The sequence below is a fragment of the Solanum lycopersicum genome, chromosome 4, assembly GCF_036512215.1.
Source record: "Solanum lycopersicum chromosome 4, SLM_r2.1".
Classification (NCBI taxonomy): domain Eukaryota; kingdom Viridiplantae; phylum Streptophyta; class Magnoliopsida; order Solanales; family Solanaceae; genus Solanum; species Solanum lycopersicum.
Window position 1 is genome coordinate 24219542 of NC_090803.1, and position 72089 is coordinate 24291630.

Here is a 72089-nt window from a genome sequence, read left to right on the forward strand (position 1 = left end):
TGGTCAGATGTTACCCGACGCTCCGGGTGAACATCAACAGAGGGGAAAATCCCATTCCACGGCCCCAAGCATACTACAAAGGGCATGATAACATCGCAGACTCGGATGGGCCACTTGTCTTGCCCCCTCTACCCACAGGCCACACTTTTATGGTGACTAGTAGCCTGATGCAAATGCTCACTGCCAGAGGATTGTTTTCAGGGCTACCTTCTCATGATCCACATGCTCATATAGCTAAGGTAAGGGCAGTGTGTAAAAGTTGTGTGGGGAGGCCTGATTTGGATCTAGATGTAATAGGTCTCAAAGTGTTTCCTCTCTCACTGACGGGAGAGGCTGCTATGTGGTTTACTGAGCTCCCATACAACTCCATCTTCACTTGGAACCAACTACGGGATGTCTTCTTAGCACGCTACTATCCGGTCTCCAAGAAATTAAACCACAAAGACAGGGTGAATAACTTTGTGGCACTACCAGGAGAGTCAGTTAGTAGTTCTTGGGATAGATTCACCTCATTCTTGAGAAGTGTTCCAAATCACCGTATTGATGATGAGTCACTGAAGGAATACTTCTATCGGTGACAGGATGATAAGAATAAAGCAGTGTTGGATACTATAGCAGGTGGATCTTATGGAGAATGCCCTTATGCTGAGATTGCTGAGAAATTAGAGAAAATCTCCACTAACAACAAAGCTTGGAGTACTAGGAAGTCCGATACAAGGAGAAACACCTTCGCAGTGCAGTCCACTCACAACCTTGCCACAGATGATATTTGTGAAGAAATGGCTCAGATGAGAACTAAGCTTTGGTTGGTACTAAAACATGTCAGTGGGGGTGCAGAAAAGATAAATGCAGTCAATTACTTGGCTAAACCACCACCTCCAATTGATGAGTGTTATTATGCGGAGGACACCTATGTAGTAAATGAGCAGATGGGGGGTTTCCGACCAAGCGCCAAAGGCGCAAATCAGGATAATTGGCGCCAAGGTCAAGGGAACCAAGGTCGGAACTATGGTAATTACAACCGTGAGGGTCATTATGTCCGAGATGGTAACCGCGACAACAACTTCAATAGGGGTAACTACGGTAATAAAAATGATAGGAATGGGCCCTATGTCCCTCCCCAAAATCGTGAAGTTACTCCTAGGGATGGTGGAGATAGTATGGCACGAGTAGAGGATATGTTGCACAAAATGATGAGGAGATTCGATGCTAGTGATGAGCACATCAAAGAGTTAAGGGGTGACTTAGCTAGTATTGGGCAAAAAGTTGATACACATGCAATTTCAATTAAGCAGATCGAGTTGCAAATGGTCCAATTATCTGCAACAGTGAACACACGGCAGCCGGGCACTCTTCCTAGCAACACTGTCCAAAATCCAAAGAATGATGCACACTGTATGTCAATCAATACTCGGGGTGGGAAGCAAACCATTGACCCACCTATGCCATTTGCTGAGGAAAATGTGAGAAAGAATAATGATAATGGGGAGAAGGGTAGTGGTGAAGTAGAGGAAAGTAATGGAAAAGAGGATGAATTACCTAAGAAGGTAATCCCCATGCCTAGGCCACCACCACCTTTCCCTCGGAGATTAGTGAAAAAGACCGAGGATGGTAAATACCGGCGCTTCATAACAATGTTAAAGCAGCTTTCTATTAATGTCCCTTTCGTAGAAGCTCTAGAACAAATGCCCGGTTATGCCAAATTTATGAAAGACCTGGTCACCAAGAAAAGATCGGTTACTTTTGAGGATGATGACAGATTACAGCATTTTAGTGCTATTGCTACAAGATCCCTAGTACAAAATAAAGAAGATCCGGGTGCATTCACTATACCTTGTACAGTTGGGTCATTACATTTTGCGAAAGCATTATGTGATCTGGGGGCAAGCATAAATCTCATGCCCCTCTCAATTTACAAGAAGTTGGGTTTGGGGGATCCAAAACCCACTGCGATGCGGCTACTGATGGCTGATCGGAAAGTGAAACGACCCATAGGGATACTCCATGATGTGCTAGTAAAAGAAGAGTCATTCATCTTTCCGGCTGATTTTGTTATTCTTGATTGCGAGGTCGATTTTGTAGTGTCAATTATTCTTGGGAGGCCATTCCTTGCTACACATAGAGCCTTAGTTGATATGGAGAAGGGATAGATGACATTTCAGTTGAATAATGAAGAAGCAACCTTCAAAATTTGTAGGACCATGAGGCAGAGTGGTGAGCTCCAATCGGTATCTGCCATATCCCACAAAGAAAAGATGAAGAAGGAGACTGAACAAGAAAATGCAAAACAAGAGTTTATGGTTGGGGATTTGGTGCTTGTAGACAGTTCTAGGGTGCCTTGTCTTCCGGGCAAGCTCAAGTCCAAATGGACTGGCCCTTACTTGATTACCCAAGTATTCCCTCATGGGGCAGTTGAGTTAAAAGCCAAGGAGGGAGTGCGGTTTAAGAGGAATAGAGATAGAATAAAACTCTATTTTGGGCATAAAGCATCAGGGAATAAAGTGATAGAGGCATACCATCTTGATAAAGTCTGAATAATCGAGTGTCGCCAGTCGTGCCGCGACATTAAATCAGGCGCTTGTTGGGAGGCAACCCAATACTTATCGTCTTTTTAATAATGGTAGCATTTTTCTATTATTTGGTTTTATATTTGTAGGCACATCACCAAGAAATTCTGCAGAAAACTACTCCGCAGAAGCCACTGACGGATACATCGACGGACCGTTGCGCATGAGACGGACCGTCGTATGCATCCATCACACCAGGTACGTTTTTCTGTCATTTTGAAATTAGGGCACACACGACGGAACTTACGATTTGTCGTCACAAGTGCGATGGACCGTCGTCAGGGAACCGTCGCGTAATTAATAAATTCTACCTGACCCGACCCGGCTGGACGCTTTTCAAAATCTGACCGCTTATACTCCTCACCCCTCCATATTTCACCCCATTACTTCCTTATTCCTCTCATCTCCCCTCTCTTTTCAACTTCCACATTTCCCCCACTGATCATTGCCCCCACAATCCTCCTAAGCCTTATAATTATCATCTACTTGTCGGTGCTGCTGTTGTCGGTGTCTACCTTGCCAACTGAATCATTCTCCGTTTGTTTTCTTCTCCATTTCCAAGGTATGTGTCTCGACATTTATACTCATTTATATTGCATTTTGGTTTAGTAGTTAGTACTATCTTAGTTCTTAGTCATATACTATTTCCTTTATATGCTTATGTCTAAACCTAGGCTCAAAATGTTCGAATGTGCTATGTTGATAACCCTAGGCATAGGTGATTTTGCATTGATAGTTTCCTAGGTAGTTGGGATAGACACATATAGGTCCACAACACTACAAGACCATGTGGGTTCATCAGGGATGCATAGGGTACCCCTAGTTCTAACACTACTACTCAGAACGAGACCCCGATGACGGATCGTCGCACACACGACGGACCGTCATAGGGTCCGTGTCAAAAGCCCTACCACCCTGTGACGGACCGTTGTCTTCATGACGGTCCGTCCTGCACAACCATTCTGGTTGTCAGAGACCATGTTTCTAAGGGTCTCTCAAAATTTTCCAAGTGTCCTACGACTGACACTTACGACGGACCGTCGAATCGTCGACGGTCCGTCCTGCACGACCGTCATGATGGTCAGAGACCCCTCAGATAAGGGTCTCCCAACATTTTCTAAGTGTCCTACGACGGACCGTCATACCAACGATGGTCCATCCTGCTTGACAGTCATGATGGTCAGAGACCCCTCTGATAAGGGTCTCCCAACATTTTCTAAGTGTCCTACGAAGGACTCTTACGACGGACCGTCGTACCAATGACGGTCCATCCTGCTTGACCGTCATGATGGTCAGAGACCCCTCTGATAAGGGTCTCCCAACATTTTCTAAGTGTCCTACGACGGACTCTTACGACGGACTGTCGTACCAACGACAGTCCTTCCTTCTTGACCGTCATGATGGTCAGATACCCCTCCTTCAGGGTTCTTTATATATACATAGACTAAGTACAACACGATGGACCTCATGATGGTCCATCGTAACCACGACGAGCCGTCATCTAGCCCGTCGTGTGATACAGTTTCAATATCACTAACACACTATTTTCAATGTTTTATGTCGTATAGGCTTGCCTGTCTTGTTTGCCACTACTCATACTAATATTGATCCTTTATAGGTATTATCTACTATGGCACCCAAGCAAGACCGCACCTACGCACGCGGGCGATCTAAGTCTGTCACTCCGTCTGCACGCTTGATCATCGGCTCTGATGATGAGCGGGACCCTGAATATGTGCCCCCAGGCACTTCCGCACCTTCTCGTGCTGCACGTGCTCCAGTGCCACATCCAAGACGGTGGCGTCCGGCGTAGTCACTGCCTCCCAATCTAATGAGGAGCGCACACTGACCGGTACACCCTCTAGGTCAGCCACAAATGAGGAAGGAGCGTCTGGCTCCTTAGGAGTATCATGGTCCGAGGAAGCTTCAGGCTCTGCTGAGGTTCCCGCACCCGCCACTGCTGCAGCGTCGGCCTCTTCTGATGAGGCTGACAGTTCAGACTCTACATCCGGCGCACCAGCCCAGGTCCCCACCCCAGCCTCTAACCAGCCAAACCGGTGGTGCATCGAAGGCCAGTTTAAAGTTTACTCCGACGCCAAATTCCTGAATGATAAAGAAGTAATGACTCGGACACTCACCTTGGAGCGGCGGGTACTTACAGGGAGTCTCCCATCGATGCCGGAGATCCACAAGCTATTCACCAGGCATCGCTTAGAGTGGACAGCCCGTCCGTTGGGACGATACAGCAAGGAAGTGGTCCAAGAGTTCTAAGCATCCTACGTAGAGACTCTCCGATCACAGATCGATAGGCGGGCTTCTCCCGCTAAACAGGCCCCACTGGAGCAGATTCGAGTCCGGGGCGTGCAGGTCGACATTTCCCTGCCAGCTATCCGCCGGTTCCTATACAGCGAGAGTGCAGATGCTACGGACCCCCATCACTATCGAGTTTGACTACCGCTGGCAGATAGTAAAGGATGGAAAGTTCTTGGGCGAGCAGGCACTGAGAGAGACCACCAAGAGGTGGATGGCCCTGCACCTATCATTCGATGGAGAGGGTGCCGATTGGGTCACTGAGCCGAAGGGGGCCATCAAGAAGGCCAACCTCACGTTCGTCGCAAAGTTCTTGTGGTTGCTCGTCCGCCACTGCCTTTCCCCCACAGCTGCTGATAACATCGTCACCTGGGATCGAGTAGTGTTGATGGCGGCGATGATAGCCGACTTCGAGATGGACTTCACATGGCTTCTCCAGGCAGTCATGCATGAGAGGGAATTCAAGGTCACTACTACCTACCCCTTCCCGTGTATGATCTTAGCCCTTTGCAGGTCTGCAGGTGTGCCCATATGGTACATAGATCAGTTGAAGACCCTGCAGGGCACCGTTGACGTCGACCTCATCAGAGACGAGGCCAATGAGTTGGCGCCATGCAGAGGGCCCCGTCAAGAGCTGCCCCCTCTTGTTGATGATCTTGTGGATATGGTTTCCCAGGCCCGCACATCTACATAGGAATCCACTAACACTACCCCGGTCGAGTCTATCCCGGGTAGTAGCACAACCCCGAGCTCCTCTCACACAACCCCTCTACCGTTACTGGCCCCGCTTGCTAGGGTCCAAAAACTGAAGGAACAAATGGCTACTCTTCTGCATCATATCCAGTCGTGGATGCAGAAGTCTATCACTGAGTCTGAAGCGCGTATGGAGAGTAAGATGCAGCGCAAGATTGCTGAGGTTAACCAACGCTTAGATGCCTTTGAGTTGACAGTGTTAGCTCGACAAGCCCCTCCGGTAGATATGTCGACTCTTGAGGCTGCAGTCGACAGTCTTCGTGCAGACATCACCACGATACTAGTGGCGAGGGTGCCGGATTCTAAGGCCCCTTCTGTCGAGCCTGCTGAGGACACATTATTGGCGGCTCGGTTTACTACTTCTGAAATTCCACCACCTCCCCCTCCAGAGAGTGCCAAGAGGCATAGGGGTCGAGCAAAGGATGAGGCGCGAGCAAGGAAGAAGGAGCGCCGAGATATAGAGGCTGCGAGGAGAGCCTCACTTGTCGAGGCGAAGGCACACCAAATCAGAGCATCGCAGATAGCGGTTGGGGCGTCTAGCTCCCGCACTATAGAGACAGCAGGAGGCACTACTGATGGTGCGGTTGTTGCTAAGGACACCACTGAGGGTGTCTAGATTACAGAGGATGTGGGTTTCGGGAAACCGGACCCACCAGCTTGCTGATCGACGGCGCTATGCGCCACAGGTTTGCTTTACCTACCACTCTAATATTTAGATTTTTTATGCATTGGGGACAATTGCATGCTTTTTTGTTGGGGGTGGGGTAAATGGAAAGTGAGTGTTAGGGTGAAGTCTGAGTAGCCCAACTCACTATCCTCTTTTGGGGTTTTCTTGCCTGTGTTCTTTTTCCCCAAAAGACTGATTACTTTTTCTGTTGAACCGGCATGTTACATCTTTTGTACATAGTTTAACTCTGAAGCATGATGGCTAAAATTATATCCTGATAAAACTAGAAAATGTTACATGACTAGGCGTAGTAACTGATAATTATGTGGCTCTAAACATGAAATAGAGTTACACCATTGCATCACCCTAAATGTTCAAGTCGAACTAGGTGTCTGATAATCTGGTATAGTGATGAGATGTCAAGTGAGTGTGAGGAAATTTGAATAGTCCACCATTGGTACTGAGCTAGAACTTGCCTGGTTAGTCCTGCTAAAAGTAAGCTTAACAGACAATTAGGAAAGGATCATAGGCCCTTATTCAAAATAGCTCATTTCTAGCCTAAATAAAAGAAACCAAATGAAAGTTATCCTTCTTTGATCTAAATAATTTGAGCTTAAAATTATACCTTTCTTTTTCACCCCAACTGATCTTTTTTGGGAACAATATGTTGGCCCTGGTCCCGCCTTGGACATGTGCACCTTAGCTTATGCTAAAAACATAAATTGAGGGTGGCTAATGCATAGACAACCTTCGTTATGGCCCTGACCCAACATTGGGTATTGTGTACCTTGACTGATGGCAAAGCCATGAGTTTAGGGTGGGTGTTTTGAGGAATGCTCTGGAAAGTGGGGTTGAAAGAACAAAGAGAGAGAAAGAACAAAAGTAAAGTGACTCAAGAACTCGTTGAAAGAGGAATATACAAGAATTACAAAAAAAAGGGGAAAAGAGTCACTTACACAAATGAAGAAAGAAGGGAAAATAGCAAGATGAAAGAATGGGAGAAACTGGGCAAGATAAAGTGATAGAAAGTGGAAGGTTTAGCCGATATGTCAAGGAGGGCAAAAAGTCACTAAAGTATACCTAAATATACCCTACTTGACTCTGAGCCTATGTTACAAGCTAAGAAAGTCCTTTCGTGATCCTAAGGGTTGTATAGCGAACTTAAGGCAGTAAAAATAAGGGCAAGCTTATGGCAATAGGTATGAATGAGTGTTACTTTGTTCTGAGAGCGAGTGTTGAAAAGTAATCCTTATACTCAAACTGAAATCATTGTGTCAAAAATGAGGATTTTGTTTTGAAGTGAGGACACTAGTTGCAATATCGGAATTGTTAGCACCTCGGTGAGAAATTGAAGAGGATAGGTGTTAGTGTATGGTGAGTCTGTGTCATGTTCGAATCCCACAAAATTACAGCCTAATAGTGATAGCATGCATAGATTTGATGAGATTAATCGGGATTGATAGCCAAATGATTGCAAAGGATAAAACATGAATACTATTGTACAAAGATTGTGTAGTGAGTCATAGTGCGTCGCTTGAGGACCAACAACGAATTTAAGTTGAGGGTGTTGATATACCGTGGTTTCACGGTATAATTAATACTTTTTCCTTATGTTTAGTGTGTCCGAAAGCCTTTTTGTGCTAATTTTGATATAAGTTTCTCTTTGTTTTGCAGGAAATCTGTCCAAAGCTGAATGCGGAGATTTTGAGCGAAAAAATGCAGAAGAGACCACCTACGAAGCTTATGATGGTCCGTCATGCCTGTGACGGTCCGTAGGTGGTAGCGTAGTGCAACTGCTGAAGGAAGATGGGGAAGTCTGACCAAGTGTGGGATTACGAAGCTCATGACGTTCCGGCATGGCCATGACGATCCGTCCTGCAGGTTCGTCGTGAAGATCAGAGAAGTGATCCCAGTACCCAGATTCCAAGAGTTGAAGTATGTTGAAACGAAGACCCTCGACGGACCATTGTGCCTATGACGGTCCGTCACACATTCCATCGAGGGGAATGAAGAAAGCAGCAGAAGAAATAGCACAAAGTATGGGACGACGGAGTCCACGATGGTCCGTAGTGACCACGACGGTCCGTCGCGTGGTCCGTCGGCCCAGCCGCATTTTGGCAGATTTCCAGTAATTAGAATCCTTGTTAAATTAGGTTTTTATTTTTTATAAATAGTTCGAAAAACCTCATTTTTGAGGTTAGACTCTGCTAGATTAGAAATCATATTATTAGACTTTGTGTATTGGTGTTTGATGTCTAGAGATTCTTACAAGTGATTTTTGGTGATTAATCAAGCAAATTTTTGGACTTTATTCTTTCTCATTGAAGTAAGCACATGAATTCTTGTTAAACATATTTGAATATTGTGTTTATGGATATGAGGAACTAAACTCCATAACTAGGATTGTGGGAACCATAGGCAAATAATGAAATAAACCCTAGCTAAAATAACAATTCTAGAATAGTGTCTTGCATGTATTAATAATTCTTTCGCTTAGAAGTCTTTTTAACGGATGATCAATGTTTGATCTCGCCTTAATGCTACTTGCCGGACCAAGGAGGTAGACAATAGGAAAAGAATTATTAACATAGATTTAGTGTATACTATGTAATAGGCTAGTATTGATTGGTACGAGGTAATAACTTAGTCAAATATCGAATACGATGCTTAATCTGAGGTAAAGATAAGGGTTAGGAAAGCAACACACGTAGCCAGACCAAGGTGCGGAGTGAGATTTTCTAGATGCCGGCCAAGGATTTAGAAATACATAACTTATCACTTTGCATGCAAGATACTAGGAAAGAATTGTTATAGTTAGAATTATCAAGTTATGAACCTGTGGGGAACACGTAAACCCTAGTTACTTTGATTAATTGATTAAAACCCAAAATTAAAAGTTGTTAAGTGTCTTTGTCAAGTTCGTTAGTTATTTTTACTCATTAGGAAATACAAACCCCCCTTTCTATGCTTTTACTTTCTAAGGAAGTCATCAACCGAACAATAGTAATAACAAGTTGAAGTTAAGTCTAGACTATTTTCCTCGTGGGGACGATCCCAACCTCACTAGTTGGGTTATTTACTTGACGCGACCACTTTACTTCTCATTTGAGAAGTAAGTTTGAGCGTATCAACAGTTCGGAAGAAAATACACCGTGCCCAGAGAAGCGTATTATGGAGCTTATGTATATGACATTGGGGACGACAAAGTGGACGACGCTTCAGAAATGCTCAGAGAATGGAAGAATGCCAAACGCATGGGTAAAAACACTATCGCCCCTGACCGATTCAACGCTGGATATGACAAAGGTTACAAAGCATGGTTGAAGAGGGATATACAAAATATCTCCTTTCAGATTCCGCGTAGCTTTCGCAGTGTGACAGACAAGGAGGCCAAAGCAGTGGCTGAATTGCGAGAAATAAAGGAAGAGGCCAATGAGGTCTACGCCAAGTTCGTAGAAAATCAAGACGCTCTTGAGAAGGCAACTCGAGAGATCGAAAGACTGAGGCAAGGGTATGATGAGTTTGACAACTAGATCCAGCAGAAAATCGAGAGGATGCGATACGAGAGCCTGGAAGACAAAGGACGTCTGGGTGAGGGTTTTCTGTTGATGCTGAGGTATATATTCCAACAGCACAAAATCCAGAAAGACGACGAAGGAGCAGGACCATCCAGAGCAGCATTGTGGACATCGCCCCTGCACGGGTTTTTCCTTGTTTGTATTTACACTACTTTAGCCCCTGCGTGGGCCTGATTTTGTCACATTTTCTAATAGCCCATGCGTGGGTTTATCTATTTTCCTTTTCGAACATTTTACTCATTATTAAATATTATTTTGGGGGGAATCATTTATTTGGTTTAAATTCACACGTACATCATTCGAATGCACTAGGCCTACCCTTTGCATAAAAGGGTCCCCATGCATGATTAGGACACGATATATATGTGTATTTAAATGCTTATGTGTTACGTTGCTTTGAATGAGGATATCGTAAATCCACTCCTAGCCAAAATTTCGAAGAGTATACAGAAGCCACTATTACAAATGTCCGACCAAAATTCCCAAGCCTCAAGTTTCTCACTCAAAAGTTCGTATGCCATACCACAAATCCTAAATACCGCTCTATCGTCTCAGGAAAGGTGAATCACCGCTATGGACAAAGGCAAGAATGTCCAGACAGAGCTCACCGATGAGGAATTGCGAAGAAAGATTGAGCGAGTCACTCAAGAAATTTAGAAGATTAAGGAAGAAGGACTTAAAGTGGACATGACCACGGCAATCTACAAAGCTGTGGTAATGACCTTGGATAAAGATCTAGTGTCACAGATAAAAAGAAAGAAGGAGGTTGAGATGGAATCCGAAAGCCTAAGAAAAAGGTTAAACATGCTTTGTTTGGAAGTACACGAAGGAAAGGCGAGAGAAGCGAAGATAGATATTGAGACTGCCGTATTGTTGGCCAGAAGTGTGGCACTCAATGAGGAGTTGACGACCCACAGCAACTCAAAGGGCGGAAAATACCTCGCTCGTGACCAGGGAGTAGATCATAGTGGCCCCGACCACGAAGTAATTGAGGAGGACGATGAGGAGGAAATTGTCTACAAGCCTCCATTTCTGACTGATTGAGAGGAAAGGAATGACGCAGCCACAGGACGAGAAACTGCCAAAATGTTGTCTTCTAGGAATTTTAATGTTGTTTTTCAATTCCCTTGTAATCGTAATGAAAGAATGAATGAAAAGATTTCATCCTATGTCTCGAACTACGTTGGGCCTGAATTCTCCTTGTGAGATACGTAGGCAGCGTGTCCCGGCCCGGCCCTTATCACTGAAATTTTCATTCTCCTCCGTGTTACAAAGATATGAAGATCAGATTAACGAGCGTCGAAAAGCAGCTGCAAGAAGACCATAGCTCAACATGATTCAGCCTTCTCGAGATAGCATTAAACAAACAAATTCCTGTTTGTTCAAAAATATTTCTATCCTCATTCGTTGGTTAAAATATCCTCAAACAAATCAACTTGTGTGATTTTCTGCTTTTTGTGCGATATTATGTATTTTATACTCTGAATATGCACTAACAAATTTGTCTTTGAGTTGTTTCACCTCTCAGGTACCTTTAACTGATTTGTATCGACAAAAGCTGGCAGATTACCCCTACTTCACCAGATAAAAAGGTCCTGCAGATTCCTTCGCCGGACCGAATTCAGATAGAAGAAAACAGCCATGGGAGACAACAATGATGATGTTAGCCTCACAGATGTTGTGGTGGCTCAGCCCACCGTGGCAGAGCAAAATGAGCTAATTGCACAGCTGATGTAGCAGATAGAGGATATGAGGGTCGAGATGCAACAAAGGCAGGATACGCCTCCACCAGGATTCGGCCCCAGTTTTATCGATGCAAGACCTCCTATGTACTTCCCCTCGTCCAACGTGGATCCAACTCAGAAACACCCGTCGACACCCATACACAACCCGTCTGGGGTAGATATGACAAAACCCAAAACCCCCAATACGTGTCAGTCTGCTATAAAACTCCCTCACCACTTCCAAACAATCCTCCACAAATGCCACCACACCCCCAAAACACTCAAACAGCCCCACCGCCTCAAAATCAGAACAAAAATCCTACCGCTTTAGACCCCCAAACACCACATCCCCACTTAACCCAAAATACCGATCCCCATAACTATCCACAAAACTATCAAACTGCACAGAATGTCCCAAGCCCTTCCATAGCCCCACCCCTCCCAAAAAGAACCACATTCCAAGTTCCCATCCCGGCCGAGCATGAGGTGCACGGTTCCGAGTTGGACCATTACGAGGAGGAGGAGAGAGAGTGGAGGGCGAAGGGAAGAAGCTAAGATAGACATAAACGAGGAGATAAAAAGGGCAATGAAAGAATTGCAATGCACTCCAGACGTCACCCGATTGAGTTATGCGGAAGTGTGCATCCACCCAGACTTGAACCTCCCTGAAGGGTTCAAAATCCCAAAGTTTGATACTTTCGGAGGGGTGGGCAACCCCATGGCGCACTTAAGAGCATATTGCGACCAACTCGTAGTTGGCAAAGATAAAGCGTTGTTGATGAGGTTGTTCAGCCGGAGCCTGTGAGATGAGGCCCTGGAACGGTTCACGTCACACGAGACTCGACAATGGCCCAATTGGAGCGCACTGGCTAAAGATTTCATTGATAGATTTGCGTACAATGTTGAGATAATCCTTGATCGGTACTCCTTGGAGAAAATGAAGCAGAAATCCACAAACAGCTATCGGGAATTCACATACAGATTGAGGAAAGAGGCAGCGAGGCTGAGGCCTCCGATGACAGAAAAGGAGATTGTAGAGGTGTTCGTATGGGTGCAGGAGCCCGAATATTACGACAGAATCCTATTGTTAATCGGCGCCAAGTTCGCCGAGATAGTAAAAGTGGGTAAGACTATCGAAGATGGCCTGAAGTCGGGGAAGATAGCCCGAGTGTCTGCATCACCTGGATCTTCCGGACTTGTGAGGAAGAAGAGAGAGGAGGTTGCCGCTATCTCATACGGGGGAAGATAGGTCCCCAGACACTTACCACGTCCTCAAGACCGCTCCAAGCCTCCATCAAAGTCTCATCAAGCCTATCGTCCACAATCAAATCATTCCGGCCACTAAAATGTTGCCCCCACTTATCCAGATGCCCAAATTTTGACATATCAAATCCTCCCCCAAATCTCAAAAATTTCCCCTCCGTATACCCAAATTACCCCCAGTCATATCAAATTCCTCCCCCTTACCAGAATATCGCTCCCAGTTGCGCTAATGTACAGCCAAGTTATCGAGCACCTTCCCCCGCATATCAAATCCAAACCCCAGCATATCAAAGCCCCCTCCCCAATTACCAAGCTCCAGTGCCTAACTACCACACAAATCCCTACCCATCACCCAAGCTCCACGCCCAAATGCTCGCAGTTATCAACAAGTCCATCTCCCTCAGCAGAGCAGGTATGATCCCTCTCGCCCCAGGTTTGAGAAGTAGCCCTTCAGAAACTTCACCGCGTTGGCTGAAAGCAGAACCAAGCTGTTCGAAAGATTATCCGCGACTGGATACATCCACTCTGTGGGGCCCAAGCCCGTGGATGTCAACTCAAGATTCTACAAACTAGAGCAGAGATGTGCTTATCATTCCAACAGTGTTGGACATGATACAGAGGACTGTGTCAATCTCAAGCACAAGATCCATGATTTGATCGAGCAGGAAGTGGTCTCCCTTCAGCCTGCGGCGCCGAACGTTAATACCAATCCATTACCAAATCATGGGGGTGGGAACATCAACATGATAGAAATAGACGAAGGCGGGTGTGAAACCAAGAGAATTACTCTTGTTGTTCAGGATGACTTGGAAAACGCTATCGCTTTTTTGAGCGTCAGGGAAAAATGAGAGTTCGTCACTCTGACACCTGCAAAGGTTGTTGCCTTGGTACCCTCAAAGACTCTCGTCAAACCCAAGTTTGTCATAAAAACGGTCGTGTCTCAACGCATGACTAGATTTGGCAGATGCTACACTCCTGATGAGCATGCTCTCAGAGGACGAAAGAAAGATCATTCCAAGAGACCCATAAGTGAAGCAGAAGCCCAGGAGTTCTGGAGAAGAATGCAGCCTAAAGATTACTCCATCGCCAAGCACTCGAAGAAGAATCTGACACAGATTTCTATGTGGGCCCTACTGATGAACTTCTGGTCCCACAGACAGGCTTTGATAAAAGCTTTGGATGACACGTAATTTCCCTCATGTACGAGCAGCGACAATGTAGCTGCCATGATTCACCAAGTCATTCGGGGACACCGCATAAGTTTCTGCGATGATGAATTGCCGGCCGAAGGGAGGTCCCATAACAAAGCTCTACACATCATCGTGATATGCCACGGAAAGATCGTCGATCGTGTTTTGGTAGATGACGGATCTGGTTTGAACATATGCCCCTTGTCCACATTGAAGCAGCTGAGGTTTGACCTCGGAAAGTTGGAGCAAAACCAGGTTAATGTGAGAGCATTCGATGGTGTGCAGAGAGACACGTTAGGAGTGGTGAACTTGACCATCCAAATGGGCCCCACGAAGTTCGAGGCAAAGTTCCAGGTGTTGGATATCAACACCAGCTATAACATTATTTTGGGAAGGCCATTCATTCACATGGTTGGAGCCGTCCCTTCCACTCTCCACGAAGTGATGAATCTTGTATGGAAAAATAAAGAACTAGTTATTCACGGTGAAAGAAGCCACTCAGGCAAGCAGGTGCCGGTCTTGGACGAGACGCCGCAAAGTTTGGATTTCTACACAGTGGAGTTGGTAAATGCCACCGATGAGGGCTTGGCCCTGCAGACTCCCATGCCGGCCATGTACAGAATTATCGCCATGGTAATGCCGCAGAGACGATTCTAACCATGTTTTGGATTGGGAAGAAATTCCCAGGGGATGATCGAGCCAGTTCTGATCCTTGCTACAGGATCAAAGTATGGTTTGGGGTACATCCCTACAGATGATGATGTGAAGATGAATAGGAAAAAGGATCAAGAGTTGACTAAGCCGATCACGCATCTCTATTAGTCCTTTCCAGTCCGAGAGCATGCCGAGCCTGAAGACAGCGGGGAAGGAATCTGTGACCTTTTCAATGAGATTAACGCTGTTATCGAGGAGGAGGTCGAGCTAGCTAGCATTCGTGATGCTGAACCAAGGGAGATTCTGCAGAATTGGACTTCCACACCAATCTTGATGTCCCGAACTCTGTGGTAGAAAGGAGTTATTTTATGCATACCAAAATCGGTGGTTGTCCGGAAGAGGCCCGAGACCCACCATTTCCGCATTTTTCCTGATTTCAAATTTTGTTGTGATATTTAAATGGCGACATGGCCCTGTTCCATGACCCAAGTTTGCATTTTGTTTATTTTAAATGAAAGCCTTCTTATTTTGACTTTGTTTATTTAATTGCTTGTTATATTTTACTTTCCTAATTTTGTCTGTTTATGATTTCAGTAACGTAAGTTACAAACCTGCCAATGTTGTGTCATGTCATGAGGTAAATGAGAAAAATGAGGCAAATGACGACGAGGTTGACGACTACGACAAATAAAGTGGGGAACCAGACTATGTCGCAGAAGAATTTTGACAGTTTGAGAATCAACATAAACCGAATCTGGAGGAAACAGAGACGGTGAATTTGGGAGATTCAGAATGTGTCAAAGAGGTCAAGATCAGCGCTAACCTGAATAAAACTCAGAAGGAGAGCCTGGTTCATTTGCTTACCGAATACAGTGATATGTTTGTTTGGGAGGTCGGTGACATGCAGGGGTTGAGTACCGATGTTGTATCTCATAAGCTGCCTATCAACCCAGGGTTCGAGCCGGTAAAACAAAAGACTTGGAAATTCAAGCCTGAATTGAGTTTGAAGATTAAGAAGGAAATCACCAAGCAGATAGAGTCTCGATTGGTAGAAGTAACACAATATCCAACCTGGTTGGCAAATGTTGTTCCGATCGCCAACAAAGATGGAAAAATCAGGATTTGTTGATTATAGAGATCTCAACAAGGCTAGTCCAAAGGACAATTTTCCGTTGCCAAATATCCATATTTTGATTGACAAATATGCCAAACATGAGATGCAGTCATTTGTGGACTGTTACGCAGGTTATCACCAAATTTTGATGGATGAAGAAGACGCAGAAAAAATGGCATTCATCACACCTTGGGGTGTGTATCACTAAAGGGTAATGCCGTTCGGCCTCAAGATCGCCGGTGCTACTTACATGAGAGCCATGACTACTATCTTCCATGACATGATCCATAAAGATATTGAAGTGTACATGGACGACGTCATAATCAAATCCCGCGAGAGTTCGGATCATTTGACACACCCGAGAAAATTCTTTGAACGTTCACGTCGGTACAATTTGAAGCTAAATCCCGCCAAATGTGCTTTTGGAGTCCTAGCTGGGAAGTTGTTGGGGTTTATAGTCAGCAGAAGGGGTATTGAGCTCAACCATTCCAAGATTAAAGCGATTCAAGAGTTACCTCCGCCGAAAATGAGAAAAGAAGTGATGAGTTTCTTAGGGAGGCTAAAATATATCAGCCGGTTTATAGAACAATCGACAGTGGTATGTGAGCCTATTTTCAAGTTGCTGAAGAAAGACGCCCCAACTAAGTGGACTGAGGAGTGTCAGACCGCTTTCGACGCTATCAAGAGCTATTTGTCTAACCCACCAGTAATTGTTCCTCCGCGAGAAGGGAGTCCTTTGTTACTGTATTTGTATGTTTCAGATAGTGCCTTTGGATGTGTACTTGGTCAACATGACGAGACAGAGAAGAAGGAAAGGGCTATCTACTACATAACCAAGAAATTTACTCCGTACGAATCTCGCTACACTTTGCTGGAGAGAACATGTTGTTCTTTGACGTGGCTCACCCAGAAATTGAGACACTACTTGTCTTCATACACCACATATCTCATTTCCAGAATGGATACATTGAAGTACATTTTCCAGAAAGCGATGCCAACTGGAAAGTTAGCCAAATGGCAAATGCTGTTGAGTGAGTTTGATATCGTGTATGTGACTCAGAAGGCAATAAAGGCACAAGCTTTGGCTGATCATCTTGCGGAAAATCCCGTTGACGAAGAATATGAACCTCTCAAGACATATTTTCACGATGAAGAAGTGTCATTTGTGGGTGAAGATATTTCTGAAGCGTACCCAGGTTGGAGATTATTCTTTGATGGAGCGGAAAATCACCAGGGTAAAGGTGTTGGAGCAGTCTTGGTATCAGAACCTGTTCAGCATTATCCTATGCCAGCTAAACTACGATTCAATTGTACAAACAGCATGGCTGAATACGAAGCTTGTATTCTTTGTTTGAAACTGGCCATTGACATGAATGTTTACGAGTTGTTGGTTATTGGAGATTCAGACCTTTTGATTCATCAGGTTCAAGGTGAATGGACTGTGAAGAACCCAAAAATTGTACCTTACGTACAATATGTGCAAAATCTATGTAAAAGGTTTCGCAAGATCGAGTTCACACATACTCCCAGAATACAGAATGAATTAGCTGACGCTCCTGCCACCATCGCTTCAATGATAAAATATCTGGATACTGATTACATCGACCCGCTGGATATAGACTTGATGGAATATCCAGTCCATTGTTCACATGTTGAATCAGAACCAGATGGTTTGCCTTGGTATTTCGACATAAAAAGGTACTTGGAGTCTGGGACATATCTACAAGACGCTACATCTAATCAAAAAAAGTCGATACGTCGTATGGATCTCAATTTCTTTCTGAATGGAGAAATCCTGTATAGGAGGACTCCAAATTTGGGTATTTTTAGATGCGTGGATGCTGCTGAAGCTGTGATACTTATTAAGCAAATACATGCGTGAGTTTGCGGTACGCACATGAATGGGCTTACTTTGGCAAGAAAAGTTCTTCGAGCCGGTTATTTCTGGATGACTATGGAGAATGACTGTTCCAAATTCGTGCAAAAATGCCACAAATGTCAAGTGCACGGCAATTTGATACGGGTGCCACCTCACGAACTTAATGCTATGAGTTCACCTTGGCCATTTGTAGCTTGGGGAATGGATGTCATCGGTCCTATAGAGTCGTCCGCTTCTAATGGACACAGGTTCATTTTGGTTGCCATTGATTATTTCACCAAGTGGGTGGAAGCAGCCTCTTACAAGTTAGTAACCAAGAAAGTGGTGGCTGATTTTGTCCGTAACAATCTGATATGCAGATTTGGAGTTCCAGAATCCATCATTACTGATAACGGTACAAATCTCAACAGTCATTTGATGAAAGATATATGTGAACAGTTTAAGATTATCCACCGAAAGTCAACTGCTTATCGCCCCCAAATGAACGGAGCTATAGAAGCCACCAACAAGAATATCAAAAAGATTTTGAGGAAAATGATTGACAAACAGCGGGGTTGGCATGAAATGTTGCCATATGCTCTACTCGGTTATCGGACGACGGTCAGAACATCGACTGGGGCTACTCCATACTTGCTAGTATATGGAACAGAGGCAGTCGTACATGTTTAAGTCGAGATACCGTCATTGAGGATCATCCAAGAAGCTGAATTAAGTAACGCTGAGTGGGTTAGCAAATGGATTGATCAACTATCTTTGATTGATGAGAAGAGAATGGTCGCCGTTTGCCATGGCCAGTTGTATAGACAGAGAATGACTCGCGGTTTTCACAAAAGAGTAAGAGCCATAAATTTTGAAGTTGGTCAGTTGGTCCTTAAGCGTATATTTCCTCATCAAGACGAATACAAAGGAAAGTTCGCGCCAAACTGGCAGGGTCCTTACATGGTTTGTAAAGTACTATCTAGAGGTGCTTTGGTGCTGTCAGAGATGGATGGCGTTGTACGGCCCAAGCCTATCAACTCAGATGTTGTCAAGAGATACTATGTGTGAAGTTTCGCTTTGCTTTTTTCTAGCATTTACTTGTTATCGTTCTGTTTGATTGTATTTGTTCAATTTGAATTCTTGTCCCTCTTTGTAGCGAACTACGTCTGACTTGAATTCTTGAGAACGAGATACGTAGGCGGCCTATGTCGGCTTCGGTCACCCCATTTACTCCCCTTTAATTACTTCTTTGTATCTAAACTACGTTCGACCTGAATTCTCAAGAATGAGATACGTAGGTGGCCTTTGTCGGCCTTGGTCGGTTTCTTTGTAAATTTTATTCTTGTTAACCTCTAAGGGGAACTATGTTTGACCTGATTCCTGCCTCAACGGGATACGTAGGCGCCACAAGGGCTCGGTCATATATCTCGTAAGTTCTATTTCCCCCTTTTTACAATAGAACAGGGACAGAATTTTTGAGAGGGACTCAAAAATTCTTCAGAAGAAGACTTCTCTTCACCAAGTCAAACTAAAGACGTTTTGAGATTTGCATTTGGGACAGAAGTTATGAGAAGATCTAAAAAAATCCCGCGATCTGTTCAGTTATAGTAGAAAGATAAGCAAGGCAGTAAGCCGGGACAGAAATTTTAAGAATGGCCTCAAAATTTTGTTACGGGTCTTCCCTACAAGTCCAGAGTACCTCTGAAACTCATCAGCAAGTGTTGGATTCAAAGGAGCTCGTAAAGCCTGATATGACATGACTTGGCAACGACCTTTTCAACATACTATTTCTTAAAGATTTCTCATTTCGTTTAAAATTTTTTCCTCTTAGTTTCATTTGTTTTTCCTTAAAGTATTTCTTCTTATCTAGCAAGAGTCGGGAAATCGGGAAATCAACCGAAGATACCGAGACGAGGGGAAAACAACTGAAGAAATCGACACAGATTAGTATGTTTTTAAAACTGAAAATTTTTCTGTGGATGCAGGTTTATAGTTTTGCTTTGAAATAGGCCGAATTCTCCCGATGGATTAATACGGAGAGCTCCCGAAGAGGAGAAAACTATCTCCAAAACCGGTGATTTTACTGAAAACCGGAGGCATTTCATATCATTTATGTCGAGATGCTTGTGAATGTGCTTGTTTATTTCAAGCCATTCCCCAACAATATGAAATTTACAAAGTGTCTAGCCAGATTCAAAGGTGAATCAAACAGGAATCTCAGCAAAGATTTCACGATTTCTATAGAGGGCGCTATTTGCATTGCGTTATCAAAGCAAGATAATTATTGTCGATCAAGACAATGCATCACCTCAGAAGAGATGGTTATGCAATTATTATTTTATCATTATCGATCAAGTCGATATATTATTTGGAGATCGTCTTGCCGTTACTATCCACGGGGGCGATATAAATATTCATGCATCGCGGAAATCATATATTGCTGAAGAATCATGCATCGCGAAAGTCATACACTGAAGAATCATGCATAGCAAAAATCATGCATCGTGAAAATCATGCATCACGGAAGCCATACTGCAGAAATCATGCATTGCGGAAATCATGCATCGCGGAAAAGTCATGCATTGCGGAAACCATGCATTGCGAGTCAACAATTGTGCACGACGAGAAAATTTCCTGCATCGTCAAAATTTATATGTCGCGAGAAGATTTCATACCTCTCTGATATTGAGACATCGCGAGAAGAATTTATACCTCACTGGAATTTGTGCATCACGAGAAGGATCCATGCCTCGTTGAAAATCATGCATCGCGAAAATCATGCATTGCGAGTTAAAAATTATGCACGACGAGAAGATTTAATGCCTCGTCAAAATTTATACGTCGCGAGAAGATTTCATACCTCGCTGAAATTTAGACATCGCGAGAAGAATTTATACCTCGCTGGAATTTGTGCATCACGAGAAGGATCCATGCTTTTTTAAAAACCATGTATCGTGGAAAAGTCATGCATTGCGAAAATCATGCATTGCGAGTCAACAATTATGCACGACGATAAGACTTCATGCCTCGTCAAAATTTATACATCGCGAGAAGATTTCAAGCCTCGCTGAAAGTTATGCATCGCGAGAAGATCCATACCTCGCGGGAATTTACGTATCGCAGGAAGGTATTCATACCCCGCCAGAGGACATACATGGATAAAGAAAGAGCAATACTTATCCATTGGCCTCGACTGCATTCTGTTATTTCTTATAAAAGTAAACATCAAGGAGAGAATCGAAGATGACAACAAAAGAAACATCAATATCGCATCAGCATTTATTTATTTATTTCGCCATCAATTATAGAATACATTGAAGATGATATTGCAAAACACAAGGCATAAGCATTATTTGCTGGACGTCAGACCGATCGAGTCGACATCAAATATGGAGGAGAACAATGAAGTGTCGACATGGTAAAAGACACTGTCTCCCATCCTAATTGCATTTTTTAAGCTGACGAGTTTTATCTCAGTCTTTGTCGAGAGCATCCAAAAGGATGAATTCTCCAAAAACAAGAGGTGCGGATGACATCAAAAAGGATGCAGCACAACGTGGAACTTTTTCTTAGCAGCAAACTGGGACACAGTCCAAAGAGGAATGTCAAACTCTTAGGACGCGAGTAGAGGAGCGACTTCCACCACAATCGAATCACCTCTATCGAAGCATGTGGGTTTTTCATTAGTTCTGTCAGATTTGGTCTCGCATCTGGAAGTTTTGAGTTATCGGAAGCATGTTTCCAATCTGAGCGACAATGCGCCAAGAGCTTTGGAAATTATGTCCGTGTAAGTTCTTACCTATGGAAGTGAAGAGCTCCACATTCATGGCAAAGAGGTTACAAGCCTCCTTTTCATACTCGTTTAATTTGTCACTTATCCAAAACCAGAGGTTATCTAGCATAATCGATTTCCTTTTCCACCGATCGTGTCGAACTACACACAGCCTGATTCCGAAGATTTAAGGATATGTAGGCGGATTCAATGTTGAAAACTCGGCTGTATTCCACGATTTCGAATTATATTCTCGAGCATTTCGATACCTTCATAATTCGGTGTCGAAGTGGCTTTTGATTCTTCCAATATCATGCGATAAATCAAGCTTATCGAACTACAAGTGGACTGAATTCTCATATAGCCTGAGATATGTAGGAGACCCGTTTCCAAGGGTTAGGCCATAATTCCTATACTCTTTGTCGAATTCTTCCTTTAGAAAATGAATGGGGTTGGTCAAAGTTGGTTCGGTCAATTTCATTTTCCTTGAGTTGCTTGCATCAACCCAAGAAAAATGAGGGAGAGTTGTTGACACCCAATTTTTGACCCACGTTGGTATAAATTAATTATCGAGCTTCAAGAGTTTTCCAAATAATTTAAGTTAATTAGTTTTATAAATCTTGCGAAAATTAAAAAACAAATATATATATATATATATATATATATATATATATATATATATATATATATATATATATATATATATATATATATATATATATATATATAAAATACATGGATTTTATGCTACTTATCATAACTTTAGATAGTGTATATATATATATATTACATAATTATGTATATAGTTTGTATATTTTATGATTATTCAAGAACCCTCTAAGAAACACACCTAAGTATTTTATTAAACCAATTATAATTATACTTTAATCACTTTTACTATTCTAATAATTATTTTGCTAAATAAAGTGGCTCGTTGATTAATTGATACGAATTCATCTTTATTTAAGGATTACCCATATTTTATTAAGAAATCAGCTTAGGCCTTTTCTAGCTATCCCAGCCCAAAACCCCCTCTTTAGCCCTTTTTACTTCCAGACGGCCCAATCCAATTACCCCTAGGCCCAACTTCCTTACATTTTAATCCCCAGGCCCAACCTTCTTCCTCATCTCCCACTCCTTATTCTCGGCCCAATAAACATCCAACCCAATTCCTCAACGTCCCAATTCACTTAATTTAAAACCTTAAATCGCCCAATCCTTTGACTCGCTCCGACCCAACCCCATTCCACCCGTCCCCCAAACCCGTTTAACCCCCCCCCCCCTTCTTCTTCCCAACAAACGCCAGAAACCTAGAAAAGAAAAAGCAAAAACAGAGCCCAAAGCGGAAAGCCCTCCCACACGAAATCCTATCCGCGTCTCTCTCTCCTCCTCTCTTTCCCCCTCACGCGACCTCTCCCTCCTCTCGCTCCCCTTCCCTCTCCAACGCATGGAGGTATCAAGGCTGCAACGGAAACCTGCACTGCAGTTGTCGCGTGACTCTGCAGTGCACAAGACGACGCGAAAAGCGTCCTCCTTCGTCCTTGTTAGCTGAGATCGAGCCACGTAGCTTCCAAGGACATTTCCTTTCATCCCAACCATCCGTTCTGCCCTTCTTCTTTCGGAAAAAGGTTGGAAATTTCAGAAAAGCTGGCTTGACCAAAAGAGGAAGCGATTTAAATTTTGAATTCGGTTAGAGGCCGAAATTGGAAAAATCCCGCCCTCCTAACTAAACCCTATTTTTCTCCTTCTATTTAAACCCCTTTTCTCCTCCAGAAAAGGGGTTGGAATTTTTGGTCGAAAAGAAATTGTTGTTCTATCTGTTCTGGGTTTAGAAAAGGTTGGAATCTTTGTTGAAAGTTTAGGAAGAAATTTCAGAGGTTGGGAGGGTTTTTTTTTACAGAGTTGTCGTGGTCTAGCTTTGACAACAGGATTTCTAGAAAAGGAATCTTAGAGAGATTTTTGTTCGGAGGTCTCTCGATCGTCTCTGGTTTTCTGTTCGAGAAAAACGGAGTGAGATCGTTGCTTTTTTCATTTGGTCGTCATAAGAATCGAAGAGCGTATAGAGGGTGAGAAAGGAAGAAGAAAGTGACAGAAGTTGTGTTCTTTGGCTCGAATTTTCTCGTCCGTTGCTCTCGAACAGTAGCGTTCCGGTTTTGAAGTCGCCCGCTGCTCGTCGTCGTTCCAGTTGCTGTCGCCGAAGAGGTAAATTCTTCCATTTTTCAGATGTCTTCCTCATTTGTGTACGTGTATTGACTAATAAGGAGAGTTTCGTTGTCGTTGTTTGTGGGAGTGCTGGTCTCGTTTTTCTGCCTAATCTCTAATGTGGAAAAGTTTGATTTTCTTTGTCGTTTTGGATTCATGGTTTGTCTGTTAAGATTTCAAATATGTCCTCTCTCTGTTTGAATTTAGACAATTGTTTCAGACTGATTTGATGAAGGAGAAATGTGTAAGTTCTTATTTGTCCATTCTCTGTATTGTATAGCACTTCTCTCGCTTATTTTCTCCAATATGATAAGTGGGTTGACTTGTTTGTTCAAACTCTTGTATAGAGCCATATTATCTTCTGTATGTTGAAGCTTTGATGGCCTTTGCTGTTCTTGTAGCTATTTCTTTAAGGAAAACCAACTAGTCTTATCTGATGTCTTGTTTGGCCTCCTTTGAGTTTTCTTTTGTGTTTATCGCTTTTGAATTATAGGTGAGTTTGGATTGTTTTTGGTTCAGGTTAGAACCTCATGTCTATTTAGTTCTGATCTAAACGTTGGAGATAGAACTTGAGATTAGTGAAGGAATGTCTTTGTTAAAGTTCAGTTTCTTATTGTGTTGATAGCCAAACTTTTGCACCTATTTAAGGTCAAAATAGCGTAGCTGTCGATTTGGTAATTTTGAGCTACAGTTTATTTATTTCAGCATGATACAAAATCCTGGAATGTCAATTTGTTCCTGTTATTTTCCTTGGGATGTTTCATTATTAATGTTGGCAGTCGACAGGGTCTTTGCATATTGGAAGTTGATGAGTTTCAGAGTTAGTTTGTTTGCTAATCTTGGTTGTTTTTTGGTTGGTTTTCATTTGGTTTACTATAAAGTAATTTTTTTTTTGTTATCTTACTTATTAGGTTTCATTCGAAATACGTTTGATTTACTTTGTTGTTTCATATGCTAATTTACGTCTACTTTGTTGCATGGAAAATTTCCTTTCGAGTCCATTGGGACTTCATCTTACCCTTGCATTGCGGAAGAGCCAATAAGGCTCAAAATTCTTCTATTTCAAGTCAACCCATATAGGCGAAACATATCAGATTCGAACGCCCTGAAGATTGAAGAACTTGAAGAAATGAATTGGAAGATTCTTTGATTTTCTTTATTTTGTGTTGTTATTTGTAATGGGCATAAGCCCTTTTTCTTTCTTCTTTTTTTTTTATTTCCTCGTAATGATATTTGTATGTCTAGATTAGGACAGGTACAAAAATGGGTGAAACACCCAAAAGCAGCTGGGTCCAAGATTTGGTCAAGGCGAAAAGAATTCGAATCTGGACCCAAAATCTCTCTCTCTCTCTCCCTCTCTCTTTATTATTTGCTCACGTTTTTTTACTCGAATGCCGCTAACTTAGGATTAGAAGACTCCGAACCCCACCGAGCGCCTTTTCTTTATCGAACTTAAAACGTAAAAATTTAATCTTAAAGCAATAGACGTTTCAAATTCACTAGTTCGTTTAGAGTTAAAATTTAAAAAGTTGAACTTTAACGGAATCTTAAAACAACAAATGTTGCAAATTTGTAAATTTGTCTAAGTAAAACTCTAATAAAAGTTCAACTTCAAAATCGCAAATAATAAAATAGTCAAGTAGTTAATCGCCGGAAAGCCGTAGTTAGCGGAGCGTCTTAGGTGCTTTTTTCGACACCTTCCTAAGACGCTAATAGGAATCCCGAACCCTTAAAATAATTTTTCAAAACGATTTTTCTGTTTTAGTTGTTTGAAAAAATATTTTTTCTTAATTTTTCTTTAAAATTAAGTGGCGTTTCCTAAAAAGTTCAAAATATCTTTTCGAAATTACTTTTTTCGATAAAACATGAATGACGCTTTCACTAGTTGAATTTTTCAAATTCTTTGAGGTTTCATCCCTGTACAATTTTTCTGTATCGAAACACTCTGTAAATTAATAAATATTAATTTATTGGTTAAATAATACCTTTATAAAAATGATATATCATAGTTCCGCCTATATTAATTTAAAAACGTTTTATATTTTTTTGCTTTGTTTAATAGATACGTTAGGTGACTCATTTTATTTGTAAACTAATATAAAGTGAATCATTAGATCATGTGGAAAATCTTCTGATCCATTTTTGAGATAGTGTTTTTCTTTTTGATGCCACAAATCCTAGGAAAATTTTGTGATCGCAAAAGCTGCCGACACGCAATATTTAAGGATGTTTTAAAACGTTGTCACAACCACATTTAAAATGAATTTTTTCTTTGGTTCAGTGGATCACTTGAACCATATATATATATATATATATATATATATATATATATATATATATGCACGAATGTTTAAAACATTGTGTCAGAACGACACTTTGAAAATGATTTTTAAACAGTTTCATTATTTTAGTGAATCACTTTATTTGTGTTGGAATATATATGTATATGTATATATATATATATATATATATATATATATATATATATATATATATATATATATATATGTATATAGAACAAGTTTGAGATATATGCTATAGTTTTATCACAAAATTTATTATATTAATGTGTGTGTATATATATATATATATATATATATATATAGAACAAGTTTGAGATATATGCTATAGTTTTATCACAAAATTCATTATATTAATGTTTTTTATTGTAGCAATAATGTAAGATGTGATTTTTCTTTACTTAGACAATATGCATATAATACAATTTTATGACATCACTTTATCGTTTAAATGTTATTTATTTAATTTTAAATTTATTTTTTATTGCTATTTTAAATATTTTATTCAATTTTTTTAATCTTTTCAACTCCAGACTCATCAAAGTTACCTTAGTGATTAGACCAAACATTTAAAATGAAACAAAGTACAATCTTGATACTTTATTTCAATGAAGAATTACTACATCACAATTTAGTGAAAATTAATTAAAATTGCAAGCAGTTCATGCAGTTCATTCTTACACTTCTTTAAAAAATATTTAGCAGAATAGTTTAATTATCGGTGCACATAAACTAAGACAAAAAAAACATATATCAAATTTAAAATGACTTAAAAAGAAATATTTTAAATTACCATAATTAACAACTTAAAATATTTAAAAGGTATATATATAGAATATTTAGTTAGGTATATATGATCATCCTCTCTTGATGATGGTGAGTATTTTGATATCATGAACGGCCTTTAATTCGTTCATTGTGTTTCGTCTTTTAACTGTGCTAAATTAAAGGGTTTTACTGGTTCACAAGTTCAATCATGTATTAATGGAGTATAGAGAGATTTATAATCAATTAATCATTAAGAAGGTTTAAAGCTTCATAAAGGTCGAGTGAAAAAATGTGCAACTCCTTTATTTAAACCATCGTCGTCCATATTTCATTCACAGGGATCGTGGTCCTTCCTCTTAATTCAACTATTAATTAATTTTTCAAGATCTGATTTTTTGGAAAATATGATACACTTGGGTATAGATATTTATTTTGTACGAAGAAATTCAGTGGCGGAGTCAGGTTTTTCAATGAGGGGATTTAAAATTTGAAAAATAGACACGCCATGTAGCCGAATGGGTTTCGACATCTAATATATATGATTATTTTAACCATATATAAATTATTTAATTTTCCGCAGAAGAGGATTCGAATGAATCCCCTAATTGACAGGTGGCTTCGCCACTGGGAAGAACAAAAGGAGGGAAGGAGTGATAGTGTGGGTATCCATTTTGTCCTGTGAACAAGATGATGATGATAATTGTTGAATGCCTTGAATCGGACCCGTTACAAACAGAAGGAAGAGATATCACCAGCAGAAGGAGTCAAGTATAAAGCCAGGGTTGTTGCCAGAGGTTTCAACCAAAGAGAAGGAGTGGACTACAATGAGATCTTATCACCAGTGGTCAGACATACTTCCATCCGAGTGTTACTAGCGATAGTTACACATCAGAATCTGGAGCTTGAACAACTTGATGTGAAGACAGCGTTTCTACATGGAGAGTTGGAGGAAGAGATATACATGACTCAACCGGATGGTTTCCAAGTTCCAAGGAAGGAAAATCACGTCTGCAAGTTGAAGAAGTCCTTATATGGACTTAAGCAGTCTCCAAGGCAATGGTACAAAAGGTTTGACAGCTATATAGTGAAGTTGGCTATACTCGGAGCTCATATGATTGTTGTGTCTACTACAATAGGCTCAAGGATGATTCATTCATCTATATAGTGCTTTATGTAGATGATATGCTGATAGCTGCAAAGAAGAAGTATGACATTCAGAAGCTGAAGGGTTTACTTAGTGCTGAGTTTGAGATGAAGGATCTGGGAGCCGCTCGGAAGATTCTAGGGATGGAGATCATTAGAGACAGAGAGAGAAGGAAACTTTTCTTGTCACAGAGAAGCTACATTCAGAAGGTCTTGGCAAGGTTTGGCATGTCTTCATCTAAGCCTATTGATACCCCCAGTGCTGCCAATATCCATCTCACTGCCATGTTCGCTCCACAGTCAGAAGAAGAGAAGGAGTATATGTCACGAGTTCCTTATGCCAGTGCCGTAGGAAGTTTGATCTATGTTATGGTCTGTACAAGGCCAGATTTAGCACATGCAGTCAGTGTAGTGAGCAGATTCATGGGAAAACTAGGGAGAGAACATTGGCAGGCTGTGAAGAGAATTTTCCGGTACCTTAGAGGTACATCTGACGTTGGTCTCATTTATGGAGGTGATACTCAGTGCTTGGTTACTGGCTATTCTGATTCTGACTATGCTGGAGATGTTGACACAAGAAGATGAATGACTGGCTATGTGTTTACCCTTGGAGGATCTGTCGTCAGTTGGAAGGCAACTTTGCAACCTACAGTGACTTTGTCTACTACGGAAACGGAGTACATGGCCTTGACAGAGGCTGCAAAAGAAGGGATTTGGCTGAAAGGGCTGGTTAGTGATCTTGGTCTGCATCATGATCAGGCTACGGTGTATTGTGACAGTTTGAGCGCAATTTGTCTAGCCAAGGATCAAGTCCATCATGAGAGAACCAAGCATATTGACGTAAGGTATCATTTTCTGAGAAGTGAGAAGAGAATCAAGGTGAAGAAAGTAGGAACTGCTGATAATCCTGCTGATATGTTCACAAAGCCGGTTCCACAGAGCAAGTTTCAACACTGTTTGGACTTGCTCAACATCAGAAGCTATTAATTGCCCTGCGAGGCAACTCTGAGGAAGAGGGGGAGGCCTGGCACTATCATAGTGCGTCTGAAGAATCTGTTCGGAGAATTCAAGTCAAGGTGGAGATTTGTTGAATGCCTTGAATCGGACCCGTTACAAACAGAATAAAACTGCTCCCTCTCTTTCCGTGGACGTAGCCAATTTATTGGTGAACCACGTAAATCTGTTGTCTTGTTTTTCGCGTTTATATATTTTCTCGTATTATCTCAAATTCCGCACAACAATAATGACTGCCAAATTTTAAGAAAATGGAGGAGGCAATGTAATGGTGTTCTCCAGATGAAATCGATATTGGTAAGGGAGAGGGAGAAATGGCTGAAGAAAAGAGAGAAGAGAAGGGTAGATGATGGTGAGGGGAGGCAACGGCAATGGCGGGATGGTGGTGGTGTTGGTAGAGTACTATAATGAAAAAAAAGGATTAAAAAAGGAGCTATTATATCCCTCCACGTGATCACTATATGTGTATTAATTTTTTTTTTGTTATTTCAGTAAAAAGTGTCTAATCGATACTCATTTTAAATAATAAAAGTATTTGATAAATACAAATTTTAATTGAGATGTTCAAGTAAAATATGCAAATAATTTTAAGGGATTTTATACGATTTAATCCTATATCTATATATTGAATTGGATGGGATTGAAAGATTCTATTAGGCATTAGCCCACTTATGCTTCTTCAAAGCTAGATTTTTAAAATTTGACATGTTGTAAATGTGAATCATTTCAAAGTGGATATCAAAAGATTGAAAAGTATTGAGAGGAGACTCATATCTAAATTTAGGAATTATTTAGAAAAGATTTGAATTGGTTGAAATTGAAAAAGAATTGATCTGCAATTTAAATTTTATTGCATAAATTTGTTGAATGGTATGATTCACACGTTTGTATAATTTGAATTTTGTATAATATAATTTGTATAATTTAGAATTCGTATAATATAATTATATAAGTTAGTTATTTTGAGTTTATATAAATATCCTCGTAAATTATACAAATTTGTGAATTGTACAAATCCTCAAATTATACAAACGAGACAACCTATATTTTAGCTACACCCCGTACATATGCAAACTATAGTTATGGAGCATAATTATATTTATTGTAGTGGTTATTCACAAAAGTTCCTCTATTTTCTAAAAATTACAAAAAGTTTCTATTTTCATTACTCTCTTTTGTACTTTTGGATACATCACTTTCATGTGATGTACTAGAACAAGTATATTTTGTATCAACAAAAATAATGTATTAAAATATTAAGTGATATATCCAATATTCTTAATTTTAAGTGACTTTTATAATTTGAAAAAAAACAAAGATATGATATAATTAGCTCTCTTAACACTTTTGAAATTCATGTAAGTTTTACTTATTTTATTCTTCCATAGATAACCACGTGGCCATAAGAATTTTCTGATTTTTGATTGATTTTTGGGAAATTCAGTACTCCATATACAAGTAATAAGATGTACAATAGCTTTTAAGTTGGATATTACTAATTGACTAAATTGTCTTTGATCGTATTAATTATGGGTCTTCTATGCAGTAACAAATAATGGAAAATACATACGGACCCCTCAATCTATTTTCGAAATTTTAGAGACACATTTTTATTATACTAAGATTTTGTTATCTCCTGAAGTTATTTTATAAATAATTTTCTATCCTTTTTCGATTTACGTGGTACTAGTTTGAAAAAAAATTCAACACGCATTGGATCCAGAAGATAGTTTCACGTAGGCCGAAAAAAAATATAAAATCATTTATAAAATAAGTTCATGGAGTAATAGAACCTTAGTATCAGTTCTTACATTAAAACTAAAATAATAGAGAGTATTTTTTTGTCTTAATTTATGTGACATTTTTGATAGCCGACTTTAAAAAAAATGACATACTTTCTCAATTGACAAAATTTGATGATACTATCTTACCTATGTTGAGTTTCACTTAGTTACCAACAAGGATTATGATAGAGTAGTAAGTACACTTTCGTCCTTAATTAAGAGAGGTCGGGTTCGAGCGCCCATGGGTACAATCGCCTTTGTTGGAGAATAATTTATCTATCAATGTGGAACTTTTCGATGCGATTCTTAATTTAATTGGGCTCCAACGTGTGGGTGTAGAGGACACCAAGAGGAAACAAAAAAAAAAAGAGTTTCACTTAGTTTGCAAAAAGTAGTACTCTTTTCTAAAGATAATTTTAGAATATTGTAAGATTTTATTATATTTTTATAAATTTTATGTTAAGTCAAACTATATTATATAAAATTAAAACAGAAGGAAGGAGTAATGCCTAGCAATTTGCATGTTAATGCACCGCCTATATATAGTGGAAAACATGGTATTTAGCAATCACAAGCAAAAATGAAGATAATTTCCATTAACATTCTATCCATTTTCCTAAAATCTAATAACACTAATACACTATGGACAATCTTCATTTGTATCATCTTTATTTGTCTTATTCTCAAAAAATGGAATAGTAGTGTAAGAAATAATAAAATTCCATTCCCTCCAAGCCCAAAATCATGGCCTATAATTGGAAACCTTCCTCAACTTCTCCTAAAAAGTAAGCCAGAATTAATTCATTGGATACATAAAATAATGAAGGAAATGGACACCGAAATCGCTTGCATTCGTTTTGGTAATTTTAATGTCATTCCTGTAACTTCTCCTGAGCTTGCATGCGAGTTCTTAAAAACTCAGGATTCTGTTTTCTCATCAAGGCCTCTTTGCATGTCCGCAAGCCTCGTTAACAATGGCTTCTTAACCTCTATTTTTCTCCCTAGTGGTGATCAATGGATGAAAATGAGAAGAATTCTTGCTTCTCATGTGTTATCACCAACATCACTTCAATGGCTTCGTCATAAGAGGGACGAAGAAGCTGATCACCTTAATCGATTCATTTACAACCAACCTGTTCTTAACGTGAGGAAACTCACAAGATATTATTGTGGAAATGTAGTTAAGAATATGATTTTCAGCAAGAGATCATTATTTGGAATTATAGAAAAAGAAGAGGAGCAAATTGATGCAGTTTTTACACTTATTGAATATGTTTATTCTTTTGGTGTATCAGATTACTTACCATGCTTAAGTGTGTTTGATTTGGGTGGTGACAAGGCAATTATCATGAAAGCCTACGACATAGCAACTAAACAAATTGATATTGAAGTTGATCACAGGATTCAAATATGGAAAGATGGCAACAAAACTTTGAAAGAAGACATCCTTGATGTTCTTATCATGCTCAAAGATATCAATGGAAATCCATTGATGAATGTGAAAGAGATTAAGGCACAAGTGCTTGTAAGTATACATTCAATTATACTTAAACCATGTGAATTAAGTTGCCTAGTGTTGTCTGATCACCTTTCGCTTATATAATTGGTAGACTATTTTGTTGAAAATATATATAATTAAATAATAAAAGTGTGCTTTGTCAAACAACTTAAGATTTTAGATGAAATGATCACACACTTCAATATGGTGTCAGAGCATGCAAAGGTCTTGAGATCAAATCTCACCGCACCCAAATCAAAAAGAATTTCCACGAGCTTGTCCATGAAAAAAATCAGGTCCACACATGAGGGAACGTGTTGAAAATATAATTAAATAATGAAAGTGTACTCTTTCTAACAGTTTAAACTTTTAGATGAGATGATCAAACACTTTTTAACATATTTCGCCAAGCTTCTAAAATCTCCTTTTGAAAAATGTTTTTCTATCAAAATACTTGGGAAGTATAGCCGTTTCAGTTTGGTTAAACAATTTGAAAAACATTTTGTTAATATTAGTTAGCACAATAATTTGTACTTGACAGGTTCCAAAAAGTGTTTTGGGGAAAAAAATTCTCAAAACTTCTACTGCTATTTAAAAGTATTTATTTACTTAAATGTTTAACCAGACACTTCAATTTTTGAAATAAATATTTTTTATTTTTAAAAGCTTGGTCAAACAAGCGATGAGTTACGATTTAGGCTCATACTACAATCTTATTCCTTCTACGTATTCTATGTATCAACTCAAAAAGAAAACGTGAATTAATCCTCATATGTTCAGAAAGTATTGACATGACTGCTTATAAACGAATAATGTTCAGGAACTTTTTCTGGCAATAGTGGATAATCCATCAAATGCAGTTGAATGGACACTTGCAGAATTGTTGAATCAACCAAAGTTAATGCAAAAAGCAATAGAAGAGCTTAACATTATTGTTGGGATCAATAGATTAGTTCAAGAATCAGACTTGCCAAGGCTAAATTATGTCAAAGCTTGCATTAAAGAGACCTTTCGACTCCACCCCATTGTGGCTTTTAATGTTCCTCATGTGTCAGTCTCTGATACAATTATCTCTGAAAAGTACTTCATCGCAAAAGGGAGTGTAGTGATATTAAGTCGTCTTGGACTTGGTCGGAATCCCAGAGTTTGGAAGGATCCATTGAAGTTCAATCCAGAGCGTCACCTCAAAATGAAAGATGGTAGTGAAGTAGTTCTCACTGATTCAAAGTTACGTTTGTTGTCATTTAGTTTGGGAAGACGAGGTTGTCCAGGTGTGAAACTTGGTTCAACAATTACTACAATGTTACTTGCTAGGCTTCTTCAAGGGTTTACTTGGACTTTACCACCAAATTCACCATGCAATGACTTAATTAAGTCATCTCAGACTAATAATTACTGTACCTTACCATTTGTTGCTCATGCAAAAGAAAGATTAGCTAAGGACATGTATGTTTAAGCTACAATTTTTTTTGTATTCATCTGCCAAAGCCCCGGTGTGCAAAATTATTTGTGTTTGAATGTATTATTAGTAATGTGTCTTAAGTTATAGTATTGTTTTTCATTCTATGCGAAGATTACTATTTTGCGTACTTAATTTAATAAAGTTTTATTTGAATAGATTACTGTTTTAACATGAGTTCTTCACTCATATAGTAGATAATTAAATGTATGGAGTTTCTTAGCTTATACACAAAAAATTAAATTTATTAATCCTTATAAGTTACACATTAATGTTCGAAATCAAAGATGAAACATGATAAACATGATAAATAATTTACAAAATAATTTCTTTGATTCATTAAATATATACTATTAATTGTTCACACCCTATATATATATATATATATATATATATATATATATATATATTATCTCTTTTAATTATTTTTGGTTAGTTCTTCAGAAATAATTATATAATTATACATATTGGGTTATATAATTTTATTTATATAAGTATTCAATAAATAGCGTAAAAATAGTGTTTAGCATAAATATATATTTATTTCCTTTGAATTAGTGAATTTTATCATTAGTAACGATTAATTCTTGATAATTATTTTGTCTGGTTTAAATTAAAAAGCTCAAGTAATTAATGATAATTATTCAACTTATATTAGTTTTAATCAGTTTGAACCCTAATTTCTTTATCCATGTGGTATCACTTCCATCAATCCCTCTCTCAAATTCAAAGATTAGAGACTTCGGGCTAGATTTGTTGACTTTGTCTTAGATAAGATCTCACCCAAATCTAATTCAAATTGAAAGATATCATATTGAATCTGATTTATTAGGGTTATGTTTTCCTCTTACTCGTTTTCTCATCCATTATTTCAAATAAATCTCTCATCTCCCCCTCAAACGCCTAAATTAGAATGCAAACCTTTATTTTCAACTATAAAATACATGGTATTGGTGTACACAAGAGCAAAATTGAAATTTAAAGGTTGGAGAATAGTATTCTTTGAAATCGAACACACAAAGGCTTGAGCCTCAGATTTTTATTTTTCTTTCAAGTTCTTTTTCCTATCTATTGATCAGTAGTAGTAGAAAGCCCTTAGCTTGTTTGTCTCAGTTCACTGCCCTCGAAAAGGTAAAATTCCTCTCCATGCTTTGCTTTGTTCTGCTAATTATGAGTTGTTTGTTTGATTACATTTTTTTACCCAAGTTCAACTATCTTTAGTGCTTTCTAGGTTGTCCATCGATGCAATTATGTTCATGTTGTCAATTTATCATGAACTTCATTATGATGTTCGTAGTGCTATCATAAAAATGAGGGGTATGACTTATTGTTGATCTGCACTCTTTGAGTAAAAAAGGTGTGTTTTGGTTCATATTTTAGCATATTAATTTAATTGTTGGTTGTATGTTGGCTTACATTTCCATTTTTCGGCATAATATACCTGCTTAGCTTGATATATAAATCTGGAAATTCAAAAATCTAGACTGAACAATGATGACTGAGTTCGTAATAGTATTGAACATTGATGAAAAGAGGATGAACACTGTTTTTCATGACCAATTATATCAACAAAGAATGATTCATGATTTCAATAAAATAGTGAGATCTCAAACATTAGAAGAAGGACAATTGGTCCTCAAATACATATTCCCCATCAAGAAGAGTATAATTGGAAATTTGTACCAAATTGGCAAGGACCATACATGGTTTGTAAAGTGTTATTTGGAGGTGCATTGATCATGTCAAAGATGGATGGTCATGAGTGGCCAAAACCAATCAACTCAGATGTTGTCGAGAGATACTACATTTGAAGATTAGTTTTTCTCTCATCATTTTTTTTGTAATCGTATCATTTGCTTGTAATTAATCATGTCAAGTTTTTATATCCCTCTATTGAACTACATCTTACCTGAATTCTCAAAGGCGTCCTATGTCTTCCTTGATCATTTTCTTATTAACATTCTCTATTGCTTTTATTACAAAAGTGGAACTATGTCTGACCTAATTTCTAACTCAATGGGATATTGATGCATCACAACGGCTTGGGCATACACTCCATAGAATTTCCATTTCCATTCATAATGAAAACTGGGACATAATTTTTAGAGGATCTCAAAAATTCTGAAGATCATTTACCAGCAAAACACGATTGAGCATGCATTAGGAAATGACAACTGAAGAAATTTTTTTGAGAAGATCTCAAAAATTTAACAAATGTTCCTACCAAAGATTTGAGAAATGATAAGAAGTTTCACTGGAGTAAAATTTTTGAGAAGATCCCGAAAATTCTATCCAGTACTATTCGAAGTTTAAAGTTAAGGACAAGTAATCTTCAGCGTGATCAGAAGCTCATGAACCCCAATATCTCATAAGTTCAAAGTCAAACTTCAATTATCTTCTAATTTTCCCAGCTTCAAAGGACTTTTAGATTCGATATATCGAAACTTGAACTAAAGTATTCATTTAAGCTTTGTGACATGACACATGAAAATGAACCTATCAATTTACTTATCAAAAATCTATTTCTATTAACGATAAGAGACTGTAATTCTACGAAGTTCTATTTTAGTAATATTTATCTGGTGCTTTTTTATATATGTATTCTACCTAAAATAGAATTCTAGTTTTATTTTTTGTTGTATAAATACATGTATTAGTACAATGAATAGAAATATGAACGACAAATTTCTTTATGTAAGCAACCTTGTTCAACATGGTATCAGACTTAAATCATGTAGTTTCGTCCACTTTCATAACCCAATGGAATAACCTTTCTCCGCAAATCATAGTCCAACAATAGTTCTTGACGAAATGAATTATCATTTATGGTCACAACTAATGGAGATGCGTATTGGAGCAAGAGACAAAGTTGGACATCTTATGCCTAATTGACCAAACTATTACCAACCGATCCAACGTATGACACATGGGTAACGAAAATCACAAAGTTCGAAGTTGGTTTATTTATTCAATGAACCCGCATCTGATGCAAATATTTATTCGTCTGGCAACCGCTAAAGAGATATAGAAAGATGCTTCAAAAATATTCTATGATGGATTGGATGAGACTTGCTTATTTGAACTGAACCAATAATCTTTTACCGCCAAGAAGAATAGTCGACCTTTGTCTACCTATTATGACAAACTTATTGCAATTTTTTTAGGTAAATTGATCATCAGACTTCACAAGAGAGATCAGTGGAAGGGATTGTACAGTTACATTCTGTGGTGGCTAGGCTTTTACTTCACATATTTCTAAGATGACTTGATCTAAAATTTGATCATGTTCGTGGTGAGATTTTGCCAAAAGATCCAAAACTGGATTTGGAAAGCTATTATGTGTACGTAAGGAAAGAAGCACAACAAAGACCATTTGGGTAGTTCTAGACCAGTCCCTGAAAGTTCAGCCATTGTAGTTCAATGTGATATACAAAAGAGTCGAAGTATTTCATCATCTGGAAAAATAAATAACTTTTTTTGCAATTATTGTGGTGAAAAAGGGCACACCAAACAATGTTGCTTTAACAATATTGGATATCCAGAATGGCGGGATTTTGAGAAATAACCACAGAAGAACTTAACTGACAGAGAAACAATAGCCATACAAGGAGACCAATTACAACCTACGACCAATGTGGCTCAACCAGATAACTTTGGTAAGGTGGATGTTTTTTTTGTCACTTCCAAGAAAAATACATGGATTATTGACATAGGAGCATCCAATCATATGACTAGAGACTCTAATAAGTTACAAACAGTTCACCCATCCTATCAACAAGTTATTTATATGGATAATGGTATACTTGTAATATAACGGGGGAGGGTCTGTTAAATTGTCTAGTACTTTGACTCTTGAAACTGTTTTTGTGGTGCCTTCACTCCAAAACAATTTGTTGTCTGTAAGCCAAATTACTTCATCTTTTAACTATACTATTAGTTTGGCCCTTATTTTATATCTTTCATGACATTCTGACCCAAAAGACTCTTGGTTATGGTGTTAAACAGTGCAAGATATACTATCTGGAGTTGGCTCAGAATATAGAGAATAATTTCTGGAAGACATGTCATACAAGTGGAGTTGAAAAGGCTAGAAAAAATATGGCTATCGCATAGCAGACTAGTACACATATCTTTTGGTTATCTTAAGACATGTAGAGCCCGTTTGGATAGGCTTAAAAAAAACTTTTAAAATTTACTTTTGATAGTGCTGAAACTTATTTTTAAAATAAGTAGTTACGTGTTTGGAAAAAACTGCTACAGTTGAAAAAAAGTATTGATGTGTTTGGCAAATAAGTGTTGGCAAACACTTTTTTTATCAAAATGTCTGAAATATCCTTAAAAATTTTAAAATGATAAAATGTTGATTAATTTAAGATTTTATACTTGAAAAAATTAAAGCAAAACTAAGTTATGTTTTACATCCATAAGTAACAATATTTCCTATCATTCACATAATTCTTTAACATCACATTTTTTTTGTATTTATAATAATAATAATAATAATAATAATAATTAAAAAAATAAAATAAAAATAATGATAATAATAATAATAGTAACAAAAATAATAATAATAATAATAATAATAATAATAATGATTATGATAAATAATAATAATAATAATAATAAAAAAAGAATTAAGGGCAAAAAGGTAATATACTTGGTCAACATAAAATGACTTTTAATTTGAAAACAGAAAAGCACCGCTCACCTACCTTTTAGCTTTTGGCTTAAACTAAGTCACTTTGATAATTATCAAACACTCTAATAAGTCAAAAATTGACTTTTATGTCAGTTTGACCAGCTTTTAAGTCCATCCAAATAGGCTCTTAGACCAATGTTTTTAGCTGATTTAGATGTTTCACATTTCCAATGTAATATTTGTGAACTAGAAAAAAGCCATTAAATTCCTTATTTTCCAAGTTTGAATAAATGTTCAGAACCTTTCATTGTTATACATTCTGATATTTAGGGTTCGACAAGCATTCCTCACTCTTTCGAAAGCTCGATATTTTATCACTTTTATTGATGAACGCACTAGAATGACATGGGTGTCTTTACTTTATAAGAAGAGTATGCATTTAAAGCATTTAAGGAACTTTACAATATGGTGCATACTCAATACCAAAGGAAAATTCGAATTTGGTAGTCTAACAATGCTAGAGAGTTTATTGATGGTTCATTCAGAGAATATCTTAGTCAGTTGGGGATACACATCATACTTCATGCACATATAAACCACAACAAAATGGTTTAGCATAAAAAACGAATAGACAAATTTTGGAAGTAGTTCGTGTCTCTCTTTTTGGTATGAACATGCCTCACTTATATTGGGAGAAGTAGTAAAGTCGACTATTTATCTTATTAATTGCGCCCCTTCCTGGGTAATTAACTTTCAAACCCCTTAACAAAAGTTGAAGTCATTTTACACAATAGCTCATATGCCGAACCTTGAACCTCGAGTTTTTGGATGTACAATTTATGTCCATTTTCCAAAAGTCTTAATAGGTAAATTGGATCCCTGTGCAAAGAGATGTGTGTTTGTTGGGTATTCAAACTTCCCAAAAGGGTATTAGTGTTATTATCCTCAGAATAAGAAGTTGTATGTTACATTAAATGTCTACTTTCATAAGAATAAACCTTATAATGGAGGGGGAGTTTCTACTTTAACTCTTTATGAGGAGAACGTAAGTAAAGAACTTGAGCCGAAGAAGTAATATACTGGAATTCAACTAGACGAAGGTGAGTTCTTAGACTTGGAAGAACTTCAACGGAGATTGTGTAAGAATACACACGTAATTGAAGACATTTCCTCTTATTATCCTATCGAGTCTCCAACTTCCAAATCTATCTGAGAGGGATGAGGTATCGATGCATAATGAAGATGTTCAAGAAGATCTTTCACCTTAAATAATTCTCAATACTCCTCAATTACCATTAAGATTAAATAGGGGTGTCCCTAGAAAACAATATGAACCTGATTTTAGAACCAAGACCAAATATCTAATTAGTAACTATATCTCAAGTCATAGATTATCATATTCATATGCTCTAACTGTTAATAAATTATCCAAAGTATTTATTCCTAGTAATGTGCAGGTGTCACGACCCGGATTCTGGAACGCTAATCACAACCGGCGTCGTTGACCTCTCAGAGGTCGCAGATAAGCCTCATCTTGCATTATTCACATTCATATGGTTAATTTTACTGGAAAATTTAAACATTTAAACGTATGAAGTATTCATAGACTTCATATTATTATTTCATGAATTCATCATATACTAATCTTAACATATATGTAACAACCATCTATCACAATAACCAATTCAAAATAGATTAAGAATACATCATAAATATCTTTGCCAAACATGACCTTATTACAAAAGCTTCGAAATGAAACTACGAAAGAAATGCTAGGGACAACATCCACTAGCTTTGTCAAAAACTAAGGCTAGACTAAAATTGTAGCATCCTTGAAATCAAGAGGATCTACCAAATGGCCTGGAGAAACGCTGATGTCCAAACCGTTGCAAAAGTTGTCAATCTGTCCCTTAACCTGCATCTATAAAATAGTAAATAGTAGGGGTTAGTACACAACTTGTACTAAGTATGGGTGTATTCATACATACACATAAGGCTATGCTTGATCAAAGAAAGCTCTTCCTAAACAACATGCTATTTCTGAAAGCCTAGTCACTAGATTTTCTAACATCGTTAGTTGTGAATTGTGGTATGAATATGATGTATTTTAATGAATTAAATAACACAACTCATTTTCTATATGATTATAAGATATTAGTATCATCAACATAATTTTAGAACAACTCGGGCGAAGATTTGAGATTTTTTATCCTCTTAGGCCGAGAGATCCTTTTTTGTATACTTAGATTATTTTTCAGTATTTTTCATCTTCTTGTTATGTAGTTAAATAATTATTTTGGTCCTATGCTTTACTCACAAGTGTAATGATTCATTGTATTCCCATACCCACAATGAATCGATGTAAGTAAGCATGGACTAAGGAATGGTTTCCCTACCTTATAGTGAGTCATTCTTAACACTATATATTCATTACCTTTCATAATCAATTCTCTATTGATCATGCCATTGATTTAATTACTTTCATGTTTTATTTATTATAAATTTCACATAAATGAGACTTTGGAATCATTGATGTATCATAAAGACATCTCAAGTGAGGGCCCAACATATAGGACCCCAACCCGATGGCCTTCTTTAGCAAACACAGAGTCTACTTCATTCGGTCATTCGTACTTCACCTTAGTCATTTCATTCATTTGTAGGATTATGTAATCACTATCTATATTTAGGATAAAGTTTAAGTCACTCATCGGGATTATGAAGTGGAATGGCCAAGAATGACCTAATGTCATTACTTGAATCTGATTTCACCTCCTGATTGTCTTGCACAAACACCGTCGGTGTCATTCTTTTCATTATCTTTCATACTTTAAGGAACTCCAACCTTAACAAACATATATCATGTGAACATCATGAAATCCAGTGTCTATCCCACACTAAAAAGAGGTGGAATCACCGGCTAAAGTGAAAATAAAACATGCTAGCGTATATAGGGAATTGAACCCTGCTAGAACCTTATGTTGGCAGCATAGGTTCAAAGACTTGAGATATCAGGAAATCAATACCCACCACCTGAATGGAAGTCTCATCTCATGAGATTTACACGAACCTTTGCCTTCCTGAAAGAAATAAGCACGACTCATGGCTAGCCTATCAGTGCTCAGTATAAAGTTTCATTACATTCATCTCATACATCATAGAAGCTGGCTTCTAGCATGAGGGTATCATTGCTCATTAGATGATTTCTCATCTCTTCTTTACGTATTAAGTGTGAATTTTCATTACACTTACATATAGAGTTTGATAGAGACTTGTCTCTTAATATTCAACAGTCTCTTAGGTGAGTATTTTTTTGTGACCTTATATTGGCGTAGGTACAACTTGTCTCACTTGCACTATCCTCATATTGTGGTGCTACCCTGTTCTTTCTTAACATATTTTCATTTCATCTTTACTCAACTTTCATTATTTTTTCATCGCATAACATATATATGCTCTCTTGGAATTTACATTGAGGGATATTGATTCTAGGCGTAGATACAACTTGTGTCACTTTCATTATCTTCTTTAGCTTTTAGAGTTGACTCAAGCATTATGGAAGCTTTCTTCTAGATTGAGATTACTTACTCTATTGATGACTTGTCATCCTTACTTTACATTGATGAAATGTGAATTGTCCTTACATATCATCCTTTGGTGTTAATGAGACTAGTTTCAAACATTCTAACACCTTCCATAAGGATTGTCTGGACTCTATCGGGACATGTGGCATAAGGAAAAAATGTCCCGATCATCACATCCTTCTGCTAGATAGGGAAACTAGTGAATAATTGAAGAACATGTTGTTACTAATAAATGCAAACCGGTTGGAAACCCACGATATACCACTAATGAGATTTTTTGAGAGATGGGGGCATGACAACTATTTCAGACTATTTCCTAATAAATTTCACAATCACAGTACCCGGAGGGAAATTCAGACTATCACTTTTTCGGCATGCCTTTTAGGAACTATGGTGTTCCGTAAAGAATAAGGAAAGGAAATCGACACCCAGGTCATGATGGTTTTGGATGCCATGTTCAGAGAAATTGGTAGAAAATAAGAAGAAAAGAAGTACTGTAGTTTTGCCCCAGTCATTTTGGCCAACATTTATCGATCTTTAAGTTTGTGTAAGAATGGGTTCCCGTTTTCCAAGGTTTCAAAATTCTACTTCAATGGTGGATGATTGAACATTTCTATAAAAGGGACGGTGCCCAGCCACAAGAGTTGGCTAAATCGAGTCGGACGAGCCCTCTTGATAATTACACTATCTATGTGCCCGGAGATCCCAAGTTCACACCACCAGGGATGCGTGGTGAGGGTATTTTATGATCTGAGAGAAGGATATATATAGTGGATGTTATCGAACTTCATATCCGAGAGGGTTGCAGCACAAGGGGCCAAATATACTATTTTAATCCTTCCCGGCACCAGAGGATTACGGCCCTACAACCCAGCTAGAGTGATGCGACAATTTGGTAGAACATAAATCACATCCGTTCAAGCGGATGCTATCTATTTTGTTGCTGATTACTGCGGGAGAGGCAATATACCTTTCACTAAGATCATCCTCCAAGAATCGGCCAGACGTGTCAACATGAAATTGGATAAGGCTTAAAACAGATATGAAGTTGGGTATGTCGGCGAAGAAAAGATTTGGTTGCAGAATGATCTGTATGGTGTAATGAACCCAAAACATACGCAGGTAGAGAAATTGAAGACGTACAGACAAGGCTTCAGATCAATGCAAACCATTTTCAGCAAGAATGGGACCGAAGGAAGCTAGAATTTCAGCAAATCTAGCAATAATTTTAGAAAAAAGAGCAAGAATTTCAGCAAAGGGAACAAGAGTACCAATTCCGCGAGTTAGAAAGTCAGAGGGTTTTAGCTGTGATGTCACAAGAGCTTTAAAAACTCAGAGGGTTTTAGTTGTGATGTCACAAGAGCTAGCCGATACAAGGTCTTGTCTAACGCGTTTGGACGCGATCCTGGACGAGCACATGAACACTCTACAAGTTGTACCAACATCTTCAAAAGTTGTGTTCACGGAGCCGTACGTTTTCACAAGCAAGTGCATCATCCGCGAAGAAGTAGAGAAGGACAGAAGAAGAGCCGAGCCATCAACCTTTTAACTCCCCTCGTGGGATTGTTTTCTAGGTTTATTCGCATTATATCCCCCTCCCTAAAATGTACCCTGTTTGATTGAAATTATGTAATGAACTATGATTTTTAGTGAGGTTTATTTTTGGATAAAACAATTTGTTTAAATAATGCAATACCTCCTTCAGATCGCTAGGCCTACCCTTGGCACAAAGGGTCACATGCATGATTAGGACACAATATATGTGTGTTTAAATGCTTATTTGCTATGAGCCTATGAATGAAGATATCGGAAATCCACTCCTATCAAGAAAATTCCAGAAGAAATACACAGAAGTCACTATCACAAATGTCCAAAACAAATTTTCCTGAGTCTTAAGTTTCTCACTCAAAACACAAACCTTATATCCAAATCCTAAACAATACTCTACTGTCTCACGAAAGGCAAAATCGCGCTATGGACAAAGGAAAGGGTATTCAAACTGAACCAAGTGAAAAAGAGAGGGCCGAGATGCAAAAGTAGTGCAGAAAACATCTGTACGAATCACTATTTCCTCCTGAGAGCCTCAAATAGAACATCAATGAAGAAAGTTATGAGGAGTTACTTGCCCGCCCACCTTCTTCGAAAGGACGTCTGGAAAATGGAGATAGCAAAATTTCTCTCGAGAAACATCCGTACGAAGGCCGGAAGAAAATAAAGGTCATCTCGTGCCCTCTCATTTTTAACACCATTGGTCTAGGGACCTGCTAGGACCCGTTTAGAAAGCGTCACCCCAAGTGGGATTAGGATATCTCTGCAAGACATATGAAGGTCATCCTAGGGACAAAAGACATACAATAGAGGAGTGTATTGGGTTTAAAAACGCAATCTGTTACTTATTCAGTATGGATAGTACTCCTAACACTTGGGGTGACGACGTCATCCTTGCATGTTATGAACCACATCTTGACATAGCGATCAAAGAGGGAACCAGATTCTTTCATTGCTCATTCATACCTTTTAAGAAAATAATGTGGGAAATCTACTCGGATTTGGTTAGAATGACGTCTTTACCCATTACTACAAGAATGTGGACATACAATATTCTCTTTAGCATGAAATTTATAAGCGTTGTCCCTATCATCATCACGCCACAAACCACAACATTGAAAAGTATCTTGAGTTCTGCCACGACCTTAAATCCCCCGCCAACATTGAAAAGATTCGAGTCAAGTATGTTCCTCGTAGCTGATGTTGCAACGATAAGAAGAATCACTGAGTTGTAGTAATTATTATTATCTTTAAATCTTTGTTATCTTTGAATTTCCTTGTAATCGCAACAAATGAATGAATGAAAACATTCTCTTTTGTACTTGAACAACGTTGGGCCTGATTCTCCTTGCGAGATACGTAGGCAGCCTTTCCAGGCCCGGCCCCTATCTTTAAAAATTTTCATTCTCCCCGTTCATGTCACAAAAAGATACGAAGGCCAGATCAACGGATGTGAAAGAGAATCTGTAAGAAGATGTTAGTTCAATGTGATTTAACCTTTCTGAGACTGTCAAAAATAAAACAAGCAAACTCCTGCTTGTTTAAAAATGCAGTTCCGTCCTTACTCGTGAGTTGAAGATATCCCCAAACAAAGAAACTTGCATGTTTATCTGCTCAGTGTGTGATATCATGCATTTTGTATTCTAAATCTGCCTTTGAGTTGTTTTGCTTTTCAGGAACTTTGATACTGATCTATGTCGATCAAAAACTGGCAGATCATCCCTATTTCACAAGATCAAAATGTCCCGCTATTCCTTCCCTAAACAAAGCTCAGATAAAGGAAAGAGTGTTATCGGGGATAGTAATGAAGAAGTAAGTCTTACTAATGTTGTGGTGGCTCAACCAACCATAGTGGACCAAAATGAGTTGATTCTGCAGCTGATGCAACACATTGTAGAAATGAGAGTTGAAATGCAAAGGTGACAGGATTTGCCTCCACAAGGATTTGCTACTAACACTGCTGATGGGATACCTCTAATTTACTTCCCTTTATCAAATATGGATCAAACCCATAACCAACCATCTACACCTTCTCAGAATCCATCGGTTAGAGATATGACTACCCAAATCCCCAATATGCTTCCACATCCTACCAAATTCCACCTCCTTCTCAAAACAACCACTCCCAAATGCCACCCTATCCTAAAAATATCCACCCTCAAACCGCTCCACCACCACAAAATCAAAACTAAAATACTTTCAATCCCCAAACACCCCAACACCACTAAAATCAGAATACCAATCCTCAGACTTACCCACTAAATTATCAAACCGCTCAAAATGCCAAGAGTCCCGCTGTAGCACCACCCTTACCTAAAAGAACCACTTTCCAAATTCCAGTCCCTGCCAAGCACGATACACACGGTTCTGAACTGGACAATTATGAGGAACAAGAAAGGGAGTGGAAGGCAAAGGAAGAGTCAAAGGTTGACATAAAAGAAGAGATCAATAAAGCCATGAAGGAGCTCCAATCCGTCCCTAATATCGACGTGCTTAGTTATGAAGACTTATGTATTCATCCAAATTTAGACCTTCCAGAAGGGTTCAAGATTCCAAAGTTTGACAGCTTCGGAGGAGTGGGCAACCCTATGGCTCATCTGAGAGCCTATTGTAACCATCTTGTGGGAGTTGGAAGGGATGAAGCTTTATTGATGCGGCTCTTCAGCTGAAGTTTGAGAGGGGAGGCTCTGGAGTGGTTCACCTCCCATGAAACTCGATAATGGACAAGTTGGAATGCTTTAGCAAAGGATTTTATCGATCGGTTTGCATATAACGTCGAAATCATTCCTGATAGATATTCTTTGGAGAAGATGAAGCCAAAATCTACCGAGAGCTACAAAGAATTTGCTTATAGGTGGAGAAAGGAGGCTGCAACGGTCAGACCACCTATGTCAGAAAACGAAATTATAGAAGTGTTCATGCGGGTGCAAGAGCCCGAGTATGATGATCAAATCTTGCTGCTCCTAGGAGAAAAATTTTGCGATATAGTCAAAGTTGTTAAGACTATCGAAGATGGGTTGAAAACGGGAAAGATAGTCCATGCTGTTGTATAGCCCGGATCATCAAGAACGCTAAAGAAAAAAGAGAAAAAATCGTTGCTGTTTCATATAGGAGAAAAGACCTCCCAAAGCTCGTCATATTCCCAAGGTCGTTCCCGACCTTCCAAAAATTTCTACCAAGCTTGCTACACGCAAGCCAGTCATCCCAATAATCCTCCAATTTATCAGAATGCTACCTCCACTAATTCAAACGTCTAATCTCCACTATACGAAAGTCCACCCCGAATTACCAAATCCATCTCCCATTTACCCAATCATCCTCCACCATACCAAATTCCATCTCCCTACCAGGGTATTGCTTCCAACTGTGCTAACGTGCAGTCGAGCTACTGAGCACCTCCTCTGCGTTTCAAGTCCAGGATCCACCATATCAAAATCCCCACCCAAACTACCAAGCTCCAATGCCAAACTACCAGACAAACTCATATCCCAGAAATCAAGTTCCCTTTCCGAACAATCAAGGTCATCAATAGATGCCTCCCCCACACGGAAGTTATGATCCCCCTCACGTCGGTTCGAGAAGAAACCTTCGAGAAAATTCACCGCCCTCCCAGAAATCTGAACAAAGTTGTACAAGTGACTTGCTGTGGCCGGATATATCCACCCTGTGGGGCCCAAACCCGTGGATATCAATTCAAAATTCTATTGGTTGGATCAGAGATGTGCCTATCATTTCAACAGTGTTGGTCATGATACTGAGGTATGTATCAACCTCAAGCACAAAATTCAGGATTTAATTGACCAAGAGGTGGTTTCTCTCGAACCACCTGCACCAAATGTCAATACAATTCTTTGCCGAATCATGGAGGTGGCAACGTCAGTATGATAAAAACAGATGATGATTGGTGTGGGATGAAAATGATAACTCCTTGATACCGTGGATGGACGTCACGTCGATTCCTATTTGTGCAAGGTTTGTTTTGTTGCTGCCCGGCATGTTGACTTTAAAAATAAATAAAAATAAAGACATTATAATTTTGTTTGGTTTTAGGTTGTTTACTGCCGGCGAAGCATTTTTTTGTTTTTTTCTCTTGTTCATTTCCTTCGTTTAAACGGCCATGTTTGCCTTCCTTAAATTGTCAAACTCCATTAATGTGTTAATTGGCTTATTTAGATTTTATTGAATGACGTTGTTAAAACTAAAGCATGTGATTGTCTTATTTGTTAATTAGGTGGCGTGGTTTTTTTAGGGTATATATTTTGCGCGTCTTATTAGTTTGTAATATGCACTTTGGGAATATAGGATGTTGGTAGCTATGGTTGGCATGCTTTAAGGTCTTTAATTGCTTCTTTTATTATCTCTATAATGCAGCCTTTATATTATTTAAGAAAACCTCTTTGATTGTTTTGTGTAACTTAAATTTATTTCAAAGGCTATTTCGTTTACTTCTAAATAAATGCATGCCTTGTCTATCTCTTCGAAAGAGTAAACATTATTTGTCATCATACCGACATGAGAATTGTATTGATCTAGCTAGTTCAAACTGCCTAAAAATTGTGGTTCAAATCAATATTTTACGTATTTTATTAATTTTTTCTTTACCTTCTCTGTCGCATGTAATTTCATCCGAGTTCGTAACGAATTCTTTTTCTCGAATTACTAGAGAGCCATAAAGGCTCCAAAACTTTTAGCTGAGCCAGACAACCATAAAATCTAACGAACAGGTTCTGGGATCCAAAATTCAGAGAAGATCGAAGACTGGAAAGCAGATTGGGTCGAAAGGCCCATCACATTTTCTTTACATAGCAAAAAATTGTATTTTGTTTTGGGCCTAAGCCCTTGTCTTTCTTTCACATTTACTATTGATATTTTGTTAGTACAGGACAGGCACAAATGGAAGTCGGTCAAAACCCAAAACAAAATGGGTCCAAATACCGGTCCAGGCGAACACAAACCGGATTTGGACCCCAACTCCTCTCTCTCTCCCTCCTTTTTTTTGCCGTCTCTTTGTGTGTTTATTGTCATTAGTCTTGAGGTTATAAATTCGCAAATCCTCGCAAGGCGCCACTATGTTCTAAAATTAAATTGATCGACTTTAAAGAATTAAAAAATGACTTAAGTAAATTTCGCGATTTAAAATAATTCACTTAAAAGATAGGTTAGTATTTCACTTTTTAACAAATACTAAGTAATTTTTTAATTCAAAAATAAGTTAAAAAGCTTTTAGCCAAACAAAGTTAGTTGCCGGAAAATCGCATTAGTGAATATTTTAGGTGCTGTAAAACCTTCCTAAAATAAAAGTATGAATCCCTGAACCACCCCCCCCCCCTTTTAGTTTTCAATTGATTTTTTCCTTTTTAAGTCTTTTTAAAACAAAGATTTTCTTAATTCTTCTCAAATATTAAGTGGCGACTCTAAAAATTCAAAAACTTATAAAAAATATATTTTTCTGGAAACTTTCGTATAAAACACCGAATTAATACTTTTCACAAATATATCATAGTGTTTAAAAACTCTTTTAGATAAAGTCATAGGAAATACTAAGTCAATCTCATTATACTTACCACAAGAAAATACTTGGGACACGACCCATACTTCAAAAAATAGAAATACTTAGTCTATTACAATACTTCAAATGAAAACATAAAAGACATCTATGCCCTCAAATCAAATGAGGACATACTTCAACTTCACTTGAATGATGCTACTATCCATGTCTTTACTTCTCAAATTCTCCTCACCTACCAACAACTATAGAGATAGATAAAAACATGGATTAGTACAACGACATGTACTAAGTATGACATAATGCTGAGAATCATGAAAACGGACATTTCGTAGAAATATGCATCTTTTCATTTAAAAAACATATTATATTCATAAGAACAACATTCCACAACTTAGAAACACATAAGATAAAATTTAAATGATTTAACACAATTTTTAGCTAATTTAATAGTGAGCTATATTCGATGTACACTGAATTGCTTCAGTGTGACAGTGAAGTATCTCTTCCTTCCTTTTAACACTTTCTAGCGTGTAGTCTTTTCACTAAAAGATATGATATGACCTCTTAAGTAACACAAAGAGAGACCACCCATACAACCTACCTAAGCATACCTAAATGACTCTCAATAATACTTATAATAAGACACATACACAATTACAAGACATTAAACACATCAATATGAGATAATATGACATTCCCTTACCAAAGGCTATCAAAAGACTTACTTAAGTAAATCGAGAAGATAACTTCCATGATTGACCTCTTCAACACTTCCTAAATAATTCTTAGGACTTCCTAAGTTTAGTCATGTCGACATAATTAACATGTTCCCTAACTAGAGTCGTTCTTAATACTCATCTAGGTAAGATACGAAGTGACCATTCCTATGCCCCCTTCACACCTTAACTACATAACCCTTAACTACTCTTGCTAAGTACTTATTCAATTAACATACTTTGTTAACATAAGCCATTATATTCATTAGTTCATTTAGGAGACATTCAACACATAAAGGACATTCAAGTAATGGTCTTGGACAAGACCTAGGAACTCCAAGTAACACCTTCAAATCCTATTGTGCAATGTCTAGATAGCATCCCATACCACCACCTAAACTTCATAGAACTTCTCTAATGCTAATATATATTTCATATGATGAGAATAGGCAATAACCAACATACACAATGATAGAAAGGCATGGAACCCGAAGTTCTAACATACTCCAATGAGGGTGTTCTACTTGCCAATGGTAGAACTTAGACACATCCCATGTAGGCACATGGGTAAGGAATGTAAAGGGCATGCATTGTAATCTAGTCTCATTATTTAACTAGAACTACTTCCCTTACCATGCTCACTCAGTGCTAGCCTACGTTCTTATAGAGTAATTAACACTTAAGGTTCATATAAAGAGGTTCCATATCAAGTTCATAACCCAATCACATTTACCCTACCAAAGAAAGTTCCACTAGGGCTACCTACCAATGGAAACAAGAAGCTCATGATGACTTTCGTAAGGATTAATATGATGTCGTTCCAGTCAATTAACCTTAAGTCTATCATTCCTTTACTTTGAAGGATACTATTACGGATAACGACTTTAACATTCATAACCTTACCACTAGATTCAAGGTTTCACATAAAGGACCCTCTTAACTTCATTTAAGGTCACATGTCATTCATACATTCAAGACTAAGAGACTATAGCATCCTAAGTCAAAGCATAACATATTCAGATTCATACTTACATCAAGCAAGGGACACAAGTCAACCAAGACAAGATACCACATACTTCACTTTATCTAATAACACATGTTATTCTAGAAGCACATAGAAATAGCCCTTATCATCTTCAAGTCATCCTATATACTATCATATCAACCTAAATATGAACATCATAGACTCATATATTCAAGTAGGAATAACATACATAAACCCTAAAATTATACACACAAAGCCACATTCCTAGTCTAATAAGATCACCTACATAACATCAATAGAACACATATACTTTCACATCACTTAAAATGTAGATGGATATAATCATACTTCACATAATCAACTACACAAAATAATCACATTACTTCAAGTAGTATTCCAACAAGGCCATGATCGTTACATTACTCAAAATAACGTCGACAAGGCCATATCAATAGCAAGTAAAACACATAACGCTGCCATCATAAGTGGACCATACCAATCACAACATAATTAAAGTCTAATTAATCATAAAACAAAGGAAATAGGGCGGCTTACCACCACAACATCCTCAACACCTCATTCAATGCCAAATCACCACATTCTATATCACAAAGCCCTTACCCATGGCCATAACCAACAATTTAACATAATTATAATAATATTCATGAAACTAGGTCAAATTAATATACATTCATCAATCAAATACAATATCGATATCAATTTACTAAAATTATTACATCAATCAATAGCCTATATAAAACTACATTAGAATTCATCAACATTAAATCATTATCAAGTAACCCATAACTTAGTCAAAAACTAGGGTTCATCCAATTAATGGGTTCATAGGTTATTTTAGTTGAAATAATCAATACAATAACAATTCAATCATAATTAAATGTTTAGAAACCATTAATGCAAGAACCCATAGAATAGATCATAAAATTGCACAATTCAACTAGGAAACTTTAGAAAACATCTTTGAAAGTTGGGCTCCTTAATGAAGAGAGTTTAAAGGATTAAAATCCATACCTTGATGAATCTAATTATTCAATTTGATGAAGAATCTACACTCAGTTCGTCACTCCAAGACCTTCCATGAGTTTTGACTCCAATGGAGTTCTAGAGAGAATCCCAAGGGATTTGGGTTTTTGATTTGGAAGAATGAAATATTCTTAGTGTTTTAGGCTTCTAAATACATTTAAAATACCCAAAAGGCACTTAAGGAACCGCAAATACTCTTATTTGGAAGTGGGGTGAAATTACACTTTCACCTCTCAGTTAACAGTGAACTGTACACAAAATACAGACCCCAAACGATGGTCGCCCATCGACTGGGCTTAGGTCCACAACGGACCGTCCTATCCTCCATCTATGGGTTTAGAGGCTGGAAAATGGAAGCTAAGATCCCAAGGCTAAGTAACAGATGAAGCCCTCCACCTACGGGGCGTGGACAAGGCCACTGGCCGTCGTGTTCCATCCGTAGGTGGGACTGCCTTGGGCAGTTATGGCCACCAACATGAGTCCTTCCTCAAGGATCCTTGGTTGGTCCTTGTGGATGTTTTCCCGGATGTATCCAACCCAAACAAGATCTTATACAATTTTAGAACCTCTTACATGAATTTAACCTAAAACTAACATGTAAAACTCAACGAAACATGCATGCACACACAAGGTCATTTCAAGGCAACACTTTCGAACGTCATGGATGCTCTGAACGTTTGACCTCCAAACTTCAGGAAACTTAAAAAACTGCCTATATATGCTATAATTACTCATTTAAGGACCTTATAACCTCATGAATCACACATAAACACATAAAACCACATCTGAAGCACATAGGTGACTTAGTCGTCGAACGTCTTAGTCATCCCTTAACGTTTGACTTCCAATACACCTAAAATCATACACATTGCGTCAATACCATATTTAAGACCAATTTAGGACCTTATATATTCACGACAAACATGTTAGGCTCTAGTTAACCTAAGTCATTAGAGGTCTTACATTGGCCAAATTTGTTTGATTTATGATCTTTAAAGTTATTCAACTAAATTATTATATAGTCTATTTTTAAAGTTATTGTATTAATTTATTTGTACTTTTTTATCTTTATTTATTTATTTTTCTTAAGAATAAATAAAGAAAATGTTTTATTTACTTCTCATTTATTTCAAATGTTTAGGTTACCTTCCTTTTTCTAATAAGACTCAAAAAATAATCTTTACTTAATCATTTTCTCAAAGAGTTAGTCAAATATCTTTCTAATCGTTGGATAACCGTATGTTAGAGGCTTATTGAAGTGCTAATACTTTCTTTGAGTAAAAATAAGAACCTCTTACCCATTTTTTCTATTATTTTGAAGGTTTATTTCTTAAGGCATTTTTGAATTAAATTTTCTTAATTTCTTCATAAAAATTTAAGCGACGACTCTTTTTCTAAGTATTTCTTAAATTTTTTAGGAAAAAATGTATGAAATATATCCGAATTTGATCAAAATTGTTGTAACAAAACTAATATTTGGAAATTACCTATTACCCCCTTTCACTAATTAATCGTGTATTTCAAAGATATATATGTGCTCACGTGAACATCATAAATATTGCATCATAATAATGTGTTCACGTGGATACATATATACCTTTAAAATATACTATTAAATAGTGCAGCGGGTAAAAGGTATTCCATAAAGTATGGTATCGTTACATCAATTTTGGCCAAAGTCGAAGTATTTTTCAGACCCTTTTCCAAATAGTTTATGCTTAGAACATTTCAAAAAGTAATTTTGTTTTAAAAATATAGTAAAATTATTACAACATTAATCTTAATATAATTGTTATGATCAATGTAATTTAATTTATTTTCTTGATAAGGCAAAATGTGAGATTTTATTGTGGTTCAGTATATTCTTGATAGATTGGATGATAAAAATTCACATAGATGAAATAATAATTAGTTAATAGAATTGGTGTTGACCTTGAGATTGATGATGTCCATTTATAATTACTTATTAGCATGTGAATTTTATATTTGTTAAATGAAATAAGTTAAACGTATTAGTAAATGATTAAATTAATTAACAATAACGACATAACAGGAAAAACCATCGACTTAAGTGCAACTAACACATGTAAAAGAAGAAGAAAACAATGAGGAATCATATACTTTAATAAGAAAACTAGTTCAAAGTCTACAAAAAAGCAAATAATAATAACAACAAAGTAGTGTGTCAATCAAAACATAATAAACAACATGTGACAAGTACTATAAAGGTGCGACTATTACTACTACAAACACTAATAACCCTAAACCTACTCAAGGCAAGAAAACACTCTACCCCTTCTAACTTTCTACCCTATGAAACCACTCTATCATATCCCGAGTCATGTTCTTGATAATATGATGCTTCAACATGGCCTGTCTAATTAATCAATGAATTAAATTATCAAAAATTTTATTTAATTGATTGATCTTCTAACATGAGTAGTTAAATCAGATTTAATGTTGACATGAGTAGTTAAATAAGATTTGATGTTGGATTTTGATGTTACATAAAGGAATGCTACTAGGATTTTTAGTGGACAATCTATAGTTTATTATGATATATATTAATTTCCATTTACAAATTAATATCATAATTAAAATCCTCTATAATTAAATTCTATACATTTAAAGATGAACCTCTAAAACCCTTGTATAAACACCTAATGATATATCACAGGGGGAAAATGGTGCAAACTACCATACTATGTCCACTCCTAGTTCATCTAACTCTGGATTCACAAGAAGACCCACAATGAGAGTAAAACATTCCCAACAAAGATGACTTGAACTTCGTACATGGTGGAATTTGATGGTATGGATTGAAAAACATCTTACAATTCCATATTCGAGGATTTGCTTAGTGGAATTTTGAAATGGTTCAATAAGCTTACCATGACCCAAATATTTCTTATAAAGAATTAAGCTTCTATAAACCAGACAGTACAGATCTTTAACCCCCAAATCCTCTAATAAATTTGAAATTTGGTTCAATGTTACAAAAATTGGTTACCATTGCTGCAGGAAGATTAGGAGAGGATTCAAATATCTCTAATTCAACAGGTCATGGTCACCTAAATCTTTATGTGGTAAAAGATATGATCAATTGAAGGTGATCCAAAACGAAAAGTACAAACCTCTCTTTGGATCTTTTTGAAACTCAACGTGTTACAATCGCAAAAAACAAGAAGAGTATTTCATTCTAGGTCGTTACCAGTGAATTTACTAACTTTGTGTTTAATTGGAGTGAAAATACTTTATTTCCAAAGCTATGACCAATTTTAAGTACAAGTGATTTAAGCATGTTTAAGAATCAAAATATTATGAAGTTCTTATCACATATCAATTTATGTTAAATCACCATGTGTAATAATCTTCCAGATTTATTATAAACATAACTAATATGAAGTGTCACACCTCTCCATTTGATAGTACTATAATTAGAAAGAAATCATTTTTGGAAATAATAAAATTTGGAAATTTTATATGTTAAGCTAAGTGTGCGTTTTGGGTCAACTTCAACCGATCCTAAATCCTAACAAAGCATGGTTTAAGTGGTCTAAAATATAGTATATGAAAGGTATTTGAATTATCTTTCCAATTCTACTGAGTTTGATCATTTTCAAGTTCGTATGATGGAGAGATGTTCGTTTGCCGGGTTGTCTGAATAAGGATAGTCACCTGGATTTTTAAAGGGTATTTTCTCAATTCACTATCCATTTATTAAATTAATTTTTAGTAATTTTTTTGGTGTCTAAACTTATTAGGTTAAGTTTACTCTTCATAATATTATGTTAGGGTTTTTAGAAAAGAGAAAAGAAGAGAATAGAAGAGAAAAGAGTAGAAGAAGCTATGGAATCATCGCGTTCTTGAAGTTTAGCTTGAGAATTTTGCCAAGGGTTAATCCCAACTAGGTATGTGATATCACATAGTGTTGGTTTTGTTCCCCACGTGCCAATCATGTTTAATTCGGTGTATTTGTTTCTTGAAAGAAGATTTTATGAGTTCTTGATAAATTTTGTCGAATGTTTCATTTGAATCTTGATTATTGAGTTTTGGAGGAGTTATTGAGTTAGTTGCATTGAATTAAGGTTGTTTTGAGTAGATTCTTACATACTTTAGTTTTGTATTCAAATCTAAGTGTTTGTGCAAGAAACTAGTCGAATCTATAGGGTCTAAAGTTAAAAATAAGCAAGAACTTTGGGGATTTTTTCGGTAGGGGCATGGGGCAGTGCACCACTGAGAGCGCCCACATCAGGGTTTATGGTTTGGGCTCTTGGGCGCTACGCCACTTAGAGCACCCTAACCGAAGTTCTGTAGCTGCGGGTCTGGCGCCCAACTCCACTTAGTACGCCAAGGTCTCTACGTCTTCTATCCTTTCCCACTTCTTTCTTTTTGAGTTCCCTAGAATCATACCTATGTTTTCTAGTTGATTTATATACTCTAAGGTACATATAGTATAAACACTAAGATATCATCCATATCATCATATTATTAACCTTGAATCCATAATTCAAATTCAAGGAAAGATAAGAGTAAAGTATAGAGAGTTCTTAGAGTCTTTCAAAAACTCTAAGAGTACATGGGACTAAGTATACCAAGAGCTTATGGGACTAAGTATGCCAAGAGCTTATATGGTTTTCATGTTTAAACAAAAGAGGAAACACTGATTTCCAAGAGAGACTTTGAGTTAAGTTTTTGAGTAATTATCTCAAACCACATAAAGAGTTGTGTTTTGAAGCATATGAGCTATCATATTTAGGAGTAGTATTGAGAACTGATATGGGGGATAGTTCTCACATCCCCCTTAAATTGTGTAGCCAAGATGGGTAGAAAAGGGACATACTTTTGAGATGATTCCTTAGTTTTTTTTAGCGTAGACTAGTGGTGTAACATTTAAAAAATCCAAGACATGTTATAAAGCCTAACATAAGTTTTATAAGGTTTAGACACCATTTTAAGGTCTATTTGATGAATATAAGCCCATTAGAAATCTAGAAACCAAAACGTCCAAGAAAGTCCATGATATCCGGAAACTAGTTCAATGAGGTGCTAGCGCGCCTTAGCCTATTTGACTAGCTTTTTAAAGTTGTAAAAAGGTAAAAATTGCTGGAAGGGTGTATAACATGTGATTAATATGATCCATGGTTGAAATTTCCATTCATGATTCCCCAAGTACCAACTAAGGTCTCTCGAGGAGGACCTTGCATTTAGGGGTCAAGGACTGCCTGGGCAGTGTGTACCCACGAGGGGAATCGACACGGCGTAGGTTGGTAGACGTGGCATCGTAGCCATACATCGACATACACTTAGAAAAATCCTCTAAGGGACTATTTTTCACATTCTCTGAACTTACCTACGGATGTGCAGCACAGAAGGGGGTCGACCGTCGATTGACCCACGATCCGTCGATCGTGATGTCATCTATCAATGTCTAATTTTCTGCATGTTTTGAATTAGTTTTAATTAATTAATTAAGGGATTAGGTCATTAGTTAGGGGTAAAGGTAAGCCTAATTATGTTAATTAACACCCAATATAAAGACCCCAACCCCACTAAAATACTATTAGCTCTCACAACTCACAAACCCAAACTCTCTTCCTTCTCTTTTCTTTCTCTCTCTAGTGAAGAACACCATTGAAGACCAAGCTAGGGAAGGGTTTAAGGTCTTCAAAGAGTCAAGTTTCAACATCAATATTCATCAATTAGTAAGTTATGGGATCTAATTCACCTTTTAGACCTCTTTCCACAAAGGGTTCCATCAAATTGATTTCCAAAATTGAGTTTTCATCTGATCTCCAAAGTGATTTTATGAATTGATTTGTTTATGATTTATTTTGTATATTATGAATATATTAACATGTATTATAACTCAATTATATTTTTTATTGATGGTTTGGTCTAGTTTGTTGAAGGTGACCTATTCCTCTTAACATTAGGTTGTGATCTTGACATGAATTGTATTGTATTGGTTCGGTTGCATTGGTTATTGGTTGGATTACAATTATATGTTATTGTTGTATAAATTATAACTAAATTAGGATGAATTATAGTCCTATAATTCTAGTTCTTGAGAATTCATCTAGGTTATGAAGTATGTTGTGAATTGACCTAAGTATCTTGTCTTAAGCTATGAACTAGTATTGAATTGTGATGTAGTGATTCTTTTAGCCTTGTTATAATGTTGTTCATTAAATTATAATGATTTTATACCCTAATTAGTTTGAATTAAAGGTTTATGGTAAGACCTTAATGATGAATTATGAAGGAGACTTGGTAAGTCTTGTGATCCTTATCCTTTACTTCAAATTGTGGCTAGTTGTGATTAAGTCATGATGTTGTATTAGAGTGTGCCTTGTAATATGATTGATAGGTTGGTATGATGTTGAATTAAAATTTCTTGACCATGATTCTTGAGGTGTTGGCTTAAGATTAAATGTTATAAGGGTGGTTAATGATTTACCAATATGCCGTATCATGATATGAAAATGTTAATGTGTGAACCTCACCTATACGAATTTTAATGAAAGGACAATACTCGTGCAATTCTTATTTATCTATGATGATGATGATGTTATACAAGTATTAGAACTTATGATCTATAATAATCTATGATGACTAATAAAGACATTTCAAAAGGGACTCTAGCTTAGAACCCAGTGAACTAGAGTGAGGAGTGTCCCTTCCCACATAGGGAATGTAGGATTACTAATGTACTCTTTATATTGGAGACTACAATGCATGTAGCATAAAGAAGGTCCCAACTATATCTCCTAGTTCTTCAACTATGTTTCCCCCATAGGAATACTAGCTAGTGGATCCACGTAGTTGTTCCGTTCATGTTTTGGTACTACCTTGGAAAGTAGTCCGCCTTCTTTCGATGTAGGATTCTATGACAGTGGATCACACATTATCTCATGTTGTCTATGTCGTTTAGAGAAAGATGTTCACAAAAGGTAAAGTGAATCAAAAGAATGAACTCTAACAAGGATGACCTAAAGGGTTTAACTTAGTCTAGGTAGGGGTATGGGACTCTACCTAAACATTGAACTATTAAGACTTGAAGAGAGTCTTAGGAGGATGTTCTTATGTATGAATATGTGTATGATGGTATATGATATGTATATTATGAACTTGCACATTTATTGTAGAATATGTTCATTGGTGACACTTATGAATATGTGTTGGTATATATTGTTAAACTATGATGCTATGTACTTTTAAATGTTATATGACATGTGAAGTAGGATCTTTGTCATAATTCTTATTGGGTTACTTGATTGAGTAAGGTTATGGGATTTGCTTGATCATTTCACTTCTTGACTTGACAGGAGTTCATAGGTAATTGTCTTGCTTTAGTTATGTTGAAATGTGATCTTATTCATGTTTGCTACTATTATGACTTGATGATAGAGTATTTATCTATGTATTTAAATATATGTTATGCATGTTGACTTGACTAGACTTGATGTTGTTATTCTTGTGATGGACATGCCTACAATTTACGAATATGCCTATGTTTTTTGGTATGGTCTTGTTAAACATGCATAAGTCTTTTCAAAATAAATTGCATATCTTTATGAAATGTCCCTTTTCTTAACATGATTTCAAAGTATGTGTGCATATGATCTCATACTTAGAACAAGTGGTGTACTAACCCCATTTTTTCCTTTTCCCCAATATTTTAGGTTCCAGTGGTTGAAGTGCTTTTGAAGACGACTTTAAGAAGACTTGGATCTCTTGATCATCCAAGTAAGGTAGCTCCTCACTTTCTGAGGGTGATGCTACTATCTAGATAATAGAGTTGTTTTGAGTTTAAAACTTTTACATTTCTTTCTTTTCCATTTAGTATGAAACGTTGTATAGCAATGTGAGGCATTCTTACTTTGATGTATGGTCAATGCCCAAATTCTTGTACTCTTATTAGATGGTTATGAGATGAGACGACTATTATGACTATGTTATGTTCTATAGATATTTATGTTCAATAAAAGTAGAAGACTAAGTAATCTTCCTATAAGAAGGGTCTATGTATAATCGATACATACATACATAGATATCTGTATATATATATATATATATATATATATATATATATATAAAAACACTATGTGTATGTAGAGGTCTATGTAAATCTCCAAGTAAAAGCAATGAAAAGTTCAAAGAGGAGGACGGTGCCAGTTACGTCAAGAGGTTATTCTCAGATGTGAAAAACGCGGTATCAGAGCATGAGGTTAAATATATTTTAGTCTATGACTCTCTCAACCACGTCTATGTACATAATGGTAAAGCACACCACACTTATGAATAGGAATCTATGAGATGCTTAGGAAACTCTTACTTTCTTTGAAGTCACATATCGTGCCTTCGGAGTGTTAAGTCTATGTGCTTTTGCATGTGATCCTCTTTTTGTAATTTTAGGCAATGAATACTCGAAGAATGTGGCACGAAGACTTGAAGAAGTGGTTTCCAATGCGGGAGTTCCTCGTCGTGGTGTTCAATCCTCCTCCTTTTGCGTATGAGAACATAAGGTCCTTTCTCCAAATGGCCGAAGTCATCTACCCAAGCACAAGCCGCCACTACTCAAGACCAAGCGATGACGACCCAAGATAATTGGGAGGTTAAACCTCTATCACACCAACAAGTTTCTACCATGGCCTCCCGTCTAAGGGATTTCACTAGGATGAATAATCCTACTTTCTATGGGTCCAAGGTTGAAGAAGACCCCCAAGAGTTCATCAATAAGAACTACAAGATCCTCTAGGGTTGCCTACTAGTGAGAAGGCCAAGTTATCCCCTTACCAACTCAAAGATGTGTCCCAAACTTGGTATGTCTAATGGAGGGAGAATAGGTCGTTAAGGGGTGAATCGGCGACTTGGGAAGTTTTCAAGAACGCTTTTCTTGATAGGTTCTTTTCTAGAGAGAAGAGGGAAGTGAAGGTGGTAGAGTTCTTCAACCTTCATCAAGGAGGTATGATTGTTCTTGAATAATCTTTGAAATTCACTCAATTGTCAAAATATGCTCCTTCTTTTGTTGCCAACCCTAGTGATGAAATGAACCGCTTTGTGACGGAAGTGTTGGATGACTTGCACGAGCTGTGTCATTCAGCTATACTATATGACAATATGAACATTTATCATCTCATGGTTCATTCTCAATAAGTGGAAGAGGCAAGGGCTAAGAGGAAGAGTAGAGATGACAAGAGGGCAAGCTCTTTTGATGGTGGCTCTTTAAACGGAAGGCTTGAGATACAAGACAAGCCTAGGTTTAAGAAGAGTGTTTCTAATAAAGTTCCTTCTAAGTTTCCTAAGGCTAGGGATAATAGGGTTTCTAACCCTAAGCCTAAAAAGGTAAAGGATACTAGTTCACGAATCAAGAAGCCAACTTGTGCAAAGTGTGGCTAGAAGAACTATGGTGATTGTCTTAAAGGAACGGATAATTGTTTTTGTTGTGTTAACAGTGGTTCAAATGAGGATCCGAAGAAGAACAACTTCTATGCTCTCCGTTCTAGGCATGAGAAAGAGACTTCTCCCGACGTGGTGACTGATACGCTCAAACTTACTTCTCAAATGAGAAGTAAAGTGGTTGCGTCAAGTAAATAACCCAACTAGTGAGGTTGGGATCGTTCCCACGAGGAAAATAGTCTAGACTTAACTCCAACTTGTTATTACTATTGTTCAGTTGATGACTTCCTTAAAAAGTAAAAGCATAAAAGGGGGGTTTTGTACTTCCTAATAAAATAAAAAAATAACTAACGAACTTGACAGAGACACTTAACAGCTTTTAATGTTGAGTTTTAATCAAGTAATCAAAGTAACTAGGGTTTACGTGTTACCCACAGGTTCATAACTTGATAATTCTAGCTATAACAATTCTTTCCTAGTATCTTGCATGCAAAGTGATAAGCTATGTATTTCTAAATCCTCGGTCCGGCATCTAGAAAATCTCACTCCGCACCTTGGTCCGGCTACGTGTGTTGCTTTCCTAACCCCTATACTTACCTCATATTAAGCATCATATTCGATATTTGATTAAGTTATTACCTCGTACCAATTAATACTAGCCTATTAGATAGTATACACTAAATCTATGTTAATAATTCTTTTCCTATTATCTACCTCCTTGGTCCGGCAAGTAGCATTAAGGCGAGTGCTAACGTTGATCATCCGTTAAAAAGACTTCTAAGCGAAAGAATTATTAATACATGCAAGACACTATTCTAGAATTGTTATTTTAGCTAGGGTTTATCTCATTATTTGCCTATGGTTCCCACAACCCTAGTTATAGAGTTTAGTTCCTCATAGCCATAAACACAATATTCAAATATATTAAACAAGAATTCATGTACTTACTTTAATGAGAAAGAATAAAGTCTGAAAATTTGCTTGATTAATCAACAAGAGTTACTTGTAAGAATCTCCAACAATCAAAAACTCAGAAAAACAAAGTCTAATAATATGATGTTTAATCTCCCAGAGTCTAACTTCAAAAATGAGGTTTTTCGAACTATTTATAAAAAAATAAAAACCTAATTAAACAAGGATTCTAATTACTGGAAATCTACTAAAACGAGGCTAGGTCGACGGACCACGCGATGGAACGTCGTGGTCATGATGGACCGTCGTGGGCTCCGTCGCCCCATACTTGGTGCAATTCTTCTGCTTCTTTCTTCATTCCCCTCGACGGCATGTGTGACGGACCATCATAGGCACGACGGTCCGTCGAGGGTCTTCGTTACAAAATACTTCAACTCTTGGAATCTGGGTACTGGGATCACTTCTCTGATCTTCGCGACGAACCCACAGGACGGACCGTCACAAGCTTCGTAATCCCACACTTGGTCAGACTTCCCCAGCTTCCTTCAGCAGCTTCTCTACGCTGCCACCTACGGACCGTCAGAAGAACGACGGACCGTCATAAGCTCCGTAGGTGGTCTCTTCTTCATTTTTCGCTCAAAATCTCCGCATTCAGCATTCGACAGATTTCCTGCAAAACAAAGAAAAATTTATATCAAAATTAGCACAACAAGGCTTTCGGACACACTAAACTTAAGGAAAAAGTATTAACTATACCGTGAACCCACGGTATATGAACACCCTCAACTTAAATTCGTTGTTTGTCCTCAAGCGACGCACTATGACTCACTACACAATCTTTGTACAATAGTATTCATGTTTTATCCTTTGCAATCATTTGGCTATCAATCCCGCCTAATCCCATCAAATCTATGCATGCTATCACTATTAGGCTTGACTTTTGTGGGATTCGAACATGACACAGACTCACCATGCACTAACACCTATCCTCTTCAATTTCTCAACGAGGTGCTAACTATTCCGGTATTGCAACTAGTGTACTCACTTTAGAACAAAATCCTCATTTTTCACACAATGATTTCAGTTTGAGTATAAGGATTACATTTCAACACTCGCTCTCAGAACAAATTCACACTCATTCATACCTATTGCCATAAGTTTGCCCTTATTTTCACTGCCTTAAGTTCGCTATACAACCCTTAGGATCACGATAGGACTTTTTTAGCTTGTAACGTAGGCTCAGAGTCAGGTAGGGCATATTTAGATATACTTTAGTGACTTTTTGCCCTCCTTGACATATCGGCTAAACCTTCCACTCTATATCACTTTATTTGGCCCAGTTTCCCTATTCTTTCACCTTGCTGTTTCCCTTCTTTCTTCATTTGTGTAAGTGACTCTTTTCTTTTCTTGTTTGTAATTCTTGAATATTTTTTTTCAACGAGTTCTTGAGTCACTTTACTTTTGTTCTTTCTCTCTCTTTGTTCTTTCAACCCCACTTTCCAAAGCATTCCTCAAAACAACCACCCTCAACTCATGGCTTTGCCATGAGTCAAGGTACACAATACCCAAAATCGGGTCAGGGCCATAACGAAGGTTGTTTATACATTAGCCACCCTCAACTTATGCTTTTGGCATAAGCTGAGGTGCACATGTCCAAGGAGGGACCAGGGCCAACATATTGTTCCCAGAAAAGATCAGTTGGGGTGAAAAAGAAAGGTCTAATTTTAAGCTCAAATTATTTGGATCAACGAATGATAACTTTCATTTGGTTTCTTTTATTTAGGCTAGAAATGGGATATATTGAATAAGGGCCTATGATCCTTTCCTAATTGTATGTTACAGCTTACTTTTAGCAGGACTAACCAGGCAAGTTCTAGCTCAGTATCAGTAGTGGACTATTCAACTTTCCTCACACTCACTTGACATCTCATCACTATACCAGATTATCAGACACCTAGTTCGACTTGAAGGTTTAGGGTAGTGCAATGGTGTAACTCTATTTCACGTTTAGATCCACACAATTATCAGTTACTATGCCTTTTCATGCAACCTTTTCCAGTTTTATCGGGGTATCATTTTAGCCATCATGCTTCAGAGTTAAACTATGTACAAAAGATACAACGTGCCAGTTCAACAGAAAAAGTAATTAGTCTTTTGGGGAAAAAGAACACAGGCAAGAAAACCCCAAAAGAGGATAGTGAGTTGGGCTACTCAGACTTCACCCTAACACTCACTTTCCATTTACCCCACCCCCAACAAAAAAGTATGCAATTGTCCCCAATGCATAAAAAAAATCTAAAGATTAGAGGGGTAGGTGAAGCAAACCTGTGGCGCATAGCGCCGTCGATCAACAAGCTGGTGGGTCTGGTTTCCCAGAATCCACATCCTCTGCAATCTGGACACCCTCAGTGATGTCCTCAGCAACAACTGCACCCTCAGTAGTGCCTCCTGCTGTCTCTACAGTGCGGGAGCTAGACGCCCAGCCGCTATCTGCGATACTCTGATCTGGTGTCCCTCCGCCTCAGCAAGTGAGGCTCTCCTTGCGGCCTCTATCTCTCGGCGCTCCTTCTTTCTTGCTCGCGCCTCATCCTCTGATCGACCCCTCCGCCTCTTGTCACTCTCTCTCGGGGAAGATGGGGGAATGTCTGGAGTAGGAAACAGAGCTGCCAATACAGTATCCTCAGCAGGCTCGACAGACTCTGACACTCTTGCCGCTAGGATCGTGTCGATGTCTGCACGAAGACTGGCGACTGCAGCCTGGAGAGTCGACACATCTACCGGAGGGGCTGGTCGAGCTAATACTCTCAATTCAAAGGCATCGAGGCGGTGGTTAACCTCAGCAATCTTCCGTTGCATCTGCCTCTCCGTACGCGCCTCAGACTCAGCAATAGACTTCTGCATCCACGGCTGGATATGATGCAGAAGAGTGTCCATTTATGCCTCCAGTTTTTGGACTCGGGCATGCGGGGCCGATGTCGGTGGAGGGGCTGTGCTGCTACCCGGGATAGACTCGACCGGGGTAGTGTCCGTGGATGCCTGTGTAGCTGTGCAAGACAGGGCCACCGTATCTGCAAGGTCATCAGATAGTGGTGGCAGCTCTGGACGGGGCCCTCGACGTGGGGCCAACTCATTGGCCTCGTCTCTGATGAGGCCGACGTCAACAGTACCCGGCGGGGTCCTCAACTGATCTATGTGCCATATGGGCACACCTGCAGACCTGCAAAGGGCAAAGATCATGCATGGAAAGGGGTAGGTGGTGGTGACCTTGAATTCCCTCTCGTGCATGACTGCCTGGAGAAGCCATGCATAGTCCACCTCGAAGCCGACTATCATCGCCGCCATCAGCACTGCTCGATCTCAGGTGACTATGTTATCAGCAGCTGTGGGGGAAAGGCAATGACGCACGAGCAGCCACAAGAACTTGGCGACGAACGTGAGGTTGGCCTTCTTGATGGCCCCCTTTCGGCTCGGTGACCCAATCGGCACCCTCTCCGTCGACCGATAAGTGTAGGGCCATCCACCGCTTGGTGGTCTCCCTCAGTGCTGGCTCTCGCAGGAAATGTCCATCCTTCACTACCTGCCAGCGGTAGTCAAAATCGGCAGTGGTGGGGGTCCGAGTAGCATTTGCACTCTCTCCGTATAGGAACCGACGGATGGCGGGCAGGGAAATGTCAACCTGCACGCCCTGGACTAGAACCTGCTCCAATGGGGCCTGTTTCGTGGGAGCAGCCTGCCTGTCGATCTGTGATCGGAGAGTCGCTACGTAGGATGCGTAGAACTCTCAGACCATCTCCTTACTGTATCGACCCAACGGACGGGCTGTCCACTCTAGGCGATGCCTGGTGAATATGTTGTGAATTTCCGGCATCGAAGGGAGACTCCCTGTAAGTACCCGCCGCTCCAGGGTGAGTGTTTGAGTCATTACACCTTTATCAGTCAAGAACTTCGCGTCGGAGTAAACCTGAAACTGGCCTTCAACGCACCACCAGTTTGGCTGGTCAGAGGCTGGGGTGGGGACCGCGATTGGTGTGCCGGATGTGGAGTCTGAACTGTCAGCCTCATCAGACGAGGCCGACGCTACAGCAGTGGCGGGTGCGGGAACCTCAGCAGATCCTGAAGCTTCCTCAGACCAGGATGCTCCCAAGGAGCCAGACACTCCTTCCTCGTTTGTGGCGGACTCAGAGGGTGTGCCGGTCAGTGTGCGCTCCTCATCAGACTGGGAGGCTGTGACTACGCCGGACACCACCGTCTTGGGTGTGGCTCTGGGGGCACGTGTAGAACGGGAAGGGGCGGAGGTGCCTAGGGGCATGTATGCAGGGTCCTGCTCATCATCAGAGCCGATGACCATGCGGGCAGACGGGGCGACAAACTTAGATCACCCGCGTGCATAAGTGCGGTCTTGCTTGGGTGCCATAGTCGATAGTACCCGTAAAGGGGCAATATTAGTATGAGTAGTGGCAATCAAAGCAGGCAAGATCATATGACATGAAACTTTGAAAAAAAATGAGTTAGTAATATTGAAGTTGTATCACACGACGGGACCTATGACGGCTCGTCGTGACTATGACGGACCGTCATGAGGTCCGTCGTATTATACTTGGTATATGTATATATAAGGAACCCTGAAGGAGGGGTCGCTGACCATCATGACGGGTAAGCAGGACGGACCGTCATGGGTAAAACGGTCCGTCGTAAGGGTCCGTCGTAGGACACTTAGAAAATGATGGGAGACCCTCAGAAGAGGGTTCTCTGACTATCATGATAGTCGTGCAGGACGGACCGTCGTAGGTGTGACGGTCCGTCGTAAGTGTCCGTCGTTGTACACTTGGAAAATTTTTGGAGACCCTTATCATAGGGGTCTATGACCATCATGACGGTCGTGCAGGACGGACCGTCGTGGGTATGACGGTTCGTCGTAAGTGTCCGTCGTTGGACACTTGGAAAATTTTTGGAGACCCTTTTCAGAGGGGTCTCTGACCATCATGACGACCGTGCAGGACGGACCGTCGTGAAGACAACGGTCCGTCACAGGCATCGTTGGGGAGGGTGATAGGGCTTATGCGACGGACCCTTCAACGGTCCGTCGTGTATATGACGGACCGTCATCGGGGTCTCGTTCTGAAAATCAGAGACAGAACTGTAAGTACCCTAAGCAACCCTTATGAACCACATGATCTTGTAGTGTTGTGGACCTCTATGTGTCTATCCCAACTACCTAGGAAACTATTAATGTGAAATCACCTATGTCTGGGGTTATTAACATGGCAAAGTCAAACATTTAGAGCCTAGGTCTAGACATAATCATATCAAGGGAACAAGATACGACTAGAAACGAATCTAATACTAACTAATAAACAAAAATATAAGAGAAATGAGTATAAATTTAGAGACACAAACCTTGGAGATGGAGAAAACACAAGTGGGGAATGATTCAGGTGGCAAGGTAGATACCCAAAAGCAGCAGCACCGACAAGTAACTGATAGTAATTAGGCTTGGGGAGATTGTGGGAGTAATGATCAGTGGGGGAAGTGTGGAAGTGGAAAAGAGAGGGGAGATGAGAGGAAGTTGGAAGTAATGGGGTGGAATATGGAGGGGTGGGGAGTATAAACAGTCAAATGTTTAAAAGGGTCCAGCCGGGTCGGGTCGGGTTAATTTCATTAATCGCACGACGGTTCCCCGACGACGGTCCATCGCATATGCGACGCCCCATCGTGGTTTCCGTCGTGTGTGCCCTAATTTCAAAAATGACAGAAATACGTACCTGGTGTGACGGTGCATACGACGGTCCATTTCAGTCGCGACGGTCCGTCATTGTATCCGTCAATGGCTACTGTGGAGTAGTTTTCTGCAGAATTTCCTGGTAATGTGCCTTCAAATTTAAAACCCATTTATAGAAAAAATGCTACCATTCAAAAAAATGATAAGTATTGGGTTGCCTCCCAACAAGCGCCAGATTTAACGTCACGGCTCGACTGGGGACACTCGATTACTCAGACTTCATCAAGATGGTATGCCTCTATCACTTTATTCCCCGATGCTTTATGCCCAAAATAGAGTTTTATTCTATCTCTATTCTTCTTAAACCGCACTCCCTCCTTAGATTTTAACTCAACTTCCCCATGAGGGAATAGTTGGGTAACCAAGTAGGGGCCAGTCCATTTGGACTTGAGCTTGCCCGGAAGACAAGGCACCCAAGAACTATCTACAAGTACCAAATCCCCAACCATAAACTCTTGTTTTGCAATTTTTTGTTCAGTTCCCTCCTTCATCTTTCCTTGGTGGGATATGGCAGATACCGATTGGATCTCACCACTCTGCCTCATGGTCCTACAAATGTTGAAGGTGGCTTCTTCATTATTCAACCAAAATTTCATCTGTCCCTTCTCCATATCAACTAAGGCTCTACCTGTAGCAAGGAATGGCCTCCCAAGAATAATGGGCACCTCAAAATCGACTTCGCAATCAAGAATAACAAAATCTGCTGGAAAGATGAATGACTCCACTTTTACTAGCACATCATGGAGTATCCCTATGGGCTTTTTCACAGTCCGATCGGCCATCAGTAGCCGTATCGCAGTGGGTTTTGGATCCCCCAAACCCAACTTCTTGTAAATTAAGAGGGGCATTAGATTTATGCTTTCCCCCAGATCACATAATGCTTTCGCAAAATGTAATGACCCAACTGTACAAGGAATAGTGAACGCACCCGGATCTTCTTTCTTTTGTACTAGGGATCTTGTAGCGATAGCACTACAATGCTGCAATCTATCATCATCCTCAAACGTGACCGATCTTTTCTTGGTGACCAGATCTTTCATAAATTTGGCATAACCGGGCATTTGTTCAAGAGCTTCTACCAAAGGGACATTGATAGAGAGCTGGTTCAACATTGTTATGAAGCGCCGGTATTTACCATCCTCAATCTTTTCACTCATCTCTGAGGGAAGGTGGTGGTGGCCTAGGCATGGGGATTACCTTGATGGGTACTTCTGCATCTGTTCCATTACTTTCATCTGCTTCACCACTACCCTTTACCACCTTATCATTATCCTTTCTCACATTTTTCTCAGCAGATGGCATGGGTGGGTCAATGGTTTGCCTACCAACCCGGGTAGTAATTTCCATACAGTGTGCATCATTCTTTGGATTTTGGACAGTGTTGCTAGGAAGAGTGCCCGGTTGCCGTGTGTTCATTGTCACAGATAATTGGGCCACTTACAATTCGATCTGTTTAATCAAAATTGCGTGTGTATCCACTTTTTGCCCAATACTAGCTAAATCACCCCTTAATTCTTTAATGTGCTCATCGCTAGCATCGAACCTCCTCATCATTTTGTGCAACATATCCTCAACTCGCGCCATACTATCTCCACTATCCCTAGGAGTAACTTCACGATTTTGAGGAGGAACATAGGGTCCACTCCTGTCGTTTCTATTACCATAGTTACTCCTGTTGAAGTTGTTGTCGCGGTTGTAGTTATCATCTCGGACATAATGACCCTCACGGTTGTAGTTACCATAGTTCTGACCTTGGTTCCCTTGACCTTGGCGCCAATTATCCTGATTTGAGCCTTGGACGCTTGGTCGGAAACCCCCCATTTGTTCATTGACTGCATAGGAATCCTCCTCATAGTAACATTCACCGTTAGGGGGTGGTGGTTTAGCCAAGTAATTGACTGCATTTATCTTTTCTGCACCCCCAGTGACATGTTTTAGTACCAACCCAAGCTCAGTTCTCATCTGAGCCATTTCCTCACGAATATCATCTGTGGCTGGGTTGTGAGTGGACTGCACTGCGAAGGTTTTTCTCCCTGTATCGGACTTCCTAGTACTCCAAGCTTTGTTGTTACGGGAGATTTTCTCTAATTTCTCAGCAATCTCAGCATAAGGGAATTCTCCATAAGATCCACCTGCTATAGTGTCCAACACCGCTTTATTGTTATCATCCTGTCCCCTATAGAATTATTCCTTTAGTGACTCATCATCAATACGGTGATTTGGGACACTTCTCAAGAATGAGGTGAATCTATCCCAAGAACTACTAACTGACTCTCCTGGTAGTGCCACAAAGTTATTCACCCTGTCTTTGTGGTTTAATTTCTTGGAGACCGGATAGTAGCGTGCTAAGAAGACATCTCGTAGTTGGTTCCAAGTAAAAATAGAGTTGTATGGGAGCTCAGTAAACCACATAGCAGCCTCTCCCGTCAGTGAGAGAGGAAACACTCTGAGACCTATTACATCTAGATCCAAATCAGGCCTCCCCACACAACTCTTACACACTGCCCTTACCTTAGCTATATGGGCATGTGGATCCTCATAAGGTAGCCCTGAAAACAAACCTCTGGCAGTGAGCATTTGCATCAGACTACTAGTTACCACAAAAGTGTGGCCTGTGGGTAGAGGAGGCAAAACCAGTGGCCTATCTGAATCTGCTATGTTATCATAGTCTCTGTAGTATGCTTGGGGTCGTGGAGCGGGATTCTGTCCCCTCTGTTGATGTTCACCCGGAGCATCGGGTAACATCCGACCATGAACATCAGCCGGAGCTGGGATGTTCTGGTTGGGGTCCTCATCATTGATTCCCAAGTTACGATTCATGTTTTGCAATGTACGTTCTAGCTCGTGATCGTAGGGGAACAACGGTTCTCTTCCTCTCCGTGTATTTGGCATACAAGGAGGATAATTCTGAAAAGAAATCAAAAACAATAAAACGAAGTTAAATCAAGAAAATATCAACTAAACTATAGTAAGAAGTTCAAGTTAATCTAAAAGCTAAATTCCCCGGCAGCAGCGCCAAAATTTGATACGCTCAAACTTACTTCTCAAATGAGAAGTAAAGCGGTCGCGTCAAGTAAATAACCCAACTAGTGAGGTTGGGATCGTTCTCACGAGGAAAATAGTCTAGACTTAACTCCAACTTGTTATTACTATTGTTCGGTTGATGACTTCCTTAAAAAGTAAAAGCATAAAAGGGGAGTTTTGTACTTCCTAATAAAATAAAAAAATAACTAACGAACTTGACAGAGACACTTAACAGCTTTTAATGTTGAGTTTTAATCAAGTAATGAAAGTAACTAGGGTTTACGTGTTCCCCACAGGTTCATAACTTGATAATTCTAGCTATAACAATTCTTTCCTAGTATCTTGCATGCAAAGTGATAAGCTATGTATTTCTAAATCCTTGGTCCGGCATCTAGAAAATCTCACTCCGCACCTTGGTCCGGCTACGTGCGTTGCTTTCCTAACCCTTATCCTTACCTCATATTAAGCATCATATTCGATATTTGACTCAGTTATTACCTCGTACCAATCAATACTAGCCTATTAGATAGTATACACTAAATTTATGTTAATAATTCTTTTCCTATTATCTACCTCCTTGGTCCGGCAAGTAGCATTAAGGCGAGTTCTAACGTTGATCATCCGTTAAAAAGACTTGTAAGTGAAAGAATTATTGATACATGCAAGACACTATTCTTGAATTGTTATTTTAGCTAGGGTTTATCTCATTATTTGCCTATGGTTCCCACAACCCTAGTTATAGAGTTTAGTTCCTCATAGCCATAAACACAATATTCAAATATATTAAACAATAATTCATGTACTTACTTTAATGAGAAAGAATAAAGTCTGAAAATTTGCTTGATTAATCAACAAGAGTTACTTGTAAGAATCTCCAACAATAAAAAACTCAGAAAAACAAAGTCTAATAATATGATGTTTAATCTCCAGAGTCTAACTTCAAAAACGAGGTTTTTCAAACTATTTATAAAAAAATAAAAACCTAATTAAACAAGGATTCTAATTACTGGAAATCTGCCAAAACGAGGCTGGATCGATGGACCACGCAACGGAACGTCGTGGTCATGACGGACCGCCGTGGGCTCCGTCGCCCCATACTTGGTGCAATTCTTCTGCTGCTTTCTTCATTCCCCTCGATGGCAAGTGTGACGGACTTTCATAGGCACGACGGTCCGTCGAGGGTCTTCGTTACAAAATACTTCAACTCTTGGAATCTGGGTACTGGGATCACTTCTCTGATCTTCACGACGAACCTGCAGGACGGACCGTCATATCCATGACGGACCGTCACAAGCTTCGTAATCCCACACTTGGTCAGACTTCCCCATC

At 38.8% G+C, this 72089-nt stretch overlaps 1 protein-coding gene across 1 annotated transcript; it reads left to right on the forward strand.

The window, feature by feature from the left end:
- The first annotated feature begins 31490 nt into the window (after positions 1-31490).
- Positions 31491-33615, forward strand: LOC101257953 (isoleucine N-monooxygenase 1-like). Its single transcript, XM_004237246.1, has 2 exons — positions 31491-32186; positions 32980-33615. Exons 1-2 carry the CDS (start codon positions 31491-31493, stop codon positions 33613-33615), a joined length of 1332 nt encoding a protein of 443 aa, XP_004237294.1.
- The last annotated feature ends 38474 nt before the right edge of the window (positions 33616-72089 follow it).

What these genes read in the sequence shown, in the direction of transcription:
- LOC101257953 (XM_004237246.1), top strand. Translation starts at nt 31,491, where the DNA reads ATGGACACCGAAATCGCTTGCATTCGTTTTGGTAATTTTAATGTCATT. An exon ending in AGATTAAGGCACAAGTGCTT is followed by an intron (nt 32,187 to 32,979) that starts GTAAGTATACAT and finishes AATAATGTTCAG; the next exon opens with GAACTTTTTCTGGCAATAGT.